Genomic DNA, 72,089 nt, shown 5'->3' on the forward strand with positions numbered 1-72,089 from the left:
GGATAACCCAGGTTGTTCACCAAAATGGGGCGACATCTAAGCTTAGATTCTTGCATTTTCAAATAAAGATACCAAGAGAATAAAGAAAATTTGATAATAGGAGTAAATTAGAAAGTTGCTTAAAAATTCATGCTCTATCTGAATCACAAAAGAAAAATTTTGGGTTCAGTGTCCCTTTAAGGGAATCAACCCTTGGGTACACTCTTAATAATTGCAATCCAGAAGAGCCACCATTTGAAATAGTGAAACCATTCAAATTATTTATATGATAGAATAGGGATGTCTGATTATGTAAAACAAATAAAACAAGAAGTCAGATTTTTCACAGGAATTTTCAAAGGGGATTTTGCAGAAGCTGTCATAGAATAAAAATATACAATGCCAGAGTAAAAGTAGAACTTGAAGGCTAAAATAATTGTTTTATTTTTTTTATTATGTGTGCAAAATAAGTAAAACTATAAGGAAAAAAGGTCAAAAACAGAATTGGTTCATGTGCTGCTTTAATGCAACTCCTACAGGTAAGTCACCTCAATATTGTGGTGTAAATGAAATTAAAGTGAATATCAAGTTTGATGAATCAGTGCCCGGTTTTTAAAAATCCAATTAAAAACAGGGGCACTTTCATTCATCAAACTTTACATTTCACTAGTTTTGTTAAAATACTTACCTTTTAATCTTGAAATCCGCTCCAGCGCTTCCCCCACCCGTCGCAAGCCTCTTCATATGTCAAAAATGACGAATCCGGCTTCCTCTAATCACGGCATTGCCTCAGGCAGTGATTCTCCTGGGGGAAAGCCGTGATTGGAGGATGCAGTATTCGTCATTGCTGATGTATGAAGTGACGAGCGGCAGGAGGGGGAATCGCTGGAGCGGCTTTCAATATTAAAAGGTAAGTATTTTAACAAATGAGTGAAATGTCAAGTTTGATGAATGAAAGTGCCCCTGTTTTTAATAGGATTTTTAAAAACTGGGCACTGATTCATCAAACTTGACATTCACTTTAAGAATATACTTGTGTTTCCATGAGGTATTATACCCCCCTTAAATTATGGGAAATAAATATTAAACTATCACCCTATGGAGGCATACAAGGTTAATTATTTTGGTATTAAAATAAAAAAACAGTTAATAAAGGGCTAATGTCAGAAGCAGTGGAGTTTCTAATTGGTGCACAGGAAAGCAAAAGGATGCCCATTGTGCTGGTTGGGAAGAAGAGAGTGAAAACTGCCCCTTCCTGTCAATGTCCCTTCTCACCCATGAGTCCCTCTCCTCATGCTCTGCCCACAAAACACTTGTTACTCTATCCATGTCCCCCCTGACATTGTCCCTAGCTTTTTGGCCCCTGCACAGAGCTCTTAGGGTAGTGTGCCCCTAAATATAATTTCTGGAACTGGTCAGAAGTCTTAATAAGATTGGCAGACTGCCCCCTTATTTAAGTTCATTTGACAGACTTACATTTTAGCCAATCAGTGCCAATCAGTGCTAACTTCACAGGAGTGAGCACAATGCTATCTATATGGCACACAAACTAGCTGTGAAAATCTTTCAAAATGCACTGAGATAAGAGGCGACCCTCAAGGGCTTAGAAATTAGCATATGAGCCTACCTAAATTTAACTTTCAACAAAGAATACCAAGATAACAAAGCAAATTTTAAGAAAAAGGTCAATTGGAAAGTTGTTTAAAATAGCCTGCCCAATCTGAATCATGAAAATGGGGTTTTTTGTTTTTGTTTTTTATTTATTTATGATAGCAATTTGGCCATGGATTGTGAGAAGTGAAGTGACTTTAGGAAGGGAGTTAAGGACTTAAATGGACATGAAACACAATTTCTTTCTTTCATTATTTAGGTAACATACAATTTTAAACAACTTTCCAGTTTACTTCTATTATCAAATTTGCTTCATTCAATTTGTATCATTTGTTGAAGGAGCAGCAGTGCACTACTGGTTTCTAACTGAACACATGGGTGAGCCAATCACAATCGGTATATATATGCAGCCACCAATCAGCAGCTAGAACCTAGGTTATTTGCTGCTCCTGAGCTTACCTAGATAAACCTTTCATCAAAGGGTAACAAGAGAAGGAAGCACATTAAATAATAAAAGTAAATTGTAAATTTGTTTAAAATTGTTTGTTCTACCTAAATCATGAATGTCTAATTATGACTTTACTGTCTCTTTAACTAAACTGTGGCTATATTGATATGTTTGAGACAATCTTATTTTTTGTGGTTTTCCTCATATCTTTTGTAGTTTTTTGCAAAGAAACATCAGAATTGCTCAATTGCTTTTCACAAGAATTGACAAGCAAAACTATTCAAAATAATTTGAAAATGCCACAATAAACCACTTATTACAAGCTTTTCAAATAATTTGTGTCAGAATAATACCTACTCTTCCCTGCATCGGGATCATTTAATATGACAATGTTATTTCAGTCAAACAGAAAACTATTTTACAGCACTTGTTTGGTTAAATTTTACAGCCCTGGCCTCTAACAAAAAGAAAAAAGAAATAAAAGGGAAAAAAACTATTTTGGCTTGTTTGCACATTATTTTTTTTCCAAATGGAATGCTTTGCACATTTTCATTTCACGTGTTAGTAAACAAAATCATGTTTTAAGTAAATAGTTTTAATAAAAATAAAAGTTCTAAGTTACACTTACAAACTATGAAACTGGATTGCATGTTTTACTTTCAATTTTTTTTTGCTTTAATATAAAAATCCTTGGAAAAATCAACTTGTTTGTTTTTCATCTTTTTGTGTTTTACTAATTCAAACATAACATTGTTTTCTTCATGACTGCAATTAAGTATTTGGCTAACTCTAATGGTTGGCTAGCAACATTTTAGTTAACAATTAACACACATGATAATAAAAGAGTTAATTGTACACAGCGTAATTTAAAGGGACAGTAAACATCTTGAGATTTTGATACAAAATACTTTAGTTATGCATAATGAAACAACTTTGCAATATGCTTTCATTATTTATTTTGCCTCCTTTTCATGTAATTTAGCTCTGAAAATGTAGCAATTTCTACTTCTCAGAACAGGAAAAGCATGGCTAACCCTACTACATATACGTGTATTACACTTATTGGCTTTAACTATTAACAACTGCAAAACAGAATACTTTATATTAACTCTATCACCATGGGTAGCCTAAAACCAAATCAGCTCCTCCAAAAAAAAGGCAAATGGTGGATGAAGTTTGGCTATTGAAAAATAATTGCCGTAAAAAGGATTTTAATTTAAATTTAAAAAATGTTAAGACTGGCTGGCTGATATGTTATTCTATAGTAACACAACAGAAATGACTTGTATTTAAAAAATGTTTACTGCCACTTTAAGCGCGTTGGGAAACTCTAAAAAAACTTTAATAAAATACAGTCATCAATGATAGCGAATAGTGATGGGGAAAATACTTGTATTTGAATTGAATGGAACTTTTGAATATTTGAATGCCACACTGACACTCACATGTAACATTTTAATATTGCATTTGAATATTTTATACACAGAGACTTACATAATAATCGACTTTTCAATGTTGATATTTGAATATTTATATACCAAATGTCATGTTATAAATAATGCCTACCAGGGAATATGGCATTGAGTTAATTACTTTAAGGGAAGGGGTTTTCAAAACAGTTCTCAGGCCTTCCTAACAGGCCAGATTTCCAGGATTACCTTGGGTGAGAGCAGGTTAATAACCATGTTTACTAATCAGATGATTTTTTCCATCTATGCTTTAGTTCAGATACCCTACAAATCTGGCCTGTTAGAGATTCTTGAGGAAAGGGTTTAGTGTCCCTTTAAGCTTTACATTCCTGCTGTTCAAAGAAAGATAAAGAAAGAAGGAAATTTGATAATAGGAGTAAAATAGAAAGCTGCTTAAAATTGCATTCTCTATCTGAATCATGAAAGAAACAATTTGGGTTTAGGGTCCCTTTAAATTGACGTGAAGCAGTTTGGGTTAGTGAGATTATAGACATTTTAAAGTGGGCTCTATGGACAATGTAGCAGCAGTGATATAGGTTCAGTTTGTTTATAGGCGCTAACATTTTGATTGGCTTGAATGTGATCCCTCATCGCTGATAGATATACTGTAGCTCTGTAACATTTTTGTCACATAGGATCTAGCCCTTTGTCAACTCAAAGGTAGAAGTCTAAACTACTCTGTGATGAGAAAAGGCTAAAGATTGAAGCATGGGCTTCCATTAAGAGTGAATCATGGATCGGTCCAATCCAATGTGGATTGCAAGTCCATTCTTAGCCTGTTGTCCCTTGGAAGCAATCTCTTTTGACCTCATTAGAATTACAGTTTCACTTAAGATTGTTGTGCATATAATATAGAAAAACGCTAAAAACGTAGCTCAAATAAAATGAATGTTACATTAATACTTGAAAACTACCTTATTGTTTTTGTGCATCATAATAATCTGAGCTAAAACTACCCATGATCCAAAATTAACCTAATTTGTGCACAAACTGTTCAAAATGTAGACATAAACTGAAATTGACTTTCAAGGTCAATAGATCACGTTTGAAAGGAATTTCACCAGAATTTGATCTCTTCAAAGGGCACATATACAGGTTCAAATTAGTTTCAAAACCCAGAAAAAAGTAATATAAGGTGTCAATATATTTTTAAAAATGTTGAGAATATGTCAAAACACAAATGATTATAGAGCTATATGATGTTCAGATTACTGTAGAATATAGTATTAAGAACTTGTGAACTTGTTCCACAAATTATTTTATTGAATCTCTTCCACATGATTATATTTCTAGATAATGCTAAATAAAGTTTAATGGTCTGTAGAAGAGAAATGGGAAAAAGTGAGAAGTAATGTTGTTTTTCTTTTCTTTTTTGGTAATAGAGAAATTGGTTATTTAAAAAAGAATAGGGGGTTAATATATTTTTTCAATGATATGAAGAACAATGATCTATATGCATGTTATTGATTAATAGTATTATTTGTAATACTGATTTAATATAATGTTATAAAATTATATTGCCTTGGAACATAAGCATTTGGTCTTCTTTCTTCTGTTTACCAGTATTTCAGTAAATTACGTTTTTTTTAAACAAAAATTTCTTGAAAATCTGCCTCATTAGTCACTTTTACAAAATGCAAGCATATTACCAGAACACTATTATTTAAGCTGTGCATTTACAATGTCACTTTTAATTTACTTGACTTTTACTAGGGTCTCTTAATGATCATGAAAGCATCATATAAATAAAATGCATTTTTTTTTAAGTAGCATTTTTTTTATATCCACAATTAATGTGACATAATTTAAATGGTTTCAATTTAAATCAACTTTCAGCGCATTTTCTCACAAATTTATGGTAGCGTACTTCTCAGTTATGATATAACCCCAACATTTTATTTAAATCCTCTTAACAAGACAGCTGATGCTACAGGGGAAATTTTGAAGTACAGTTTGCACAGCCTCATAGTTTGACACGATAATCTGTTTTTTTCACCACCCAAGGATGTCAGAATTGTAAGAACATCAAAGCAGGTATGTGATTGCCTGGGGGTAATATTTAATTAAAAATTAAATAGCATATATGAAAAGCATCCAATTTGTAGCTATCCATGGACGTATTTTGCTAAGTATAATTTCTACTCTCTTTTCCGCAGTAGGTTTGTAGCTGCTACAATTATCCTGAGACTATTTTGCAGCAGAGTCATAACACATTAATTTGTAAGTAAGTGCCCCGACAACATGCATCTTACATTTAGTTTCTATCAGGCTGAAATGTCAAATAAAGCTGAGTAAAGAAATAAACAGTTAGTATCCACATGGTGCCAGCTGGCTCGAAATCAAAATGAAATAAAATCCTTAAAAGACAATGGCTATATTTATTTGACCAAAAATGCAAATAGTAATTAATTTGGATGAGGAAATATTTTTAAATTACCCAAAAGAGGCAACTGCCCATGGGCACCTTCTCTCATTTGATCACTATCCTGATTGGCAACATTTTAGAGATCTGTAATATTCATCCTTTTGTCTTAGAGTCCTTCACTGCTCAGTATAGGAAAATAGAAACTGTTTTGTTGAATATATAGGAGCTTCTTTAGCAGTCGTAATTTTATTGGCTTTAAGTAGTGCTTAGCAATAGTACTTGCTAGTAATGACAATCTATGTTGGCTAAAAATTCAGGAAGTGCACAAGTTGTAATTATAAAGCCAGTACTGTTTTGTTTAGTTAGTCCAGCAGTTGATTTATAGAACAGAATGCCTGAGATGCACATAAGACTATTCTGAGAATTCATTAATTAACGTATTCATTAATTAAGCTTTAACACCATAACAAAATATGTTCAAACATGGACATTTATGGGCCTTTTGGCTATCATTGCCCATCAAAATTATTTCCCCCAGTTTAGTCATTCCAGCAGCTGATAAGACAAACTTACATGGATTACATGTACACATTCTATTTCTAGATATCTTGCTTACCAATTATATACAATTTAATGCCATCAGTACAGAAAACCAGGATACCAGTGGAAGGAAACACTATTTTACAAGCTAATTCACACCACCCTTTCCATTTAAAACAAAACAATTAATTATGCTGAGCAATATTGCACAGAGGTGTCCACTTACATGAAAGAAGTTGATGAATTAGTGGCTAGAATTATGTTAAGGGGTACAATAAGGCTGAACTTAAAAAAAACAAAGGTGAGGTTGGAAAATTAATACAACTGTTTTATTAATAGATACAAACATCAGACAAGCCAGAAACATCTTTCAAATTTATTTTTGACTTATAGCAAACAATATAACCAAATTTGTGGTATCATACAAAAAATCTTTGCCTATCCTAGAGAAAGATCTCTTTAATGTAAAATCAATATCTGACAATGGAATACGGTGGGTGTATTTATAAGAGCTAAGAACATTGATGATTTTTTTAAGTAGGCATTTGTCTAGGAAGTATAGCTTCAGTAATAATTTGCTCCATCCCAGACCAGGTTTCTTTACATGTGGAACTTTACCATGTAAAAGTTGTAATTATGTCAACTAATTGAACAGTTTGTGTTTTCTAAAAAACATTCACTATTAACAGACCTTTTGGGGCTGATTTTTCAATGTCTGTCCGACATGATACGCCGTAGCTGATCATGTCCGACAGACATCTCTGAATGCCGACAGCATACGTTGTCGGCATTTAACATTGCACAAGCAGTTCACCAGAACTGCTTGTGGAATGCCCCCCTCTTCAGATTTGTGGCCAATTGGCCACTAGCAGGGGGTATCAATCAGCCCAATCGTATAGGAATGGGCGGATTGCAGACCGCAGTCTCAGAGGCAGCGGACCAGTTATGGAGCAGCGGTCTTTAGACTGCTGCTTAATAACTGCTGTTTCCGACGAGCCTGAAGGAATGCGCGGAAACAGGGGCATCAGGCTCCATTCGGAGCTTGATAATTCGGCCCTATTATATACAATTTCCAAGTTTGTCATCTATTTAATTATTTGTATATTGTGTTCCAAACAGTATGTGGGTCACACAACAAGGTGTCTGAAAGACTGCATTTGAGAGCATTTGAACTCAGTTATGGTAGATCCTCCAAAAACACCTGTTGCTTTTGTATCTCATGGGACTAACTGGTTAAATGATTTATTCTCTTTTCTGGCCATAGATTGAAACAATATAACTGCTGGGAGCAGACTAGCCTTGCTAAATAGAGAAGCATATTGGATCTTTAACTTTTATACAGGGGTACCGTATGGCATCAGTGAGAATGGAATTTAATATTATATACTGGTATTTTTCTCTGGTAGTTGTTTATACATGTCTTCAATTTCGCTATTTTTTATATATAGAAACATGGTGTCTATAATATGTATATTACTTTAAGAATTTATTTAACTTATTGTTGCGTTTAAAAAAAATTATATATATATATTCTACCAAAAATAAAAATCATCACTCTGGATTTAAAGCACAGTGAAAAAAACTTTATTTTTTTTGCATAATAGTGATTTTTCACGGGGGGTGCTTTATATATATATATATATATATATATATATATATATATATACATATATATATATATATATATATATATATATAGTCATGGCCAAAAATATTGGCACTCCTGCATTTCTGTCAGATAATGCACCACTTCACCCAGTTGTTTGTATTGGTATGACATAAAAAAAAGTCGAGAAAAAAAGCTAAATCCACGCAAAACTAAAAAAATGGACTGGGAAAAATTATTGGACCGCTAAATTTAATATACGGTAGCACATCCCTTTGAAAAAATAACTGAATTAAATTGCTTCCTGTAACCATCAATAAGTTTCTTATACCTCTCTACTGGAATTTTGGACTACTCTTCTTTCGCCAACAGCTCTAGGTCTCTCAAATTGGAAGGGTTCCTTTTCCCAACTGCTGTTTTCAGATCTCTCCACAGGTGCTCTGTGGGATTGAGATCTGGACTCATTGCTGGCCAGTTCAGTACTCTCCAGCGCTTTGTCTTAAACCATTTCTGGGTGTTTTTTGATGTGCGCTTTGGGTCATTGTCCTGCTGTAAGACCCATGACCTCTGGCAGAGACACAACTTTCTGACACTGGGCCCTACATTGGTAGTCTTCAGATTTTATAATGCCATGCACACAGTCAAGACATTCATTGCCTGAAGCAGCAAACAATCCCCAAAACATCAGTGAACCTCCACCATGTTTGACTGTAGGGACTGTATTATTTTCTTTAAAAGCCTCATTTCTTTTTCTGAAAACAGTAGAATGATGGGCTTTCCCAAAAAGCTTTAATTTTGTTTTGTCTGTCCACAGCACATCTTCCCAAAATGATTATGGCTTCCTCAGGTAAGTTTTGGCAAACTCCAATCTGGCTTTTTTATGTTTCTGTGTCAGCAGTGGGGTCCTCCTGGGTCTCTTACCATGGCATCCCTTTTCATTCAGTGCAAGCTGACATTTGTACCCTGTGCCTGAAGATCAGCTTGAATTTGTCTGGAAGTAGATTGAGGTTCTTCATCCACCATTTGAACAATCCTTCGTTGTAATCTTTGATCACATTTTCTCTTTCATCTACGTCCAGGGAGATTAGCTACAGTGCCATGGGCTGTAAACTTCTTGACAATGTTGCACACAATGGACACAGGAACATTAAGATCTCTGGAGATGGATTTGTAACCTTGAGATTGTCCATGCTTTTCCAAAATTTTTGTTCTCAAATCCTCAGACAATTCTTTGCTGCTGTTTCTCTTCTCCATGCTCAGTGTGGCACTCAGAGACACAGAACATAAGAGTTTAGTACATATTTCGCCATTTTATCTGGTTGCCAGTGTGATTTCCATTGTGTCAGCACCTGTAAATTGATACAGGTAAGTTTAATTACAAATTACAGGAGTATCACAAACTTGGAATTATTTCTTACAATTTTGAGAAGGTGCCAATCATTTTGTCCAGTTCATTTTTTTATTTTTGCGTGGAATGTGTCAGATTTGGCTTTTTTCTCTCCACTTTTTTCTGTCATATCAATACAAAAAAAATAAATAACATGAGAATGCCTAAACATTTGTAATTGCAACAATTTTACGGGTGAAATGGTGCATTATCTGACAGAAATGCAATATTTTTGGCGCCGGTGAGCAGGGGGCAGCATTGCACAGCATTTCACTAGAAAAGCTTGTGCAATGGTTCACTACAACGTTGCACAGCATTTCACTAGAAAATCTTGTGCAATGGTTCACTACAACGTTTATTTACCTCACTAAACACAAAAAATCTGATGAAATCGGAAAGGGTCTGCTTTAAAGGGCCATAATACCCAAATGTTTAAACACTTGAAAGTGATGCAGTATAGCTGTAAAAAGCTGACTAGAAAATATCACCTGAACATCTCTATGTAAAAAAGAAAGATATTTTACCTCAATAGTTCCTCAGTAGCCACATCCCATTGTAAAGGACTTCTAATCTAAGCAGCATATCAGTATGTCTGTCCCGGGACAGCCGAAGGATTGAGCCTTGTGCACTCTCATATTATTTCCCTATTCAGTGTAAGGAAGTTTACAATGAAATCTCATGAGAGTTAAGTCAAATCTCATTAGATCACAGTAAAAGAGGTCATGACCTCAGCACTGCTGATGCTGATTGGCTGCTGTTCATTTCTTAATTTTTTAAAAAAATTTTTTTACCTGCAGCTAGGCTGCAGCTGAGTATAATTTTTACACAGAGTTTACTCTGCTGAGCTGAGGAAATTGTGAGGTAAAATATCTTCATTTTTCACATAGAGATGCTCAGGTGATATTGTCCTGTCAGCTTTTTGCAGTTATACTGCATCAGTTTCAAGTGATTTAGCATATGAGTATTATGTCCCTTTAAGTATCAATCTTACCCTAAAGTGCAGATAATAACAAATTGTTGTCATCTGCACCATTTATTCAAATGTGGACGAGGACCAAATGTCATCATCTGGGAGGGGCTCTTTTGGAGCTTATCTTGCCCCCCGCACTTACCTCTGTATCCATGGTGACCTAGTGGTCCAGTATTGCCTGGGCGAATCATGGGATACCAGCAGAATCACCACACATGTGCTTGGTGATGTCACCCAAGCTCTGTAAACCCAGAAGTGCTGGGCAGCTACCCAGGGCTTAAGGGAACTTGATGGGGGGGGGGGGATGATTCAAACCCTTTTAATCCTAGCCAGATATGCTTTTATCTCATATTTTTTTATAAATGATTATTAATGCTAGAATTTGTACATATATCTTTGCACATACATATATATATATATATATATATATATATATATATATATATATATATATTACTATGGCTAGGGGGCACTCAGTATATTAATGGGAATTAAGTTATGTGCTGGCAATCCAAAATTCAATATTGAACAAATTAGATAGAGAGAGCTCAACCAAATCTAGAGAGCTAAAGCGGATATCAGGCCGCACCATACACAACCCTCACAATATAAATAGAAACGATATCCTAAACAGGTATGCTGGACATATACATATTTATTAAAAACATAGCCAAAAACAATGCTGGAAAGATGGCAATAAACAAAATACAATATACAAGTGTAGTGCACTACTGATATATGATTCTTGCTAGCATATTGAAGATTGGAGCCGGCTCATGAGAAAGTTCATCTCTGCTACCGGGCACTTGAGTGTAAACACACGCTCCGGTTAATAATAGACAGAATACCGTCCTTGATTCCCCTTATTGATTATGTATCTTATCCGGTACCGGATTTTGAGTACTAATATGAGAGTCAAAGTGTGGCAATTCACTGTGAAATACTCCAATCACATATGCAAGTAATGCAGAAATCTTCAAGGTGCAAGGCTTATTGCTGCACGGCTTACCTTCACTATCTTCACACACTCAGCGGGTATTACTGGCAGGATCTCATCCGCGGTGTGTCTTACTGCGATGTATGTGGCCAATGCAGCTCTTCACTTGCCTAAAAACTTGGAATCAATATCACCAAATTCACAGCACTTCCACCATGCTGGCGTCCTCCACACTGTGTCTTGTTCAAAGCATTACGCATTTCGCCCCTCCCCCTTTCCGGGCTGAACTCAGGGCTTCATCAAATGTGTCTGATTAGACAACTGAACAGGTATTTAAACACTGGTGCAGATACAAATTACAACCCCTTCTGAGATTTAAAGGGGAATCATGTTATGCATGTAAAATTCAATGGCTACAATTTGTTAACGGCATTAATTTATATACAACTAAACTATACAAAATATTAAACATTAAACATGATGAAATTCAGCACAGAATTTATTATTCCACTTTCACATTAAGAAGCAAATATGTAATAATTATACCATACATTGCTACATATTTTATAATGCTTACTTTTAAAGCACATAAATATTGTGTTTTTTAATAATGTTGTGTGGATACAAGAAATATTTACAGAAAACAAGAAAATTAAATTTTTTCATTCAAACCCAGGGGAGAGAGGGTATTGAGTCTATACATCCAACGTGACTCATGTTGGAGTAATAGTTGGTCAATATTACCTCCTCTTCTCCTTGGCTTGATATGTTCAATACCCAGTACTCTTAGGAGAGAGAAGTCAGAACTATGCATTTTTTTAAATGTCTGGCCACTGGGCTATCTGATTCCTTATCCTTAATGCTATCTCTGTGTTCCCTCACCCTTTCCTTTAGTTCTCGTGTTGTTTTCCCAATGTAAAATTTGGGACACGAACAGTGTAACATATAAATAACATTTGCGGTGTTACAGATTATTCTTTAATTTATATGGTATGGCCTTTCTGAATATTCAGTGCAAAAACTTGAGGCTTTAACTATGTACTTACAATGCACACAATTGCACAAGGTTCGCAACCCTTTCTAGTTTGTGCTTGTGTTAGCCAATTTTTGGGGGTGTCCCTTTGAAATTCACTATGGACTAATCTATCTTTAATGCTGGGTGCTCTCTTGGCTGTGAGCAAGGGGTATTTTGAAATATATTTGGCAATTGAACTATCATTAGACAAAATATGCTAGTGTTTGTTAAGAATGTCACGTAGTTTATTCCAATGGGAATTATATTTAGTGATGAGACGAATTTCAGTGTCTCCCTTAGACTTTTCAACTGCTTTATATAATAATTAATTTCTTGGTTTGTGCCTAGCTCTCAGCCACCCTTTTCTCACTTGGTTTCTGGAGTAACCTCTCTGAAGAAACCTCTGAGCCATATCACTTGCCTCGTTTTAAAAATCTGGTTCAGTGGAACAGCATCTCTTGAGCCTCAAGAACTGTCCCACTGGAATGCCATTTTTTAGCGCTTCAGGATGATAACTGGAGGCATATAACAAATTGTTAGTTGCTGTTTCCTTTCGAAATACTTTGGTTTTTAATAATCCATTTTCAATAGTCAATTTGAGATCCAAAAAGGTGGCTTCCTTGTTACTAATTTGGTGAGTTAGGAACAAATTCCTGTTATTTTTGTTCAATATCTCAACAAATTTATTGGCCGAATCTACATCCCCCTTCCACAATACTAGGATGTCATCCACAAAGCGCAGCCATAGGGCGACGTGAGCCTCCACCCATACATCCAATTCCTGGAAAACATCAACTGCCTCCCAGACGCCTAGGTGTAAACAGGCATAGGTGGGGGCGCACGCCACACCCATGGCTGTGCCTCTTAACTGCCTGTAAAACTTGCCATCAAACATAAATATATTTTTAGTTAACACAAATTCCAGTAATTTTAGTACTAAAGTAATGTTGTCACTGTACTCTTCTCCACGCAGCTTAAGAAAATGTTCGGCTGCTTCCAAACCTACCTTATGTGGAATAGAAGAGTACAGTGACTCCACATCAAGAGTAAGCAGAAGCATATCTGGCTCTATTTTGATCTTATCCAGTCTTCTCAAGACGTCCCCCGTGTCTTGCACATAGGAGGACAGTTCAGTAAGGAAGGGTCTCAGAAACAAATCTGCATATCTACTTATCCCTTCCATCAGTCCCCCAATGCCCGACACTATGGGACGTCCCGGAGGGCTGGTGATGCTTTTATGCAATTTGGGGATACAATAGAATGTAGGTACTACTGGGTGTACTGGAACTAGAATTTCAAATTCTTTTTTCGTTATTAGCCCAGAGTCTTTGGCATGCTTCAAAATAATGAATAAATCATCCCAAGATTTATCATAGGTTTGCCTTGTAACAACCTCATATTGTTCCCTCACACCAAGCTGTCTCAAAACTTCTTTTACATAGTCAGCTTGGTTAAGGATGACAATATTTCCACCCTTATTGGATGGTTTAATCTGAATTTCTTTTTTGCTCATCAATTCTTTTAGAGCTTTTCTTTCATTTTTACTTAGATTATCACTCACTATGCCTGATACTCCTATATTACCTACATCTTTTTCCACACATTTTACAAACGTATGGACACTGGGTGATAAGGATAATTGGGGCATAAATTTGGATGTGGGTTTGAAATTAGAAATTTCTGGGGTAACTAGTACTGATGTTAGTTTCCTCCTGTTCTTCTAATAAGGATACTAGATTTGCAATTGCTTCAGCATCCTCACTCTCACTGGGGCTACTATTCTGAGACCTATTTCCCCACAATTTCTTAAGTAATATTGATGAAACCAACATTGAAGAGAAAAGTACTGATGTATTTTCAGCATTTAAGGAATATAAGAAAAAAGCAATTAAAGAACTTAAAATTAAATGGGAGCTAGCTAGCTTACAGAGATATGTTAAAGAAGAATTGATCCCTAGAGGTTTAAGGATAAGACTTGACCCAGGAATAAATTTAAGAGGAGTAGAAGCAAATACTGACTTTATTCAAAAATGGAATGCAATACTAACACGATGCACTTTGGAGTTGATGCAATTAATGATAGATGAGGATGAAAAGAGATTGGAGGAAAGTAACATTGAGACAAACAAAATTTATGAACAAGTAAACCTTTTTGCTAATGACCCTGCCTTTGATAAACTTAACAAAGAGGCTCAAAAAAGCCTAGAGAAATTGCAAAGTGAAATTAAGTTTAGGAAAAGGCGTAAAATGGTTAGGGATCAGTATGATTTTAAGAAAGGAACCATATATATATACAGAAACAATAACAGCACCAGATATGCTTATGACTCAGGCACAGACAACTCTGTGAAGTAGATAATGCCCCCCAAAATATTAGAACTGCACTACAGGGGAGGATCCCTTTAGGGGTAGGACCCGGAGAGGAGGCAGACGAAAGAGGGGGAGGTGGTCCAGCCTATTCCAGCAGGCAGAGACAGAGGAGCAGAGGAGGGAGATACAGGAGCAACCCTCAGTATCGAATGACAACCAGGAATCAGAGGAAGGAAAGTCAGTTCTGGGAAAACACAAACTAACAAATAATAAAGAGGAAATGTCAGTGATTAACCTCTCCACAGTTAGTTTAAATATGGCACATATTGACCTTTTAAAGAAAGGATTATCATTCTGTCCCTCTAGTGATTTAGATAAATTCGAATTTGTAAAAGATTTAAACCTTTATGCAAGGAAAATCTTACTTAAGAAATTGTGGGTAAATAGGTCTCAGAATAGTAGCCCCAGTGAGAGTGAGGATGCTGAAGCAATTGCAAATCTAGTATCCTTATTAGAAGAACAGGAGGAAACTAACATCAGTACTAGTTACCCCAAAAAATCTAATTTCAAACCCACATCCAAATTTATGCCCCAATTATCCTTATCACCCAGTGTCCATACATTTGTAAAATGTGTGGAAAAAGATGTAGGTAATATAGGAGTATCAGGCATAGTGAGTGATAATCTAAGTAAAAATGAGAGAAAAGCTCTAAAAGAATTGATGAGCAAAAAAGAAATTCAGATTAAACCATCCGATAAGGGTGGAAATATTGTCATCCTTAACCAAGCTGACTATGTAAAAGAAGTTTTGAGACAGCTTGGTGTGAGGGAACAATATGAGGTTGTTACAAGGCAAACCTATGATAAATCTTGTGATGATTTATTCATTATTTTGAAGCATGCCAAAGACTCTGGGCTAATAACGAAAAAAGAATTTGAATTTCTAGTTCCAGTACACCCAGTAGTACCTACATTCTATTGTATCCCCAAATTGCATAAAAGCATCACCAGCCCTCCGGGACGTCCCATAGTGTCGGGCATTGGGGGACTGACGGAAGGGATAAGTAGATATGCAGATTTTTTTCTGAGACCCTTCCTTACTGAACTGTCCTCCTATGAGCAAGACACGGGGGACATCTTGAGAAGACTGGATAAGATCAAAATAGAGCCAGATATGCTTCTGCTTACTCTTGATGTGGAGTCACTGTACTCTTCTATTCTACATAAGGTAGGTTTGGAAGCAGCCTAACATTTTCTTAAGCTGCGTGGAGAAGAGTTCAGTGACAACACTACTTTAGTACTAAAATTACTGGAATTTGTGTTAACTAAAAATATATTTATGTTTGATGGCAAGTTTTACAGGCAGTTAAGAGGCACAGCCATGGGTGCTGCGTGCACCCCCAACTATGCCTGTTTACACCTAGGCGTCTGGGAGGCAGTTGATGTTTTCCAGGAATTGGATGTATGGGTGGAGGCTCACATCGCCCTATGGCTGCGCTTTGTGGATGACATCCTAGTATTGTGGAAGGGGGGTGTAGATTCGGCCAATAAATTTGTTGAGCTATTGAACAAAAATAACAGGAATTTGTTCCTAACTCACCAAATTAGTAACAAGAAAGCCACCATTTTGGATCTCAAATTGGCTATTGAAAATGGATTATTAAAAACCAAAGTATTTCGAAAGGAAACAGCAACTAACAATTTGTTATATACCTCCAGTCATCATCCTGAAGCGCTAAAAAATGGTATTCCAGTGGGTCAGTTCTTGAGGCTCAAGAGATGCTGTTCCACTGAACCAGATTTTGAAAACCAGGCAAGTGATATGGCTCAGAGGTTTCTTCAGAGAGGTTACTCCAGAAACCAAGTGAGAAAAGGGTGGCTGAGAGCTAGGCAGAAACCAAGAAATGAATTATTATATAAAGCAGTTGAAAAGTCTAAGGGAGACACTGAAATTGTCTCATCACTAAATATAAATCCCATTGGAATAAACTACGTGACATTCTTAACAAACACTAGAATATTTTGTCTAATGATAGTTCAATTGCCAAATATATTTCAAAATACCCCTTGCTCACAGCCAAGAGAGCACCCAGCATTAAAGATAGATTAGTCCATAGTGAGTTTCAAAGGGACACCCCCAAAAATTGGCTAACACAAGCACAAACTAGAAAAGGTTGCGAACTTTGTGGCAGATGTGTGTACTGTAAGTACATAGTTAAAGCCTCACGTTTTTGCACTGAATATTCAGAAAGATCATACCACATAAATGAAAGAATAATCTGTAACACCACAAATGTTATTTACATGTTACACCGTTCGTGTCCCAAATTTTACATTGGGAAAACAACACGAGAACTAAAGGAAAGGGTGAGAGAACACAGAGATAGCATTAAGGATAAGGAATCAGATAGCCCAGTGGCCAGACATTTAAAAAAAATGCATAGTTCTGACTTCTCTCTCCTAAGAGTACTGGGTATTGAACATATCAAGCCAAGGAGAAGAGGAGGTAATTTTGACCAACTATTACTCCAACATGAGTCACGTTGGATGTATAGACTCAATACCCTCTCTCCCCTGGGTTTGAATGAAAAAATTTAATTTTCTTGTTTTCTGTAAATATTTCTTGTATCCACACAACATTATTAAAAAAACAATATTTATGTGCTTTAAAAGTAAGCATTATAAAATATGCAGCAATGTATGGTATAATTATTACATATTTGCTTCTTAATGTGAAAGTGGAATAATAAATTCTGTGCTGAATTTCATCATGTTTAATGTAATTTCCAATAATTTGTGAATTGTGAATAGCCTATTTTGTATAATTTAGTTGTATATAAATTAATGCCGTTAACAAATTGTAGCCATTGAATTTTACATGCATAACATGATTCCCCTTTAAATCTCAGAAGGGGTTGTAACTTTGTATCTGCACCAGTGTTTAAATACCTGTTCAGTTGTCTAATCTGACACATCTGATGAAGCCCTGAGTTCAGCCCGGAAAGGGGGAGGGGCGAAATGCGTAATGCTTTGAACAAGACACAGTGTGGAGGACGCCAGCATGGTGGAAGTGCTGTGAATTTGGCAATATCGATTCCAAGTGTTTAGGCAAGTGAAGAGCTGCATTGGCCACATACATCGCAGTAAGACACACCGCGGATGAGATCCTGCCAGGTAATACCCGCTGAGTGTGTGAAGATAGCGAAGGTAAGCCGTGCAGCAATAAGCCTTGCACCTTGAAGATTTCTGCATTACTTGCATATGTGATTGGAGTATTTCACAGTGAATTGCCACACTTTGACTCTCATATTAGTACTCAAAATCCGGTACCGGATAAGATACATAAGGGGAATCAAGGACGGTATTCTGTCTATTATTAACCGGAGCGTGTGTTTACACTCAAGTGCCCGGTAGCAGAGATGAACTTTCTCATGAGCCGGCTCCAATCTTCAATATGCTAGCAAGAATCATATATCAGTAGTGCGCTACACTTGTATATTGTATTTTGTTTATTGCCATCTTTCCAGCATTGTTTTTGGCTATGTTTTTAATAAATATGTATATGTCCAGCATACCTGTTTAGGATATCGTTTCTATTTATATTGTGAGGGTTGTGTATGGTGCGGCCTGATATCCGCTTTAGCTCTCTAGATTTGGTTGAGCTCTCTCTATCTAATTTGTTCAATATATATATATATATATATATATATATATATATATATATTATATATATATATATATATAAATATATATATATATATATATATATATATATATACAGTATCTCACAAAAGTGAGTACATCCCTCACATTTTTGTAAATATTTCATTATGTCTTTTCATGTGACAACACTGAAGAAATTACACTTTTCTACAATGTAAAGTAGTGAGTGTACATCCTGTACAACAGAGTAAATTTGCTGTCCTTTCAAAATAACTCAACACACAGCCATTAATGTCTAAACCATTGGCTACAAAAGTGAGTACACCTCTAAGTAGAAATGTCCATATTGGGCCCAATTAGCCATTTTCCCTCCCCAGTGTCATGCGACTCGTTAGTGTTACAAGGTCTCAGGTGTGAATGGGGAGCAGGTGTGTTAAATTTGGTGTTATTACTCTCACACTCTCTCATACTGGCCACTGGAAGTTCAACATGGCACCTCATGGCAAAGAACTCTCTGAGGATCTGAAAAAAAGAATTGTTGCTCTACATAAAGATGGCCTTAATAGTTTTCAGAACGAGAAACGTAATATACAGAGTGAATTCTATTGAATTCACTGTGGGGAAGTGTATAGACATTTACAGGAAGGCCTGGATTTATATAATTACACCCCCTAATATATATTATTTTATATATTTTTTCTAAATCACACAAGTCAGTGGGGCCTATTTATCATATGTCTGTCGGACCTGATCCGACAGTGCGGATCAGGTCCGACAGACATCGCTGAATGCGGAGAGCAATACACTCTCCGTATTCAGCATTGCACCAGCAGCTCTTGTGAGCTGCTGGTGCAACTCCGCCCCCTGCAGACTCGCGGCCAGCAGGGGGTGTCAATCAAACCTATCGTACTTGATCGGGTTGATTTCCGGAGATTCCTGTCTGCCTCATCAGAGCAGGCAGACAGGGTTATGGAGCAGCGGTCTTTAGACCGCTGCTCCATAACTTGTGTTTCTGGCGAGTCTGAAGACTCGCCAGAAACATGGGCCCACAAGCTCCTTACGGAGCTTGATAAATGGGCCCCAGTGTCTATGTTGGTTTTAAAATGTATGTTACCCTTATTTTAACCTTGAGGAAATAAAAGTTATATTTTAATACTTTCTTTGGAATTATTCTGCCCAATAGTCAGGGCCCAGAGTGCTTTATGTTTATACTTTTCGAGTAGGGGAGCGCTGCTTACCTGTGCAACCACACTTGTTGTTCTAATCCACTCAAAAAAGGCCTCGCCATGGTCAACCAAAGAAGTTGAGTGCACGTGCTCAGTGTCATATCCAGAGGTTGTCTTTGGGAAATAGACCTATGAGTGCTGCCAGCATTGCTGCAGAAGTTGAAGGGGTGGGGGTTAGCCTGTCTGTGCTCAGACCATACACCGCACACTGCATCAAATTGGTCTGCATGGCTGTCGTCTCAGAAATAAGCCTTTTCTCAAGAGGATGCACAAGAAAGCCCCCAAACAGTTTGCTGAAGACAAGCAGACTAAGGACATGGATTACTGGAACCATGCCCTGTGGTCCAATGAGACCAAGATAAACTTATTTGGTTCAGATGGTGTCTAGCATGTGTGGCAGCAACCAGGTGAGGAGTACAAAGACAAGTGTGTCTTGCCTAAAGTCAAGCAGGTTGGTGGGAGTGTCATGGTCTGGGCCTGCATGAGTGCTGCTGGCACTAGGGAGCTACAGTTCATTGAGGGAACCATGAATGGCAACATGTACTGTGACATACTTCCTTCAGAGACTGGGCCGCAGGGCAGTATTCCAACATGATAACAACCCCAAACACACCTCCAAGATGACCACTGTCTTGCTAAAGAAGCTGAGGGTAAAGGTGATGGACTGGCCAAGCATGTCTCCAGACCTAACCCTATTGATCCATATTTAGGTTAGACATAAAGGCATAGATCCTTACTTATACGTTATTTATCCCTTATATAAGATCTAAATCTTGTGGTCCACAGTGAATCAGCACCGCCTGTGCACTTTCCAGCTAACACAGATATAGAAAAGCTTGCCGCTGTGATGCCACTGTATTCGTGCTTTGGTTAATAATTATCTCTGTAGTGTCAGAATTCTATACAGTAGAGCACACAGACTTATAAATAGAAAATGGACAGTCTATGGGAAAAAGACAGATTAGCCAGACAACAAAAGAGAACAGCAGACCTAAATGACATATTTGATAGTAACAACTCTAGTTCCAACTCAGTCAATTATACTTCTCTGGACTCCATACTAAGAGATATCCACAAAACAATCTATTAGCAGGACAAAGTCTGGTGGAACAGACACTTATTTGAAAAGTATATTGAAAAAGAATTGATTCTTAGAGGCCTCAGAATTCAACTGTTTCCAGTATTTGAATTTAAAGATTACAAATTAACAGTTGAATGGGAAGAAGCTCTGTCAGAGTGCTCTGTAAAACTCATGAAAATCCTAATGAAACATGACAGCTCTGAATATGATCTTTTGGAAGTTAAAATAAAAGAATTAACAGAAAATCTAACTAAGTTTGAGGCAGACCCTGAATTTGATAAATTATATAAATCTTATCAAAAAGAATTAGATAAACTGTAATTAGAATTAAAAGGGATAAAACAAGGAAAACTAAACAGAGACATTACAGACTTCAAAAACAATAAAGTATATAAATGGAGAAACAAAAACTTCTATAAAAATCTGGGTAGCAATACCAAAGCCACAGTTATTCAGAGTGATATCTCTGATACGGATGGAGAGGAAAATGAACCTGTAAAAAGTGCCACTCCTAGTACATCCAACACCATTCAATCAATCAGAGCTTCAAATAGAAACAAAAGAAAAGATTTTTTTAGAACAGGGCAAAAATACAGACACACCAGGAGAGGAGGGAGGGCAAAACAAAAGACCCTCTCGGGGACGTGGACGCAACACAAACAGCAATCAGAGAAATTGGCGACATCAACCCCGGGCCCAGAGTCCCTTCTCCCTACTGCGGAACAATCATTAAGGGTTATCAACCATTCCAAATTAAATCTATCCAAGGAACACATCACAGTATTATCTAAAGGCCTCTCTTTTTGTCCCTCCACAGGGATAGACAAATATGAAACGATCAAGGATATACAACTTTTCATTAGAAAACTATACTTGAAAAAACAATTTACAGAGCCTACTATATAATGAAGAAGAGCTTGAAACTATCCTAGACATGGACAGTTTACTGGGAGACTCAGACCGGATGTAACAGGGCAAATGGAGGGATTTAGTTCATACTAAATCAACATATGTACCAAAGAAAATATACTGCCCTCAAATAGAAGTATTTAACCAGATGGTCTGTAAAGAAATTTCAGCTCTACACCCGCTACCAACAACTCCAAATTTAACATACAAAGAAAGACTAGCACTGAAGGATATGAACACATGGGATGAAGTGGTAATCAGAAATGCTGATAAGGGTGGCAATATCGTAATCTGGCCCCTGGAGATGTACCTAAAGGAAGCCAACAAACAATTAACAGATAAAAACTGTTACATGAGACTCCTAAATAATCCGACTGCAGGTTATCTCAAAATTTATAATCATATGATAAATGAGGCTAAACTCAACTACATCCTTACTGCAAAAGAAATTAAATTCCTACAAAGAGTCCACCCAATTACACCAACATTCTATCTCATCCCCAAAGTACATAAGAGCAAACAAACACCTCCGGGCAGACCGATAGTTTCAGGAATTGGATGTTTAACCGAACAGGCCAGCAAATATATGGACTACAGATTGAGGAGATTTGTTCAAGAGCTTCCATCCTATGTACAGGATACAATGGAAGTTCTCCAGAGACTTAACGATGTACATACTGATAAAGACACCTGGTTAGTAACAACTGATGTGGAATCTTTATACACGTCAATTAACCATGTGGATGGAATAAATGCCATTCAGTATTTTCTTGATCAAAAATCGGAAGAAGATAAACAACATGACGATTTCATAATCAAGCTTCTAAAATTTATTCTCCAATACAACTATTTCATCTTTGACAATAAATACTACCTCCAAACGAGGGGAACAGCCATGGGGACAGCATGCGCACCAACGTATGCCAACCTCTTTCTTGGTTGGTGGGAGGCAGAAAAAGTTTTTACAGAGAAAACCAAAAACTATACAGACAAAATTCCTATGTGGCTTCGGTACATAGACGATATCTTCTTCATCTGGGAAGGCTCCTATGGAGAACTACAAGAGTTCATCACACTATTAAACAACAACAATGTGAATATAAAATTAACTCATGAAGCAGACCAACATCGCATTAACTTTCTAGATCTAACAATATTAAAAGATACTGAAGGAAACATAAAGACAGATCTCTTCAGAAAGGTAACAGCAACTAATAGTCTACTTCACAACAGTAGTGCACATGCTGGCAATACCATGAAAAGTTTACCAACAGGGAAATTCCTGAGAATTAGGAGAAACTGTTCGGATTTGCAAACCTTTCAAATACGAGCTCAAGAATTGGAAACCAGATTATTGGAGAGAGGGTACAGCAAAAGAACCATCAAGAAAGCCAAATATAGAGCACAAGAAACTAACAGACAAGAACTTCTAAAGAAGAAATTCAGACCTACTAGTAATGTTCCAAGATTAATAACTACATGCAATTCTCAAAGCAAAATTGTAAATGAAATTCTAAATAAACATTGGCACATTCTACAGTCTGACTCAACATTAAAAGATATCATAGGTACAAGACCTTCCATTTCATACAAATGAACACGCAATATCAAAGATATGATCACGAAAAGCCACTTACAGAGACATAAGACTAAAACAGCATTAGCACCAGGCTCACATAAATGTGGCAACTGTAGTACATGCAAGTACATAATTAAATCTGACCATGTAATTGATCGATTTAAAACCAAACATGCCATTAAAGACTACATCAGCTGTCAAACGGAGGGCATAATATACGCGCTCAAATGTAAATGTGAGAAGTATTACGTAGGAATGACGACACGAAAACTAAGAGTGAGACTAATGGAACACTTACGTAATATAAGAAATGCTGAGAAAGACAAACAAGATGATAAAACCTTAACAAGTGTCGCCCATCATTTCCTACAATACCACAAAGCAAATGCTGAAGAACTTCAATGTCAAGGCATAGAGAAAATGAGATTAGGCATTAGAGGGGGAGATCTTGAAACAGTGCTATTAAAAAAGGAAAGCAGATGGATTTACCTCCTAAATACTGTTCAACCATCCGGAATGAACGAAAATAATAACTTTTATGTGCAACTCTAAAATAATATTACATTATCTAAATTACTAAAGAAAATCTCTAAAAATACATCAAATAAAAAATAGTGAGATAGATGTAAGAGTTTAACATCATTAACATACTTTAAATATTGTGATAGCAATATCCTTTCAATTCATATAGGTTAGTAATGTGAAACTATTATATACGAAAAAATACCCACTTCACTTTTAACACTCAACTTGGGTTGCCTCACACTAAATTCACTTAACCATTTGTAGTCACCCCCCCCCCCTTTTTTGTTATTTATATTCACTATTAAGACAACCATCTTATCACCTTATTATTGCACATTGGGCACGTAAATCCAAGTAATACACACAATCTTCTCTCGCACTTTCACTGATTATCACAGACATTCACAATATCCAGACTATGGCACATCTAAGTCAGAATTAATCTCCCGGATCTTCACTGACACCATTTGATTCATTGGAAGTTCTCACTAGGACACAAATATAATTTCCCCTATTGCAGGTATATTACACACCACACACACACCTTTACATCAACACAATCTTGTAAAATTGTTCACAACCACAGAAGGGGAACCACCTCACTTCACAGATACTCTATTATGAGTATGGATACACTCAATTCACTTATAAAATCTGATTTGTTTTAATTTATACACTACAGTAGAATACAGATAACCACCAATATAGAAACAAAAAATCAATATAAAAAATCACAATAAAATACTCAATAACTGACGTCATATGAAAGGAAATGTAGAAACCTTTAATACTACATCAACCCCAAATACTGGGGATCCTTTGGAAATAGAATACACATAATGTATGTTACCCTGTCAAATGAAATGAATTATTATACTTTATTTGGATGGGTACAATGCTATCACATAAAAGGGAAAAAAAAAAGTATTGTATAAAGAACAAAATGGGTAATATAAAGAACAAAAAGGGTAACATTTAATATAGTCTCTCAATATGGATACCAAATGTCAAAAATATAAATATTAGACGAAACCATATGAGAATCAATATTTAAACACATATGAAAGAATTAACTTCACAGAACGGACCCATTGAAGAATACATTGACTGTATACTGAATTACCTTATGTGATACGATAATACAACCATTTACAAGATGCCAAATATCAACTAACTTTTTTCTCCTTTGTAGTTAAATGCAATTCATAAGATACTATTTAACACCAGTTCTGTATTTGTCACACAAGTTCATATGCATTTGATCGCCCAGCGAATAAAATTGTCTTTGCCAAATTAGAGGTCTAGCGATTGGCGAAATAACCTTTGACTGACAGCTAGACTATCCAATCAAATTTGAGATATCCATTGGGACCGGGCTCCTAGTCTGTACTTATTCCCAAACATCCGGCGGCTCGCCGCCTTTGAAAAAGCTCTATACGGGCAAAACGCATCAGGGGGTTGTAGAGCTTTGGGGAGCTCTATTTATTTTTAAATAATACTTAGAACTGTTGGCCTGCACAGGCGAATATAACTTATGTAATAGTGGAATTAGTAATATAATTACTCCTACAATATTGACTTAACTCTTCACTGTAGCCCACGGACTATATTTAAAGCATCCACATATACCATTACCTTTTGTAAATAGAGACTTGTTCTGGCAGTTTGCTATCAATTATTAGCTGTGAATGTGGACCGCATTGTGCGGCAATAACAACGCCAGCTTAGGCTTATAAATCTTCACAGCTGCTTATTGATTGGTTGAGCGTAATAATAATTTTGATGTTACCACATTGATGGATATTAGCGATAGTAGTATATCATCTAAACGCTAACCAACGATTATAATATAGCAATAGTAACAACGAATCTCCCGGTGCAACTGTGGACCGGATATACACCGGTATAACACCAGGGTTAAATGTAATGAATCAACCGCAACATAAATCCACTTCTTGCATGCGGTAGATTTGTTGTAATATCTACTTCATAAATCCAGTTACTTGCACCTATTTAGATAACTATGCATTAGATTAAGCAACATTGTTGTAATACTGCCTTTAGTTTCATAACTGGCAATACATAGGAAATCCTCCGTACAGTTTTACTCGGGAAGCTAGACACAACAAAACCTATCACTTACCAACTTCACTGATATATAATACGTAGATATATTGAGAAATACGTATTCAAACTGAAACGATTATAATACTAGGTCAGACCTGCAATCTATAATATGTGGTTCACAAGTATAAGCACAATACACCAAAAATACTATTGGTAAAACCAATCGATATTATAATTCCACCATAATATTTATGTTACACTTTACCCTAAATTAGGTGTAACCGCTATTATAAGAAGTACCAAATATAACGCCAAGTGGTAACTATATCTCTGACCCCATGATAATGTTATCCAAGTGGGAAAAATATCTCTGACCCTAGTTAAATTACATGCTCAGTAATTACACTACTTTTTTGTGAAGAAATTAAAATAACAGTAAATACGACTCTACCTGTCAATTCTTTGTGTCTGTACATACTATTGTATACAGCTATCCAAACTCTCAGAAATAATACCTACATTGTACATATACATAATATTTTTTCTAATTTAGGCAAGTACCTGGTTTAATATTTATCCAAACTATCTCTATTTTATATATATATACGTGTCACTTATTATCTCACTTCAACAATATAGACATACATAGGTGATAGATATATAACAATGTGATACTTGCAGTCCACTCTAGCACGGACAGTAGATCCATATTTAGGTTAGACATAAAGGCATAGATCCTTACTTATCAGTTATTTAACCCTTATATAAGATCTACATCTTGCAGTCCACAGTGAATCAGCACCGCCTGTGCACTTTCCAGTAATTACCTAAGATATATCAAAGGTTGATTCTTGACTTTGGAATGAAGCCTTCAGTTCTTTAGTTGTTTTTAACTTGAGTCCTTATTTTAAAGATCTTTATTAAAAGTTATTTTTTAATTTTCCCAATTTCTCAAACACAAGTCCAGGCACAGAGTGCTACAAGTGCAGTCTTTTGGGAGGTTCTTTCCTCTCTTTGTATACAAGATTACATACTGCACAGCACCACTTTTCTGCTAAATAAGTACTGAGACATGAGCAATAAATTGTCTCAGATAACACAGATATAGAAAAGCTTGCCGCTGTGGTGCCACTGTATTCGTGCTTTGGCTAAACCCTATTGAGCATCTGTAGGGCATCCTCAAATGGAGGGTGGGGGAGCGCAAGGTTTCTAACATCCACCAGCTCTGTGATGTCATCATGGAGGAGTGGAAGAGGACTCCAGTGGCAACCTGTGAAGCTCTGGTGAACTCCATGCCCAAGAGGGTTAAGGCAGTGCTGGAAAATAATAGTGGCCACACAAAATATTGATACTTTTCGCCCAATTTGGACATCTCCACTTAGGGTTGTACTCACTTTTGTTGCCTACAGTTTAGACATTAATGGCTGTGTGTTGAGTTATTTTGAGGGGACAGCAAATTTACACTGTTATACGGGCTGTACACTCACTACTTTACATTGTAGCAAAGTGTCATTTCTTCAGTGTTGTCACATGAAAAGATATATAAAAATATTTACAAAAATATGAGGGGTGTACTCACTTTTGTGAGATACTGTATATATATATATATATATATATATATATATATATATACTTCATTCAATTATAGACCAGCACTCTCCAAAAAATAAGGCAATTATCCAGGGTGCTCCTGAACATTCGTATCCACACTTCATATGTATTTTTCTGTCTGAGGAAGGGGCTAAATACCATGAAACGTCACAATAAAAAGAAACAACTTTGGATTTAATACTGGAGAGTGCCTGTTTTTGAAGGGTGTGTGTATATATATATATATATATATATATATATATATATATGTGTGTGTGTGTGTTATGTCAGAAATCTTTTGCAAACATATTTACATGTCCCTAAATTCCTTTTTTTGTTCTAAACAATGTTGTCTTTCATATCTCTGTGTTTATTTATACCACTATATGTATATAGTGTAAATTTATTATTATTCTGAGCAGGCATAATTGCAAATATAACATGTAATCAGAGTATCATATGTATTTATTTGCAATAAAGGTTCCATTCTCGGCCCCCTACTATTCACATTATTTATAAATGATTTGCCTAATGTCTGCAAATCCTCAACTGTACACATGTACGCAGACGACACGGTAATCTATGCAAACAAATCTGATCTGCTGCAGCTTGAAACAGTGCTCCAAGACCAGTTCACAGAGGTAGAAAAGTGGATCTCAAAAAACAAACTCTTCCTAAACACTGACAAAACGGTCACAATGATCTTTGGAACGGGACCTAAAATACATAAATTACAAAATTCCCATCTTCGCATCAAAACAAAATCCAATTGCACGCTGACCGCAGTCCACTCTTTTAAATACTTAGGTATGTTGTTAGACCCCAATCTATCTTTTGGACTCCAAATAGAAAAAATTGCCTCTAAACTTTATCCAAATTCCAAAACTAGGTGCCCTGTACAGAAACAAATCCTGCCTCAGCCCTACAGTAAAGGAAAAGATTGTACAGCAAATGCTGATGCCTATCTTGGATTATGGGGACATAGTATATGCACCTGCTCCGCAAACTCACCTTAATAAACTAAATACGTTATATAACTCACTCTGCCGCTTTGTGCTACAATGTAACTACAGGACCCACCATTGTGACATGCTAAAAGAACTAAACTGGCTGTCGCTGGAATCCAGACGCACCCTCCATCTTTCCTGCCTTGTCTTTAAGAGCCTTTCTGGGAAGCTCCCACCCTACCTGAGCAGAATGCTCTCCCCTGCTATTCCCACCTCCTATAACCTCCGATCCAATAACAGCACATTATTTAGCTTGCCTCAATACAAAAAAAAAGCAGCTCGATCCTCCTTTTCCTACAGAGCGCCACAATTATGGAATGACCTCCCTCACACTTTAAAAACTTCCCCAAGCCTAAAATCCTTTAAGAGATCCCTCTATACATATCTCAAAACAGAATGCTCCTGTCATGGTTGATTAAATATTTCATACCTGCTCTATGTTAAATGTTTGCATATAATGTGTATTTTTATTATTGTTTTTGTATTTTATTGTACCCTATTGTATCAATGCAATGTTTTGTGATCCCAGGACATACTTGAAAACGAGAGAAATCTCAATGTATCCTTCCTGGTAAAATATTTTATAAATAAATAAATAAATAAATAAATAAATGGATATTTTAAGAGCTGGGCCAGTTTTCTCTCTGTACCTGTGTAACCCCTCCTGATTGCAATCTAGTTTTAAAAGCCACCCCTTCACAGGTGTTATAAAATGGACTGGCATATAAGATGATATTTCTTACTGAAAAAGAAATTCAAGAAAAGGAAGAAATACACTAAAAATAGCATGTCAGTAAACAGGTGATTTTAATTTCTGCTGTATCTGAATTATGACAGTTTAATGTTAGGTGGGCTATCCCTTTGAGCTATCAGTTTAAGATTATATTGAATCAAACATCAATTCGAATTTTAAAATCCTTGTCTAAAATATTACTCTGTGTCCTATTGTCAGCATCAATGTTTATCTTTAATACTAATCTCACATATACATACTTTCAAAGTATAATACACAATGAAACAAATGGCACTTGCAAGTTCTGAGTGATCAATGACACAAGTTTTGAGCAATTTGATTCGTTAGTGATAGTTTAAAATGTATATTTGAATCAGATTGGCTGATGTCATAAATCATGTGATTATGCAAATTCCAATCAAAAGTGGTTGAAAAATTCACTATTGCGTGGGTTGTTTAGGAGTTTGCGCCATAATTGGTATGACAAGTGTTGCGTCAAATTAGTATGAAGTGGAGAGTGGGACTTGTATTACATGGCTTAAACAGGGTGCATATAGATTGTTCACAAAAAAATAAAAAGGAAGTTAGCTATATTATGTTGTGTATTTTATTTTTATCTCTATATCTATTAGTGCGACGTTTGGGGCAAAACTTTTCAACAAATTTGTAGAAATAATATTGTCCCCTTGCTTTGTAATGAGAGACAAATTTGTAGCATAATCCATAAGTAATAATGTATTTTTCATTTGTATCCCTTTATGTACTAGTGCACCAAATGTGGAGCAATAATATTGTTTGATTTAGAAAGGGTATGCAATTTTAATAGAGTTTCTAATTTACTTTTATTATGTAATATACTTGATTCTCTTGAAGCATCAAACATAAGCTTTCTGTGTTTTCCAACTCCCCTTGAGTTCTATGGCATCCACAACCTCAAATGTGGTGGATTGAAAACTAAGTACGTTGCTTCTGAATAGACGCGAGCGTACCTGTTAAATATTTGATACATTTGGAAAAGATTCAAATAGAGTTGAATCTGAATTTGAAACATCTGTAATGATGCAAGCATCGATATGAGTCGGATTGAGATCGGGCGATCGTTTTTTATGTCACAAATTTCAACATTTGCCAATCTTCATGCTTTGATAACTACGGCGGATCAATCTCGCGACAAATACGACGCGGAATTCAAGAGTATTTTCAGTTGACGCTTTGATGAATCGACCCCATAGAGTAACATAGTCATTCCCACTGCTGCTGCAGGAAACATATAATTAAGTGTTTCCTATTTTATCACTGTTATTGCTCCCTTATTGATAAATAATATTATCGGCTTCTATAAATATGGTTTTCATAATGTGGATTGGCAGGAACTGAATGGCAGCAATTTTAACAAAAATTCTAAGAACAGGTTTACTGCTTTGATAAAGTACTTTTGAGTTATATCATGACAAGTAGGATTAGTTGCTTGGCCAGTTATCAAAGACGACTAATTCTAAAACATGTCAGAACTGTGCCTCTCAGGCTGTTTAAAAAAAAAAAAGAAGTGTAATTCCAGCTCGGATGAGTGCAGAATTTGAGTCACTTCATCAAGGAGATTTAATTTGCTATCACAATTTACTGATTCATAAAACTTAGGGACAAGTTTAGAATCTAAAAGCTAAGTCTGCTTTTCAAAATATTTTATCATTCTGTTCAAAGGGACAATAAACTTAAAACGTAATTACCTCAAAACCTTAAATTATGTGTAGCAAAACAATGTTGTAATACACTTTCCTTTTTCTTGATTTTTTCCCCTGTAATTTATCTCTGACATTTGTGATTTTTCCACTGTCCCCCGAGAAACTAGAGCACAAACTAGTACCATCAGAAGTCTCACCCTGCAATATTATTCCCAGTGAATGGCTACAGAAAGGAGAGAAAATAAGCATATTTATTAGGCTTTTTATTGGTCATGTACATGGACTGCAAAATAATTAAAATGTAACTTTTTTAAGCTATTAAAAATTTAATTTTCTATGCAGATCTCTTACAATTAGTATATAAAAATATATGATCTTTTAATTTTCTGAGTTTGCCCACGTGGTCCTTATTGGTTCCTTCAGCTAAATATTTTTAAAATATAAAAATTACTTATCTTGGGAGCTGAATATGAGTAACTACTCCCATAATCTTTGTTCAGTAAAATAACAATTTACAGAAATGAGTTTTGAAAATAGAATAAATACCATGGTGTTTAGCTAGGGGTACATAGAATCAAACCCACATGAATGATATCTCAATCAGTCTGAGTACACAAATATTAATCACAGTCACATTCCTGGGTTAAAAACATTTTGGGGTAATGGATGATTTGATCTTGTTCTCTGTTGTGAAATTTCTAGAAGAGCCCATTATAGTAAATGTAAAATTTGTCCAAAAACACACATGAAATTCAAAATTTGCCACTCAAATACAAACATTTTCCTTTTATTTAACATTTAATGCTGTCATATGGGGGCTCTTAATACAGATATATTAAAGACGATCGGGAAATTCATAGGTCCTCAGAAACCCTATAACTCCTGAGTATTCATTGCTAGCTATTTAGCTGCTTTTACATAAAATAAAATATATCAAACTATATCTTCCATTATCTTCTTAAGGGAAGAACATATAAGATATAAAGGTAATGGGGTCACAATATTCATAAACACTTCCAAGATGTGTAGCTTCCTAAACTTAACTAAAGACGTGTATTCAGATTCTGATAGAGATGAAAAATGAGCAACCCCTTTAAAAAATTTTTTTACAAATGAATACATTTGTGATTAAAACCTTTTCTTTTAAGGCAGGAAACACTTTTCTGCCGAGAGCAGAAACTTCAAATTTACAGTTTTACACTATTCAGCAAAGGTCTTGTCTGTTGATTGATTCCTTTGTCAGCCAATAAGTATGTAAGCGTTGACGTTTGTTCTTGACTACCTAACTTCATTAAAAAAAAAGATCTATTTTTATGCTGACTTGTAGTAGTAGCACTACATAGTACTTCAAAATTATTTAAATTTAAAGTGATGGTAAAGTCATACCTTACACTATTCAAAATCTGGTAACATACAGCTAAAGGGATAGTGTAGTCAAAATTAAACTTTCATGATTCAGATAGAGCATGCAATTATACGCAACTTTTTAATTTACTCCTATTATACATTTTTCTTCATTCTCTTGGTATCTTTATTTTAAAAAGCTGGAAAGTAAGCTTAGAAGCCGGCCCATTTTTGGTTCAGAACTTGGGTAGTCCTTGTTTATTGGTGTCTAAATGCAGCTACCAATCAGCAAGCTCTACCCAAGTGCACAACCAAAAATGGAAGAATTGATAATAGGAGCAAATTAGAGAGTTGCTCAAAATTGCATGCTCTATCTGAATCATGAACGTTTATTTTTGACTAGACTATCCCTTTAAAGTAATATTATAGTGCTTCAGAGAGAAGAATAAGCAATGGTCGTACCGTTAGTGAAATATAATGGAATTTAAAACAACATGACTTAAATTTTTCATGTTTTTAAAGATTGATGTGATATAACTAATATTCATTGCCACTGTATATATTGTTTACCAACACTTTAAGCTCTCACACTGCTCATCTGCTATTTAAAAACATCTGGGCTTAACTGAACAAGCCTATGAACTTGGATGAAACCAAAAATGAAACATGTTTTTGTTTGTGCCCATGACAACTAAATATACCCACCTGGCGAGGTTCTACACTACATATTCCATTTAGAGATGGTGATAATGAAATACCCCGCTATGTGTGAGATCCATGTAAGTGACTGCTTCCAATTAAAGGGGCAGTATACACCAATCTTCATTTAACTGCACTTAATAGACACTACTATAAAGAATAATATGCACAGATACTTTTATACAAATCCAGTATAAAACCTATCGGCTAGATTACGAGTTGTGCTGAAGGTAAAAAAGCAGCGTTAACAGGTCCTAATGCTGCTTTTTTACGCCCGCTGCTATTACGAGTCTTGCAGGTATAGGTGTACCACACACTTTTTTGGCCTTACCGCAAACCAACTTACGTAAATTTCGTAAAGGCTTTTTTCTATGGGACTTCCATAGCGCTGGTATAACAAGTTTGTCCTGGAAGGCCAAAAAGTGAGCGGTACAGCCCCTACCGACAAGATTCCTAACGCATTTTAAAGTCAGTAGTTATGAGTTTTACGCTACAAAGCTGTAGCATAAAACTCATAACTAAAGTGCTACAAAGTGCACTAACACCCATAAACTACCTATTAACCCCTAAACCGAGGCCCTCCCGCATCGCTATAATAAAATTTTAACCCCTAATCTGCCGCTCTGGACATCGTTGCCACTATAATAAACATATTAAAACCCCTAAACCGCTGCACTCCCGCCTCACAAACACTAGTTAGATATTATTAACCCCTAATCTGCTGCCCCCAACATCGCCACCACCTACATTATACTTATTAACCCCTAATCTTCCACTCCAGACTTCGCCGCCACCTACATTATATTTATTAACCCCTAATCTGCCATCCCCAACGTCACTGCACTATTCTAAATTTATTAACCCTTTAAACCTAAGTCTAACCCTAACTCTAACACCCCCTAATTTAAATATAATTTCAATAAATCTAAAAAAAAATTATATCATTAACTAAATTATTCCTATTTAAAACTAAATACTTACCTATAAAATAAACCCTAAGTTAGCTACAATATAATTAATATTTACATTGTAGCTAGCTTAGGGTTTATTTTTATTTTACAGGCAAGTTTGTATTTATTTTAACTAGGTAGAATAGTTACTAAATAGTTATTAACTATTTACTAACTACCTAGCTAAAATAAATACATATTTCCCTGTAAAATAAAATCTAACCTAAGTTACACTAACACCTAACACTACACTACAATTAAATAACTTACATAAATTAAATACAATTAAATAAATTAAATACAATTAGCTAAACTACAAAAACAAACAAACACTAAATTACAGAAAATAATAAACAAATTACAAGATATTTAAACTAATTACACCTAATCTAAAAGCCCTAAAAAATAAAAAAGCCCCCCAAAATAAAAGAAAAACCCTTGCCTAACTAAACTATCAATAGCACTTAAAAGGGCCTTTTGCGGGGCATTGCCCCAAAGAAATCAGCTCTTTTACCTGTAATAAAAAATACAAATACCCCCCCAACAGTAAAACCCACCACCCACACAACCAACCCCCTAAATAAAACCCTAACTAAAAAAACTTAAGCTCCCCATTGCCCTGAAAAAGCCATTTTGATGCCTCAATGAAGCCGGTAGAAGTGGTTCTCCAGACGGGCAGAAGTGGTCCTCCAGACGGGCAGAAGTCTTCATCCAGACGTCATCTTCTATCTCCATCCTTCTGACGTGGAGCGGCTCCATCTTCAAGACATCCGGCATGGAGCATTCTCTTCAATCGACGGCTTCTTCAGAATGAATGTTTCTTTAAGTGACATCATCCAAGATGGCGTCCCTTAGATTCCAATTGGCTGATAGAATTCTATCAGCCAATCGGAATTAAGGTAGAAAAAAAATCCTATTGGCTGATGCAATCATCCAATAGGATTGAGCTGGCATTCTATTGGCTGTTCCAATCAGCCAATAGAATGTGAGCTCAATCCTATTGGCTTATTGCATCAGTCAATAGGATTTTTTCTACCTTAATTCCGATTGGCTGATAGAATTCTATCAGCCAATCGGAATCTAAGGGACGCCATCTTGGATGACGTCACCTAAAGGTACATTCATTTAGAAGAAGTTGTCGATTGAAGAGGATGCTCCGCGCCGGATGACTTGAACATGGAGTCGCTCCATGTCAGAAGGATGAAGATAGAAGATGACGTCTGGATGAAGACTTCTGCCCGTCTGGAGGACCACTTCTGCCCGTCTGGAGGACCACTTCTGCCGGCTTCATTGAGGACATCTTGTCGCGTGGATGAAGACTTCTCCCGGTAAGTGAATCTTCGGGGGTTAGTGTTAGGATTTTTTTAAGGGTGTATTGGATGGGTTTTATTTTAGGTTAGGACTTTGGACAGCAATAGAGCTAAATGCCCTTTTAAGGGCAATGCCCATCCAAATGCCCTTTTCAGGGCAATGGGGAGCTTAGGTCATTTTAGTTAGGGTTTTATTTGGGGGGTTGGTTGTGTGAGTGGTGGGTTTTACTGTATTGATAGTTTAGTTTAGGCTAGGGGTTTTTTTTGGGGGGGGGCTTTTTTATTTTTATAGGGCTCTTAGATTAGATGTAATTAGTTTAAATATCTTGTAATTTGTTTTTTATTTTCTGTAATTTAGTGTTTGTTTGTTTTTGTAATTTAGCTAATTGTATTTAATTTATTTAATTGTATTTAATTTATGTAAGTTATTTAATTGTAGTGTAGTGTTAGGTGTTAGTGTAACTTAGGTTAGGTTTTGTTTTACAGGTAAATTTGTATTTATTTTAGCTAGGTGGTTAGTAAATAGTTAATAACTATTTAGTAACTATTCTACCTAGTTAAAATAAATATAAAACTTGCCAGTAAAATAAAAATAAACCCTAAGATAGCTATAATGTAACTATTAGTTGTATTTTAGCTATCTTAGGGTTTATTTTATAGGTAAGTATTTAGTTTTAAATAGGAATTATTTAGTTAATGATAGGAATTGTATTTAGATTTATTTTAATTATATTTAAATTAGGGGGTGTTAGGGTTAGACTTAGGTTTAGGGGTTAATACATTTAGAATAGTGGCGTTAATGTTGGGTTTAATAAATGTAGGTAGGTTGCGGCGATGTTAGGGGCAACAGATTAGGGGTTAATAAACATAATGTAGGTGGCGGCAATGTTGGGGGCAGCAGATTAGGGGTTAATAAATATAATGTAGGTGGCGGCAGTGTCCGGAGTGGCAGATTAAGGGTTAATAAGTATAAGATTAGGGGTGTTTAGACTCGGGTTCATGTTAGGGTGTTAGGTGTAAACATAACTTTAGTTTCCCCATAGGAATCAATGGGGCTGCGTTACTGAGTTTTACGCTGCTTTTTTGCAGGTGTTAGACTTTTTCTCAGCCGGCTCTCCTCATTGATGTCTATGGGGAAATCGTGCACGAGCACATACAACCAGCTCACCGCTCACTTAAGCAGCGTTGGTATTGGAGTGCAGTGTGGAGCGCAATTTTGCTCTACGCTCACTTCTTGCCTGTTAACGTCGGGTTGATAAAAACCTGTAATACCAGCGCTGCAGGGAAGTGAGCGGTGAGAAAGTACGTTAACACCACACAGCTCATAACGCAAGACTCGTAATCTAGGCGAATGTTATTTAAAAATAAGTAAAACTATAATTTTTTTACAATAACACTCCCAGATGGGCCATATAAATGGATCATCTACAAAACATTTATGCAAATAAAAATCTAGTTTACAATGTCCCTTTAAGTAGAAAATTACTATGGGAACAATCTATGCACTGTACATTATTGATTCATGTTCAGGCAATATTTCACTGCAATTTGTATTATTCCTTCTATGCTTTAACATTAAATAAAGTTTTATTTTTGTATGTTTTCATCATAATTTGCAGTCATACAGGGATTATACAGTGAAACAAGACAAACTTTTGTAGACCTAAGGCACAGGAATCAATCTATTAGTTAATAAACCCTTTCACTGCTAGAGGGAACAATAACTTACTATGGTGCTAACCCCTCTACCTGTCTGCAGGGAGTAAACTACTTTGCTGTTGTACAACTGGATGAGACTGATTTCATAGAATTAATTGATGGGTATATTCCCTTCTTGTTGCATTGCTAATGAGACGGCTGCTTATTTGAGATCTTTATGAAAGATAAATAATTAAGGTACGATTGATAGGTGTAGCCAGTAGCAGCATATCTTGGCTTAAAATGAGACAGACCTCACCCACAACTACCCTACAGGCAGCAGCTAAATCATTCCAGGAAAACACACTAGGATTAGTGCAGCCAGGGTAATTAAATAAATGAAGTTAAATCATGGTTTATTTGGGAACATAGGGATATGTTTTCTGATATAGTGTAAAAACCTTAGGATTAATTATGCACGTTTAATCTAGTAATCAGTTTATTTAGCACATTTAACACTCATTGTATCGCCAGTTCCCAGGATTTGTTTCTTATGTGTTAAAGTTTCAGCTCAAACGTTGTAAGTTGTAACTTCCAGGATTTAGCACAAAAAACAAACAAAAAAAAAGCAAAACTCTATAATGTGATGCCAAGTAAATCTGGATGGTTGAAATATATATAAAACATTACTGCACATCAGAAGTCTTGGCGTGTCTGTTCTGCCAATCTTTCTATTTGCTATTAAACGTTGCATGTTCCTTGATTGGTTTCTGTATTTAATTTACCTCCGTGTTTTTTCCAAAATGTTTGTACTATCTTAGTAAGAGGTGTCTTTAAAGGGACATGAAACGCAAATTTTATTTTATGATTTAGAAAGAGCATATCATTTTAAACAACTTTCTAATTGTCTTCATTCTCTAGATATCCTTTGCTGAAAAGCATATATAGATAGGCTCAGTAGCTGCTGATTGGTAGCTGCACATAGATCCCTCATGTGATTGGCTCACCCATGTGCATTTCTATTTCTTCAACAAAGGATATCTAAAGAATTAAGCAAATTGGAAAATAGAAGTAAATTGGGATGTTGTTTAAAATTGTTTTCTCTATCTAAATCATGAGAGATTTTTGGTGGGTTTAGTGTCCCTCTAAGTGTATTTTATATATCCTCAATTAAGTCAGTAGAGTAGTGGGTTTTTTTTTTCTAATTTTAGAACATAAGTTTCTTATTTAAGATGGACTTAAAGGTAGTCGATGTGTAAGAGCAAATGCTTTTGTTTTTATTCAGTGTTTTTGCTTGGGAGACAAATTAAGGAAAGTCACTGGAATGAAGGGGAGAAAAAAGAAGCTAAAGTGAAAAGAAAGAGGTGGAGAAGATGTGTCATGAGGATAGAAGGGGTGGGAATTCAGAAAGAGTTTACTGAGAATAGAAATAAGATAAAATGAGAGTGTGTAAGCAATATATACAGGCAGAGTGCATGATGGGAATTCAGAAAGAGTTTACTGAGAATAGAAATAAGATAAAATGAGAGTGTGTAAGCAATATATACAGGCAGAGTGCATGATGGGAATTCAGAAAGAGTTTACTGAGAATAGAAATAAGATAAAATGAGAGTGTGTAAGCAAAATATACAGGCAGAGTGCATGATGGGAATTCAGAAAGAGTTTACTGAGAATAGAAATAAGATAAAATGAGAGTGTGTAAGCAATATATACAGGCAGAGTGCATGATGGGAATTCAGAAAGAGTTTACTGAGAATAGAAATAAGATAAAATGAGAGTGTGTAAGCAATATATACAGGCAGAGTGCATGATGGGAATTCAGAAAGAGTTTACTGAGAATAGAAATAAGATAAAATGAGAGTGTGTAAGCAAAATATACAGGCAGAGTGCATGATGGGAATTCAGAAAGAGTTTACTGAGAATAGAAATAAGATAAAATGAGAGTGTGTAAGCAATATATACAGGCAGAGTGCATGATGGGAATTCGGAAAGAGTTTACTGAGAATAGAAATAAGATAAAATGAGAGTGTGTAAGCAATATATACAGGCAGAGTGCATGATGGGAATTAGCATCAATAAAATGAAGGAAAGAAAGATGTTCAGCAGGAAGAAAAGTATAAAAGTAATTTAGTAACAAATAAAACAGATGAATGTAGAAAAATAAAATTTATAATAAAAGATTTCATGACCTTAAATACGAATATCTTAGAAGAGAAAAGGGAGAGAGGTGATATGATAGAAGCCCTCAATGATATTAAGGGCTAGATTACAAGTGGAGCTCTAATTTTGGCGAGCCCCCAAACAGGCAAATTAGCTTGCGGGTGCGCAATAAATAACCAGCCATTACAAGTGGCTGGTTATTGCTACTGCAAGCTCGCGATAGCAATTCAGCAAATTAACCAGAAGTCAGACATATGGTTCATTTTTTTAAAGTGCCCAAACTGCCCCCCCAAAAAAAACCCTCAGTCTTTAACAAGTAACATTGCATAATAATTTATTTGGCACATGCAGCACTTCTTCATATGTGTTTATTACTATGGCAGCACTGATTTCACGCATCATTTTCGCCCATTTCTTTCAATAATTTTCTCTCTCACTGAAATGACATACTTTATATTTGATATATATTTTAGATGTATTTATTTTATATTATATACAACAGGTATTTGTCTATCACTATATAAACAGTGGGTCACTATGCTGACAGCATTGTGATCCACTATTTATAATGCAGAGGAAATGTTATACTATGCGCATGAGTATGCTAAACTGTAAGCGCGCTTGTAATAGGGCTGCTAGAGAAAAAAATAGCATGGATGGAGCGTGTGTGTCACCTTCTTAAAGGCATTAGAGTGCTTTTCATCAAGCCTGAGTAAGTAAATTAGGAGGTACAAAACACAATCTTTTGAAATGTATGCAGTTATGGCAAATGCCACTGCTTTGTTTAGCAATGGCAAGATATGTAGGTAGTGTGCGGCCCTTTACTTGTATTGAAAATGGCAAATGAATTTGACACCCCTGTTGTAGATTGTAATGATGTATGTAAAGCATGAATAAGGGCTACATTTTTTCTCTATTGAAGGTAATTAAAGGGACAGTCAAGTCCAAAATAAACTTTCATGATTCAGATAGGGCATGTAATTTAACATTTATGTTTCCACTTTACTTTTATCACCAATTTTGCTTTGTTCTCTTAGTATTCTTAGTTAAAAGCTAAACCTAGGTAGGCTCAGATGCTTATTTCTTAGACCTTGAAGGCCACCTCTTATGTGAATGGATTTTGACAGTTTTTCACCACTAGAGGGCATTAGTTCATGTGTGTCATATAGATAACATTGAGCTCACCCTTGTGAAGTTACCTAGGAGTAAACACTGATTGGCTAAAATGCAAGTCTGTCAAAAGAACTGAAATAAGGGGGCAGTCTGCAGAGGCTTAGACGCAAGTTAATCACAGAGGTAAAAAGTGTATTATTATAACAGTGTTGTTTATGCAAAACTGGGGAATGGGTAACAAAGGGATTATTTATCCTTTTCAAACAACAAAAATTCTGGTGTTGACTGTCCCTTTAATAAAAGCCAAAAATCTGCCTAAATAGAAGTGCTGCTGTGATTTGTGTACTTTTATGTTATCTAGCCCTGGTGCAAGGACATCTTCCAACATCATTATGCACAGGCACTGAATCTTTGTGGGACATTAATAAAATTAACAGCAAATTAATGTTTAAGAACACCCGGCACATAAAAACAACTACCACCGGTCTATTTGCAGATAGAAACAAAATTCCACAAGCATAAAAAAATATATTTTAGCAACACTGGAACATCTGTTTTTAAAGTTGAGTGAATGGGAACAAATGTATCTTGTGTCTCATTTACATTACATTTTACGTGCAAGGAATAGTTTCACTATTATCCTATAGGTCCTATTTACTGACAAATACTTTGATTTCACTTCCAACAAAAAAAATTTTTTTTAAATATTTTTATGTTTTCCCTTTGCATCTTTTATACTGTCATACTTGTTGCACATGGACATGGATTCATGCTTTCCATTGGAGAATTAAACAAAGATGGTCTTGTCTATTGATCTAATATCCAACCATTAAGAAATCTTTTCGAAAGCCAAACAAAAACAAAAGGCTGCTGGGATAGCCTAATTGGGAAGCCGTATTCGTCAAGAAGATGCAGTTGTTGTTTGCTTGGCTTCACACATTCATTAAATTAAGCTTTCTTTATCATTGTTCTTTGGGCAAGGGATTTAAGGCTGATCTGTGGGAATTGCCAAGCTAAACATTATAATGGTATCGTCTTTGTACCTCTCTTTATGGCTGGGGGAACTGCATTGAGGAAACTAATGTCTGTGAGCACAATATCTATCTATATATCTATCTATCTATCTATCTATTTATCTATCTAGATAATATTAGTATATATTCTTTATATGATTTTCTGTAATACACTATTGGCTACATTTATATCCACAGGACTGCTCTTCAAAGTTAACAATGACTTGCATAAAGATATTAGTTGTGAACGTAGTTCCATACAAACTATACTAATAGACCTCACAAATCACAATCTTTAGTTTTTACAGGAGTCTTACTCTTGCAGATTTTTTTTTTTTTTTTTTTTTTACATATAACCTGCTCTATGACATTTCTATTTCCATGACTGCAATTTTAAAGGGCCATTATAGGGAAGAATTATATAAGCTCTAATTTGTTAACGTACCACTCAGGAGTAGCAGACAACTGCTGGTCCAGAGTGGAAACTGAGACTGACCCAATCAGCAGCGTTAGTCACATATCCCAGCTGTACATTTAGTGCTGCTGATTGGGTCAGTGTCAGTTTCCACTCTGGACCAGCAGTCCTCTGCTGTTCCAGGGTGGTGCTTTATCTATGTGCAGGGGTTAAACACAAAGATTTGTAGGGTTGATTGTGATAAAATGATGTTGTAATGAATGCCATCCTGTCATTTTTTTTCACTAAAGCATTCTGTGAAAACTTGCTAACCATTATTTTCTACATTTCAGCCATTCCTATCCAGTTTCATGTTTCTATTTTCCCTGTAATAGAGAAAGGACACACAGAGCCTGATGACCAAAACTCGCAGTATGGAGGTAAATCACTCATAGGGGCAGATTTAATAAATTGCGAGTGGACATGATACAATGTAGTGTATCATGTCCGCCGCACATCGATAAATGTCGACAACATACACTGTCGGCATTTATCATTGTACTAGCAGTTATTGTGAACTTTTCCAGATTCGCGGCCGCTAGCAGGGGTGTCATTCAGCCGATCGTATAGGATCAGGTGGATTGATATCCGCAGCCTCATTGCAGGCGGACAAGTTATGGAGCCGCTTTATAACTGCTGTTTCTGGCGAGCCTGAAGGCTCAAGCAGAAACAGGGGCATCAAGCTCCATTCGGAGCTTGATAATTCAGCCCCATAATGTTTGAGGACTTTTTTGAGAATTAAATTACAATGCGTGCGTCTCTTCACATCCAGAGCCTGGCATAGCTAAGTAAACAGCTCCCAAGCCTTTCTAAAATTGTTTGAGGGACCTTGCAGTACTGATGATACTTGTTAGATAAACTTCCCACATTAGAGAGTTGGAAAATGAAATGAGCCTTAAAGATAAGTCACAATTAAAGTTTCATGATTCAAAAAAAGAGCACAAAAACAAAAAAATTCAAGTAGTCTGCTTTTGTCAAATCTACCTATTTCTCTTTGCATCCTTTGGTGAAGCATAGCTCCTTTCTATGCTTACATAAGCTCTAGAGTGTGCACACTACATGGTAGTGGTGATTGGAAAACAATTTATAGCATAGCTATGTACAAATATTGTTACAAAAACAACTGCTATATAGTGCTCTAGACACATGTAATACCCATACTGTAGAAAATCCATAGGAATATATTCTGCATCCCTATTCTCCACTTACAACATTTTGCTCTCTCTTTCAACCTACAATCATTTTTGTCAGACGTGTTAACTACAAATAACTGATGATGATGATAATAATAATAATAATAAAGGCAATAGGATACATTTTGCTTTCATCAACACTTTGCCAAAATAAAACTCCTCCGCATAAGACGTTTAGCAAAGGTGCAAATGTGCGCATCAAGAATATCCTGCTTAGTAAACAGGATGGTGTTATACAGGAACTGCCCCCCGCAATAAAACTGTGTGTGTTTTTTTCCATCATATTTGTTATGTCTGAGCAACTTGCATCCTGCTAATTATGGCAAATAGCTGGAGAATTTTCATCAAAGAATTGCAACAAAGCCAAACCTCCATTATAAAGAGAAACATATTGTACAGGTCGGTCTGGCACAGGCTAGCAGGCAAGCAGTGTGCATACTGAAGGCACAAGCTAGCAGGCAAGCAGTGTGCATACTGAAGGCACAGGCTAGCAGGCAGGCAGTGTGCATACTGAAGGCACTGGCTAGCAGGCAGGCAGTGTGCATACTGAAGGCACTGGCTAGCAGGCAAGCAGTGTGCATAATGAAGGCACAGGCTAGCAGGCAATCAGTGTGCATACTGAAGACACAGGCTAGCAGGCAAGCAGTGTGCATACTAAAGACACAGGCTAGCAGGCAAGCAGTGTGCAAACTGAAGACAAAGGCTAGCAGGCAAGCAGTGTGCATACTGAAGGCACAGGCTAGCAGGCAAGCAGTGTGCATACTGAAGACACAGGCTAGCAGGCAAGCAGTGGAAGGAACAGGTTAGCAGGCAAGCAGTGTGCATACTGAAGGCACAGGCTAGCAGGCAGGCAGTGTGCATATTGAAGGCACTGGCTAGCAGGCAAACAGTGTGCATACTGAAGGCACAGGCTAGCAGGCAAGCAGTGTGCATACTGAAGGCACAGGCTAGCAGGCAAGCAGTGTGCATACTGAAGGCACTGGCTAGCAGGCAAGCAGTGTGCATACTGAAAGCACTGGCTAGCAGGCAAGCAGTGTGCATACTGAAGACACAGGCTAGCAGGCAAGCAGTGTGCATACTGAAGACACAGGCTAGCAGGCAAGCAGTGTGCATACGGAAGACACACGCTAGCAGGCAAGAAGTGTGCATACTGAAGGCACAGGCTAGCAGGCAAGCAGTGTGCATACTGAAGGCACAGGCTAGCAGACAGGCAGTGTGCATATTGAAGGCACTGGCTAGCAGGCAAGCAGTGTGCATACTGAAGGCACAGGCTAGCAGGCAAGCAGTGTGCATACTGAAGGCACAGGCTAGCAGGCAAGCAGTGTGCATACTGAAGGCACTGGCTAGCAGGAAAGCAGTGTGCATACTGAAAGCACTGGCTAGCAGGCAAGCAGTGTGCATACTGAAGACACAGGCTAGCAGGCAAGAAGTGTGCATACTGAAGACACAGGCTAGCAGGCAAGCAGTGTGCATACTGAAGACACACGCTAGCAGGCAAGAAGTGTGCATACTGAAGGCACAGGCTAGCAGGCAAGCAGTGTGAATACTGAAGGCACAGGCTAGCAGGCAAGCAGTGTGCATACTGAAGGCACAGCACAGGCTAGCAGGCAAGCAGTGTGCATACTGAAGGCACTGGCAGCACAGTGATTATTGTGTGACAGAGTTGCCCTTATCATTGTCATAAGTCTATTATCAATCAGGCTGGGATGAGCAGCAATCTCTGGTTGTTAATACAGGTCTCCTGTTCCAAAGGAATATACTGCAATTTCCATAACCTTAGTAAGTTGATGTTATTCATTGTTTTAATACAGCAAACAGACATTTATTCAGTAATTTATGCCCATTTGTTTTAGAATTTAGCTAAGTCATAGTTGATATCATATTTAATATTGCCTTGTGACATGTTAGCAGAAATGAACCACTGAATTAACTAAAACTATCAAGAAGTTAACTATGGACAAACACACGCTGGGTACTGACAAACTATTGTTACCACTGTTTACTAAGATGGCTTCTTTTTGAGCAAGCTATCTGTGTTAGGCACTTGCATAATACTACTACTAATAATAATAGTCATATCTCTACATAAAGACCCCCTGTCCCTATGGCCCCACTGACATCCACAAACCACATGAGACTAGTGATTAGACTCCTGATCCTGCATTTCCTGTTTGACATATGCACACAAGAGACCTCACTCAGATCAGACCCTAAAGCCCTACAGACCCACTGTCACATACCTACATTATGCATCAGATCAGATACCCTGGCCCTGCATCCTGTATGAAAACCATATGACCCTGCATCCCTTAACTGTTATTATAAAAATCAAAATAAATCAGAATATATATATATATATATATATATATATATATATATATATATATATATATATATATATATATATCATAATTATTTCATAATGCACTCTGAGGGTTATGTTGTATGTAAAAAAAGTTATCCCTCTGGACATCTAAAGCATTTTATAAACTATTCCTGATGGATCTGCTGCCTTTACACTAAAACAGGCAGACAACAACAGTAGTAGCACAGTACCATATAACTCCAGTGTCAATTAAAGGCTTGACAGAGGGGGGCTGCTGGAGCTGCTTCTAAAAGCAGCCTTACACATAGACACAGACAGATAATTAGCTCTTGTGGAGCACCATAACTGCCCCGGTGACTACAGAGAGCCAACAAGAGCCACACATAGCAATAAAGAGCCCAACAAGGAAGCTAAAGAGGCTCAACTGTCATCACCTCCCCTACTAGTCTCCAGACACTGTGAAAAGAAAAAGAAGGCACCATCTTAGGTGCAGAATACTGAGAGGTAGCAGTCACCATCATTGACACACACAGCTGTATCAGTAAACTCTGACTTTTGTTTGCAGAGTTCAGCACTCAGGAATAAAATCAATCCAGCTGAAATCCCTCAAAAGATGGGGTGCATGTTCCACAGGCTAACCCCAAACATGCCTGAATTTTCCCAAGTAGATAGTAGGGATCAGTACATTCCTATAATTAGGATATAAAAATCTTTATTCGCCCATGTGAGCAAATATTTGGTGCTCCTGCCCCTTTATCAAGCTAACATAAGTAAAAAACAAACCTTTTTAAACACAAAACACAATAATTTGGACCAATCCCCATTCAGGATAAGAGAGGTATTATATTATATCATCAGTCTACATATCTTTTAACCTTTTACCTCCCATCATTACATGTGATTCCATCTATGTGGTATGTGCCCTTAAGTGCCTCTGTGGTATCCTTTATATGGGGGGAAATCACCCACAAAAATCAAGGACAGAATAGAACATCATAAGTCAACTATTTGAAATGCAAAAATGACACATTTGCCAGTACCAGCCCCATTTGCCAGTACCAGCCCATTTTACACATATGGGCCATAAAGCTAACCAATTTTGCTTTATGGTTATTGATAAGGCTTATAGAAACCAAAGAGGGGGGGCAGGAATAAGGACCTCCTGTATAAGGAGAAAAAGGGATTTGGTCTTTAAATACTCTGTATCCTAAGGGCCTTTATAAGAAATTTGATTTAAATCAATTTTTATAGTAACTTAATGTCCCTTTTAAAGTATATCTGATATATTAACTCTGGTTGAAACTTTGTTTTTGTTAATTTTTCAATTATGTTTCAGAGTCAACGTGATATTTATGTCTGTAATTTTCTCAGTATATTTGTAAGTTTGGAAACATCCCCTTTAATGATGGGAGGTAAAGATATATAGACTGATGATGTCAGGGTACTTACTGGAGCGTTAGGGTCGGCCCCTCTGGTCTGGATAGCTGCTCCTATCTTGGTGTCCCATGCTCATCCTGCTCCAGAGACCAAGCATACTTACTTTGTACCTGCATATGTTCACTTTGTTCCGGAAGACCAAGCATTCTTACCTTTTACCTGTGTATGCTCACCTTGATACAGAGACCAAGCATACGTACCTTGTACCTGCATATGCTCAATATTGATGTCGCGAACAGTTCGCCGGAGAACAGTTCCCGGCGATCATAGCTTGTTCACGTTCGCCGCGGAGGACGAGCATATGCGATGTTCGATCCGCCCCCTATTCGTCATCATTGAGTAAACCCTGTATCTCACAGTCTGCAGACACATTTCAGCCAATCAGCAGCAGACACTCCCTCCCAGACCCTCCCAGCTCCTGGGCAGCAGCCATTTTAGATTCATTCTGATCCTGCATTCTTAGTGAGAGGAGGGATAGTGCTGCTGCTGATTTTATAGGGAAATTGATAGCTAGGCTAGTGTATTCAGTGTCCACTACAGTCCTGAAGGACTCATCTGATCTCTGCTATAAGGACAGCACCCCAAAAAGCCCTTTTTAGGGCTACATCAGTCTTTTTTTTTTTTCTTTGTAATCTGATAGCAGTTGCCTGCCTGGCACTGCCAGCCTGTGCGTCAGGCTCACAGCATATACTGTGCCTACTTGCTCAGTGCCACCAGTCATATCTGGTGTAACATTAGTGCAAATTTAAAAAAACAAAACTTTTACATCAGTCCGCTAGTGTAATCTAATTTCAGTTGCCAGGCAAGCCTGCCACTGCCAGCCAGCCTGTGTGTCAGGCTTACAGCATATACTGTGCCTACTTCCTCAGTGCCACCAGTCATATCTGGTGTAACATTAGTGTAAATTTTTTAAAAACATTTTTTTACATTAGTCAGCTAGTGTAATCTAATTGCAGTTGCCTGCCTGCCAGCGTGTGTGCCAGGCCCACTTGCCAACAAGTGCCACCAATCATATTTGTTATAACAGTAGTGTAAATATTTAAAAAAAAAAATTTGACTGTGAAACATCAGTCTGCTAGTGTAATCTAATTGCAGTTGCCTGCCTGCCAGCATGTGTGCCAGGCCCACTTGCCAAGTTAGTGGCACCACTCATATTTGTTGTAACAGTAGGGTAAATATTTAAAAAAAAAAAAAAATTGACTGTGAAACATCAGTCTGCTAGTGTAATCTAATTGCAGTTGCCTGCCAGCGTGTGTGCCAGGCCCACTTGCCAACTAGTGCCACCAATCATATTTGTTATAACAGTAGTGTAAATATTTAAAAAAAAAAAAAATTTGACTGTGAAACATCAGTCTGCTAGTGTAATCTAATTGCAGTTGCCTGCCTGCCTGCCAGAATGTGTGCCAGGCCCACTTGCCAAGTTAGTGGCACCACTCATATTTGTTGTAACAGTAGTGTAAATATTTTTTAAAAAAAAACTTTTTGTACTGTGAAACATCAGTCTGCTAGTGTAATCTAATTGCAGTTGCCTGCCTGCCTGTCAGCGTGTGTGCCAGGCCCACTTGCCAAGTTAGTGGCACCACTCATATTTGTTGTAATAGTAGTGTAAATATTAAAAAAAAACTTTTTTGACTGTGAAACATCAGTCTGCTAGTGTAATCTTATTGCAGTTGCCTGCCTGCCAGCGTGTGTGCCAGGCCCACTTGCCAAGTTAGTGGCACCACTCATATTTGTTGTAACAGTAGTGTAAATATTTAATAAAAAACTTTTTTGACTGTAAAATATCAGTCTGCTAGTGTCATTTAATTGCAGTTGCCTGCCTGCCAGCGTGTGTGCCAGGCCCACTTGCCAACTAGTGCCACCAATCATATTTGTTATGACAGTAGTGTAAATATTTAAAAAAAAACTTTTTTGACTGTGAAACATCAGTCTGCTAGTGTAATCTAATTGCAGTTGCCTGCCTGCTAGCGTGTGTGCCAGGCCCACTTGCTAAGTGCCACCAATCATATTTGTTATAACAGTAGTGTAAATATTTTAAAAAAACTTTTTTGACTGTGAAACATCAGTCTGCTAGTGTAATCTTATTGCAGTTGCCTGCCTGCCAGCGTGTGTGCCAGGCCCACTTGCCAAGTTAGTGGCACCACTCATATTTGTTGTAACAGTAGTGTAAATATTTAATAAAAAAAACTTTTTTGACTATGAACAATCAGTCTGCTATTGTAATCTAATTGCAGTTGCCTGCCAGCGTGTGTGCCAGGCCCACTTGCCAAGTTAGTGGCACCACTCATATTTGTTGTAACCACTCATATTTGTTGTAACAGTAGTGTAAATATTTAATTAAAAAACTTTTTTGACTGTGAAACATCAGTCTGCTATTGTAATCTAATTGCAGTTGCCTGCCAGCCTGTGTGCCAGGCCCACCTGCCAAGTTAGTGGCACCACTCATATTTGTTGTAACAGTAGTGTAAATATTTAATTAAAAACTTTTTTGACTGTGAAACATCAGTCTGCTAGTATAATCTAATTGCAGTTGCCTGCCTGCCAGCGTGTGTGCCAGGCCCACTTGCCAACTAGTGCCACCAATCATATTTGTTATGACAGTAGTGTAAATATTAAAAAAAAAAAAACTTTTTTGACTGTGAAACATCAGTCTGCTAGTGTAATCTAATTGCAGTTGCCTGCCTGCCAGCGTGTGTGCCAGGCCCACTTGCCAAGTTAGTGGCACCACTCATATTTGTTGTAACAGTAGTGTAAATATTTAATAAAAAACTTTTTTGACTGTGAAACATCAGTCTGCTATTGTAATCTAATTGCAGTTGCCTGCCAGCATGTGTGCCAGGCCCACTTGCCAAGTTAGTGGCACCACTCATATTTGTTGTAACAGTAGTGTAAATATTTAATTAAAAAACTTTTTTGACTGTGAAACATCAGTCTGCTAGTGTAATCTAATTGCAGTTGCCTGCCTGCCAGCGTGTGTGCCAGGCCCACTTGCCAACTAGTGCCACCAATCATATTTGTTATAACAGTAGTGTAAATATTTTAAAAAAAAACTTTTTTGACTGTGAAACATCAGTCTGCTAGTGTAATCTAATTGCAGTTGCCTGCCTGCCAGCGTGTGTGCCAGGCCCACTTGCCAAGTTAGTGGCACCACTAATATTTGATGTAACAGTAGTGTAAATATTTAAAAAAAAACTTTTTTGACTGTGAAACATCAGTCTGCTAGTGTAATCTAATTTCAGTTGCCAGGCCAGCCTGCCACTGCCAGCCTGTGTGTCAGGCTCACAGCATATACTGTGCCTACTTCCTCAGTGCCACCACTCATATCTGGCATAACATTAGTGTAAATTTAAAAAAAAACAAAAAACTTTTACATCAGTCTGCTAGTGTAATCTAATTGTAGTTGCCTGCCTGCCAGCGTGTGTGCCAGGCCCACTTGCCAACTACTGCCACCACTTATGTTTGTTATAACAATAGTGTAAATATTTAAAAAAAATACTTTTTTGACTGTGAAACATCAGTCTGCTAGTGTAATCTAATTTCTAATTTCCCCTAAGGGGGATTATGTGACGAGTAATTTTTAGTAATCTTTTTTATCTAGTATAATATATTATTTAACATTTATTCACATATTTAGGACACCATAGATATTCTGTTTGATTATTATGTGCAAATGGGGTTTATAGTTCACAATATTGTTATTTATTCATGTAAATATTTTAAAAAAACTTTTTTGACTGTGAAACATCAGTCTGCTAGTGTAATCTTATTGCAGTTGCCTGCCTGCCAGCGTCTCAATTGCTGTAATTGTAATAATATCATTAGAGGAGATAGCTTTTTTCACCCTCTTACTGGAAGGAAATATAAAATACCAGGCTTCTTTACTTGCAACTCTGATTATATAGTCTATCTAATTAAATGTCCTTGCTCCAAAATTTACATAGGAGAGTCGACTAGGAGAATAAGAGATAGAATAAATGAACATAAATCTAACATACGGTGTGGCATTAAAGAAGCCCCTGTTGCCAATCATTTTTTGACTGCAGGACATAGTATTTCTCAGTTGAGATTTCAGATAATTGAGCAAGTTAAGAGACCAAGAAGAGGGGGGAATAGACAAAAATTACTAAAAAGTAGAGAGACTTTTTGGATTTATACTCTGCAATCCCTCATTCCATATGGAATGAATAAAGAGATAGATTGGAACATTACAATGTGAGTTAGTTCCACTTGAGATTTATTCATTTCTGTCAATAGTCTGGCTATGTGATTTGAAACATTTATTTTAATCATATATGTGTGGGATATTATCATATCTTTGTTTAGGGGTTTTGCATTTTTTCATATATCTTCTGAAATGTTATAAGCATTTATGTATGTACATATATATATTGCCATCCCTTTTTTTTTGTGTTTTTTGCCTGTGAGTTAACCAAGTAATATGTAAGAATGATAAATGACCTTGTTGTACCACTAGAGGTTGCTAAAGAGTTCAATGTTGAAACAGAATGCATAAAATTCACCTGTATAGGTAATTATCACCTCCCCCAAGGTGGGTATATAAGGAGTGGTTATAGGTCTTGTTTTTAATCACATGATTAAGGTCATCTGACCGAAACGTCGTGTTCTGTGCTGTGTTTGGAGATGTCCCAATAAAGATACACTTTTACTCATCTTTGGTTGGTGCTGTTCTTCTCATAGTAAATACAGCAGACTGATAGGTAGGACTGTCTCATTTAAAATATTAAAGTGTGGTAAGTACTAGATGGAATATGGGCACATTTATTTAGATGTGCACAGCTAGTTCACTGTGTATCCATAATATGACTTTAAGTGTTTTATCAATCTCTCCCATTGGGGTATATTCTAAATGTATCTATTTTATTAATCTTTCCCATTGGGGTGTATTATTACTAATTCATTTAATTGTCATTATTGTTCCCTAGAGGGGTATACTATGAGAAGTGTTCAGGTGCTTCAACTAATGAGCAATCAAACAAAGGGCTATTGTGATTGGTTCTTACTGTTTTGGGTGTGGGAGTGTAGCTCAGACATTTATAAGATGTGTATTCAGAACATACTACATGCCTGATGAAATGGTGTATACCGAGAAACACGTTGCATGTTTTGTACTCATGATGCATGAGTGATATATATATTTTATGATTGTTTTTATTAATATTAAATCCTTTTTTTTAAAATCATATATCCTCATTGCCGCTGATTATTCTATATTCTGAGCTACCTGGTGATCCTGTCAGCTGTGGAGTATCCTGCTTCATTTCCTATACAGCAAGCTGGTTTGCTGTGAAAACCAGCCTGTCTCTATTGGTACATTTGAGTGCCACTTTAGAATGTGAGTAGCCTGCACAGGTTATAAATTAACCATTGAAACTTTACAGATTCACACAGTTGTGTGCTTTTGTTTGCACCTAGCTCCTGTGTCTTATATTGCTGGACCTACCACCTACAGTCTGACAAGACATACAGATTTCCATCTTTGGACCCTGGAGTGCCTTGTACAGCTAGCTGGTCTGCTGCAAATACCAGCCAGCATCTACAGGCACATCTGAGTGCCTTCTCATATTGTGAGTACCCTGCACTTGCTCTATCTCTGATCTTGGTTGTTACAGATTCACACATACGGCGCCTCTTTCCTTATGTTTCTTTCTGTAATCTAATTGCAGTTGCCTGCCTGCCAGCGTGTGTGCCAGGCCCACTTGCCAACTAGTGCCACCAATCATATTTGTTATAACAGTAGTGTAAATATTTTTTAAAAAAACTTTTTTTGACTGTGAAACATCAGTCTGCTTTTTTGTGTCAGGCCCACAGCGTATACTGTGCCCACTTGCCCAGTGTCACCACTCATATCTTATTTAATAGTAGTGTAAGTGTATATTTAAAAAAAATAGACTTTTTGGATTGTGAAACATCAGTCTGATTTTTTGTGTCAGGCTCAAAGCGTATACTGTCACTGTGCCCACTTGCCCAGTGGCACCACTCATATTTTGTTTAATAGTGTAAGTATACATTTTAAAAAAAAAATGACAGGCAGAGGCAGGCCACCCCACAGGTGGCATCATGGTCGTGGTGCTGTGATTCCCTTTGGCCATAGAATAATGCCCAGTGTTAGGCCATGTACCATGAACACGAAAAGTTCTGATGAAATAGTTGACTTTATAACACAGGACATCCAATCTTCTATAGCTTCTGCTCGTAACCTTGATGCAACATCCACCTCCAGCTTAGCTTCGGGCACCTCTCAAGTGACCAGTGCCACTCGCCCGCCTGCCGCCACCACCAACACTAGCACCACAGCCGCTTCACTTGATCTGTCAGAGGAGTTATTGACACATAAGTTGGAAGAAATGAGTGATGCGCAACCATCATTGACAGAGGATGTAGATAACAGTGATATGTCTCAGTCAGGCAGCATTACAGAGATGGACGTACGGTGTGATGATGATGATGATGTTGTACCCGCTGCTGCTTCCTTTGTTGATTTGTCAGATACAAGTGAAGCGGTTGATGATGATGCGTCCGTGGATGTCAAGTGGGTGCCCGCTAGAAGAGAAGAAGAAGAGGGGGAAAGTTCAGATGGGGAGACAGAGAGGAGGAGGAGACGAGTTGGAAGCAGGGGGAGGTCCTCGCAAGGAGATAGTGGCACAGTCAGACAGCATGCATTGGCACTCGGGGTCAGGCAGACAGCACACCAATCAACGCATGCTGATGCCAACACCAGAATGCCGTCATCGCAGAGCTCAGCAGTGTGGCAATTTTTTTGTGTGTCTGCCTCTGACAACAGCGATGCCATTTGCAACCTGTGCCAAAAGAAACTGAGTCATGGGAAGTCCAACACCCACCTAGGTACAACTGCTTTGCGAATGCACATGATCTCACAGCACAAACGACAATGGGATGAACACATGAGTAGAAGCAGCACACAAACTCAAAGCCGCCATCCTCCTCCTGGTCCAGCATCTTCAGCCACTTCAACCACTGCTGTACTCCTTGCCCCCTCTCAACCATCCGCCACTCAGTCTCTCTTCCCTAGCAGTTCCTGGTCATCTGCCCACAGTCAGGTGTCTGTCAAGGACATGTTTGAGCGTAAGAAGCCAATGTCCCAAAGTCACACCCTTGCCCGGCGTCTGAGAGCTGGCTTGTCTGAACTCTTAGCCCGCCAGCTTTTACCATACAAGCTGGTGGAGTCTGAGGCGTTCAAAAAATTTGTATCTATTGGGACACCGCAGTGGAAGGTACCCGGCCGAAATTTCTTTTCACAAAAGGCAATCCCCAACCTGTACTCGATTGTGCGAAAGGAAGTAATGGCATGTCTGGCACACAGTTTTGGGGCAAGGGTCCATCTGACCACTGATAGCTGGTCTGCAAAGCATGGTCAGGGCAGGTATATCACCTACACTGCACATTGGGTAAACCTGCTGACGGCTGACAAGCATGGAATGCGTGGCTCTGCAAAGGAGTTGGTGACACCGCCACAACTTGCAGGCAGGCCTGCTTTTACCTCCTCTACTCCTCCTACTCCATTCTCTTCCATAACCTCTTCCTCGGCTGAGTCCTCTTCTGCTGCTGCGTCTTACTCCACATCAACGGCACCCCCCCAGCTCCCCAGGTACTATTCAACATCCCGGACACGGCAGTGTCACGCCGTCTTGGGGTTGACTTGCCTGAAAGCAGATAGTCACACCGCACCAGCACTCCTGTCCGCCCTGAATGCACAGGTGGATCAGTGGCTGACTCCGCACCAACTGGAGATTGGCAAAGTTGTTTCTGACAATGGAAGTAGTTTGGTGGTGGCATTGAAATTGGGCAAGTTGACACATGTGCCGTGCATGGCACATGTGTGTAATCTGATTGTACAACGCTTTGTGCGTAAGTACCCAGGCTTACAGGACATCCTGAAGCAGGCCAGGAAGGTGTGTGGCCATTTAAGGCATTCCTATACGGCCATGGCGCACTTGTCAGATATCATGCGGCGAAACAACCTGCCAGTGAGGCGCTTGATTTGCGACAGCCAGACACGTTGGAATTCAACTCTCCTAATGTTCGACCTCCTGCTCCAACAAGAAAAAGTTGTTAACGAGTATATTTATGACCAGGGTGCTAGGACAGCCTCTGGGGAGCTGGGGATTTTTTTGCCACGTTACTGGACGCTCATGCGCAATGCCTGTAGGCTCATGCATCGTTTTGAGGAGGTGACAAACCTAGTCAGTCGCACCGAAGGCACCATCAGTGACATCATACCATTTGTTTTCTTCCTGGAGCGTGCCCTGCGAAGAGTGCTGGATCAGGCCGTAGATGAGCGTGAAGAGGAAGAGTTGTGGTCTCCATCACCACCAGAAACAGCCTTATCAGCATTGCTTGCTGGACCAGCAGCAACGCAGGAAGAGGATTGTGAGGAAGAGGAGTCAGAGGAGGAATGTGGCTTTGAGGAGGAGGAGGAAGACCAACCACAACAGGCATCCCAGGGTGCTCGTTGTTGTCACCTATCTGGTACCCGTGGTTTTGTACGTGGCTGGGGGGAAGAAGATACCTTCAGTGAGATCAGTGAGGATGAGGAACGGGACATGAGTAGCTCGGCATCCAACCCTGTGCAAATGGAGTCTTTCATGCTGTCGTGCCTGTTGAGGGACACTCTTATAAAAAAGCTGAAGGAGAACGAACTTTACTGGGTGTCCACGCTACTAGACCCCCGGTATAAGCATAAAGTGACTGAAATGTTACCGAATTCCCGCAAGTCGGAAAGGATGGAGCAGTTCAAAAATAAATGAAAAAGTATGCTTTACACAGCGTATAAGGGTGATGTCACAGCACAACGGTAATCTAACAGGGAAAGAGATGAAAGTAATACTCCTCCTCCCACGACCACGCCGGCAAGGACAGGACGCTTTCCAGACATGTTGTTGATGGAGGACATGCGGACTGTTTTAACTCCTATGCATCGCCACAGCCCTTCGGGATCCAGCCTCAGAGAATGACTCAACCGACAGGTAGCAGACTACCTCGCATTAACTGCGGATCTCGACACCCTTAGGAGTGATGAACCCCTTGACTACTGGGTGTGCAGGCTTGACCTGTGGCTTGAGCTATCTCAATTTGCAATCGAACTTCTGGCCTGCCCCGCTTCAAGTGTCCTGTCAGAAAGGACCTTCAGTGCAGCAGGAGGAATTGTCACTGAAAAGAGAAGTAGCCTAGGTCAAAAAAGTCTTGATTATCTCACCTTTATTAAAATGAATGAGGGATGGATCCCAAAGGGACTGACATTGGGCGATACATTAGAGTATAAAAGGCCTGATGAGATGAGCTGCCTTGGGCTAAAAATGGTCCACACGCTGCTGTATTTTATCTTCGAATGCCAGATGACTTGCGTGAATTATCCGCCAACAACTAGGGTTCAAGCCGCAATGTTTTAGGGCACTTTCTAACTATCAAACAAATATCAATTTTTCTGGCCGCTGCTACAGCAGCGTCTGCAACAATACCTAATTTTTCAGGCATGTGTACACGCCTAATTTTTCTGGCCTCTGGTGCTGCACTGTGGCTTCAAAACCCAAACCAAAAAAAAGGCACATAACAGGGATTAAACTGCTAAGAATAGTACTACTTAACACACCACTCATATCTGGTGGCACAGTAGATTGCACGCGCAGTGCCCCAAATTTGAAGTAGGAGGACCGACCAAGCATCTTTTTCCATCTCCCGGTTCCTAAAATTATTTCCGGGTTCCTAAAAACTATGCCATACCTGTACTCGATTGTGCAAAAGGAAGTCATGGCATATGGGGTCTTTCATGCTGTCATGCCTGTTGAGGGTCGGGGACCCTCATATAAAAAGGCTGAAGGAGAACGACCTGTACTGGGTGTCCAAGCATCTTTTTCCATCTCCCGGTTCCTAACAATTATCTCCGGGTTCCTAAAATCGATGCCATACCTGTACTCGATTGTGCAAAAGTAAGTCATGGCATATGGGGTCTTTCATGCTGTCGTGCCTGTTGTGGGTCGGGGACCCTCGTATAAAATGGCTGAAGGAGAATGACCTGTACTGGGTATCCAAGCATCTTTTTCCATCTCCCGGTTCCTAACAATTATCTCCAGGTTCCTAAAATCGATGCCATACCTGTACTCAATTGTGCAAAAGGAAGTCATGGCATATGGGGTCTTTCATGCTATCGTGCCTGTTGAGGGTCAGGGACCCTCGTATAAAAAGGATGAAGGAGAACGACCTGTATTGGGTGTCCAAGCATCTTTTTCCATCTCCCGGTCCTAACAATTATATCCGGGTTCCTAAAACTGATGCCATACCTGTACTCGATTGTGCAAAAGGAAGTCATGGCATATGGGGTCTTTCATGCTGTCGTGCCTGTTGAGGGTCGGGGACCCTCGTATAAAAAGGCTGAAGGAGAATGACCTGTACTGGGTGTCCAAGCATCTTTTTCCATCTCCCGGTTCCTAACAATTATATCCGGGTTCCTAAAATCGATGCCATACCTGTACTCAATTGTGCAAAAGGAAGTCATGGCATATGGGGTCTTTCATGCTGTCGTGCCTGTTGAGGGTCGGGGACCCTCGTATAAAAAGTCTGAAGGAGAATGACCTGTACTGGGTGTCCAAGCATCTTTTTCCATCTCCCGGTTCCTAAAATCCATGCCATATACACGTCCCCTGATAGGGGACACCACAGTGGAAGGTACCCGGCCACAATTTCTTTGCACAAAAGGCAATTCCGGACCCCAACCTGTACTCGATTGTGCAAAAGGAAGTAACCTTACCATGGGTCCCAGCCGCACGTCTTGTAATTCTCTGTCTGGGAAATTATATATCTATCAAATCTATCTATTTATCTATCAAATCTATCTAACTATCAATCGTATCTATCAAATGTATATTGCATCTATTGATCTATGTAATTCGTATCTATCAAATGTATATTGCATCTATTGATCTATGTAATTCGTATCTATCAAATGTATATTGCATCTATTGATCTGTGTAATTCGTATCTATCAAATGTATATTGCATCTATTGATCTATGTAATTCGTATCTATCAAATGTATATTGCATCTATTGATCTATGTAATTTGTATCTATCAAATGTATATTGCATCTATTGATCTATGTAATTCGTATCTATCAAATGTATATTGCATCTATTGATCTATGTAATTCGTATCTATCAAATGTATATTGCATCTATTGATCTATGTAATTTGTATCTATCAAATGTATATTGCATCTATTGATCTATGTAATTTGTATCTATCAAATGTATATTGCATCTATTGATCTATGCAATCTATATATCTATCTATCAAATCTATCTATCTCATGGCCGGACTGTTTGGTGATAGCCACTTGTGTTTCGGGCAAATTTGAAGTAAGAGGACCGACCAAGCATCTTTTTCCATCTCCCGGTTCCTAAAATCAATGCCATATACACCTCCCCCGATAGGGGGAGTAACAGGTATTAAACTGCTAAGAATAGTACTACTTAACACACCACTCATATCTGGTGGCACAATAGATTGCACGTGCAGTGCCCCAAATTTGAAGCAGGAGGACCGACCAAGCATCTTTTTCCATCTCCCGGTTCCTAAAATCCATGCCATATACACGTCCCCTGGCGCCGCAACTGCCTCTGGGAACCTTACCATGGGTCCCAGACCGAACGTCTTGTAATTCTCTGTCTGTGAAATTATATATCTATCAAATCTATCTCTTTATCTATCAAATCTATCTAACTATCAATCGTATCTATCAAATGTATATTGCATCTATTGATCTATGTAATTTGTATCTATCAAATGTATATTGCATCTATTGATCTATGTAATTCGTATCTATCAAATGTATATTGCATCTATTGATTTATGTAATTCGTATCTATCAAATGTATATTGCATCTATTGATCTATGTAATTTGTATCTATCAAATGTATATTGCATCCATTGATCTATGTAATTCGTATCTATCAAATGTATTTTGCATCTATTGATCTATGTAATTCGTATCTATCAAATGTATATTGCATCTATTGATCTATGTAATTTGTATCTATCAAATGTATATTGCATCTATTGATCTATGTAATTCGTATCTATCAAATGTATATTGCATCTATTGATCTATGTAATTTGTATCTATCAAATGTATATTGCATCTATTGATCTATGTAATCTTTGTATCTATCTATCTATCTATCTATCTATCTATCAAATCTATCTATCTCGTGGTTGTGCAAATGGACTGTTTGCGGTTGTTTGCGGTGCGTTACACAGGGAGTTTGGTCTGTCACTGTGAAGCGGGCGTAACCCTTACACTACCTGATCGATACAACATCATACCTGATGTTTTAAAGCAAGTTATTCCAAACAATTTAGGAATGTTAGGTGATTTATGCCCTTTGTGGCTTAAAACCAGACTCTGCATCAACTATGTTATTTTCCATGGGAGTTTTGCCATGGATCCCCCTCCGGCATGCCACAGTCCAGGTGTTAGTCCCCTTGAAACAACTTTTCCATCACTATTGTGGCCAGAAAGAGTCCCTGTGGGTTTTAAAGTTCACCTGCCTATTGAAGTCAATGGCGGTTCGCCCGGTTCGTGAACAGTTACGGAAGTTCGAGTCCGCCGTTCACAAACCAAAATTTTTAGGTTTGCGACATCACTAATGCTCAACTTGTTCCAGAGACCAAGCATACTTACCTTTTACCTGTGTATGCTCACCTTGCTCCAGACACTATGCATTCTTACTTGATACCTGTGTATGCTGACCTTGTTCCAAAGACCAAGCATACTTACCTTGCACCTTCGTATGCTCACCTGGTTCCTAAAAGCCAAGCAGACTAACCTGATAAATGTGTATGCTCACCTTGTTCCTGTTTCCTGTGACAGTCTCACCAACAGTACTCGCTGGGTATCCTGTGCCTGCTCAGAAGCCTGTGTCTACCATACCATGGAAAGACTTCTTCAAACCTGCTGTACCTATCTGGTATCTTGTGACAGTCTCACCAACAGTACCTGCTGAGAAACCTGTGTCTACCATACCAGTAACAGCCTTCCTCAAACCAGCTGTACCTGCTGTACCTATCTAGTATCCTATGACAGTCTCACCAACAGTACCCACTAGGTATCCTGTTCCTGCTGAAAAACCTGTGTCTGCTTTCCTCTGTCCAGCTGTGTCTGCTGTACCTATCAGGTATTCTGTGACAACCTTACCCTTAACTGTTCAATTTAAGCACCAGAGTCTATTGGACTTAGCTACTGCAAAATACTTAAAGTATTCTGAACCCTGACTTGGACTTTAGTGTTTTGCATAAGTCCTATGTTAAAACTTGCTGTTTCTGTGATCTTCAATTGAACTATCAACTGTTGTTTTTTTTATCAATCAGTAAAGCTTTCAAAAAGACTCATTGTTCTGTGTATCTGTTCCTGCATTCTGAGTTCCACACACCCTAACCTCCTTATAGATTATTTGAAATATCTCCTCCCTTATCTTAAATAGGGATTTGCACAATGTTTAATGGTTTGGGTTTAAAATGGTTTGTGATATTCACGTGTGTTAGCTTGATAAAAAAGCAGGAGTCCCAAAATGTCCTAATTCACAGGTGTCCTACTATCTGCTTCAGTAACCTCTGACTGTTTTAGAATTAAAACTTATTTTGACCAGTTAAGTAGCATAGAAGCTGCTGACTAATTATACTTTTAGACAATAAAGGTTGTTGTATATACAGTATATATATATATATATATATATATATATATATATATATATATATATATATATTTATATATATATATATATATATACATATACATATATATATATATATATATATATATATATATATATATATATATATATATAGAGAGAGAGAGAGAGAGAGAGAGAGAGAGAGAGAGAGAGAGAGAGAGAGAGAGAGAGAGAGAGAGTTTAGGAACTCTCAGGTAGATCCACCAAAAGACGGTGCACCCCTAATATGATATTAAAAATACACTGAGAAAACGACCAGTGTTAGTTTGAGAAGCACGTTGCAGCATCACAATAAAATACCTTTTATTTAAATTATTTCCACGCAGGTGTCTGTAGCCTTTTTGTTCAGGTCTCTGTTTAACTATTTCCCCTGCTAGTGATTACACTAGATGACCGCATTGACGGAGTACATTAGAGCACCTGTTTCCTATTTACTATTCCAGGACGGCAACAGCGAAAACTTTACTGATCTTTACTTTACTGAAACTGTCGAGAAAGCACAGTGAGCTGACCACTTTTAATGTCAGCCTGCTCATTTTGTCTGTCTCACACGGATGCCACCAGAATTGTGAGTTTTATTCTATCACATCATTTTTCTTTCACACACAGAGTTCACTATGAGGCGCCCTTGTCTTTTTATTGATATATAAAGTATATGTGTGTGTGTACAGGTACAAATTCCAAAATCCAGGATTCCAAAATACAAACTATTCTGAAATTTAAACCTTTTAAGGAATATTTTAAAAAAACATTATAAAAAAAAACTATTCAGCTGGCCTGTAAATCACAATCTTCTCTGCCTGTGTCTTTGTTGTTTTTTTTTTTTTGTTCTAAAATGCAAATTCCAGTCTATATTTATTTAAAAATTCCATTACCTTTCTGATTACAGTACTGTATCATCTATCTGATGGTATTATGTATACATACGTATGTATTACATATTATAAAAAAACTACCTTTAGGTTGCATGTATAAGCTGTAGTATGACATGTCAATATTGCCTCAATGACATTAGATATTAGTGTTTACACTTGATTCCATTCCCTGTCCTAACTGTTCTATTTTACAGATGGAAATATTCCAAAATGCAAACTTTTAAAGTCCCAAGTAATTTGGATAAAGGGTTTTCTTATGTATACTGTATATATATATATCAGTCATATTCAAGAGGCTGATACTAATAGCTATCATTTATGACTGGGTGACTCATTGTAAGGGCCACATAACCACTAGGCAAAAAGAGTAGTAGTAATACCCTTGAAGCTGATGCATCTAACAGCACTGCCAGCCATACAACCTTTTATGTGACCTGACCTCTCTGGGTCATAAAGGACTGGTGCTGTGCTATAAAATGCTAACTGGGACCAACACAGTGAGCTCTCAAGGGGTTGCAGTTACATCACCTCATACACACCCTGGACGCGATCCGATATACGGTTCAGGTTTTGGCACAAGCATAGAAACCCACACCGCCTGTAATTTTACCTCGCATATCGGGGTATTACATCTATTTCGCTGGCATTTCCTAACGGCTAGATGTATCTAGCACTGGCTTTTTTCTGGCCGCACCTTTAAAATAACTCTGGTATTGAGAGTCCACAGAATGGCTGCGTTAGGCTCCAAAAAAAGGAGCGTAGAGCATATTTAACGCCACTGCAACTCTCGATACCAGAGTTGCTTACGGACGCGGCCAGCCTCAAAAACGTGCTCGTGCACGATTCCCCCATAGGAAACAATGGGGCTGTTTGAGCTGAAAAAAACCTAACACCTGCAAAAAAGCTGCATTCAGCTCCTAACGCAGCCCCATTGTTTGCTATGGGGAAACACTTCCTACGTCTGCACCTAACACTCTAACATGTACCCCGGGTCTAAACACCCCTAAGTAAACAGCAAGCAGGGAAAAAGTTTGACGGAGAGTAACCACGGTTAAATATGTCAACCAATTTGAAAGCAGTGTGTCGACCAGCTAGCTCCCAATTCAAAATTATTAAATGTTTGAGTGAATGCTGACAAATAGAAATCTCCGGGTCCTGAGGGGTTTCCCCACCCCAAACTAGGACCGGTGAGGCTTGTATTCCACCGCTAATGCACATATATTAGAGTCAGTCTGTGAAGTAACTTAAATAACTAATATAGCAGTATTGACCATAAGTTCATAACTCATACCTTGTCCACTGCTGGAATGTAGACGACAGTCTCTTGCGATAATGTGTCTGCTCTCCTTCCTGTAATCAGAAGCGTTTTATTCAGCTCAAGTCCAGCTTCAGCGGTATCCTGAGTGAACTTCCAATGGCTGCGGTGGGTAACTCCTCCTTCCGTAAGCGTCCCAGGTGATGGGTGTGTGATGCGGTCAGGGCTAAAGTGCAATGCCTAGCTGCTGTGCTGCACTGAGGGCCAGTGAGAACAAATGAGCAGTGAAAAAAAGGAGCACAAGCAGCAGTACGTTGCACTAAAGAATATTTATTAACAAATATAAGCGCCTCTGCGCCTAGAGTGAAAAACAAAAAACACACACGTTTGTCAAGACAACAAATAGAACTTGAGAGGGGATAAACACCCCCGGGGTAAATACTGATGAGAAAAATCAAATCAATTAGGACTCGCTACAAACTAACAGGTATACGCGTTTCAGCTTACAGCCTTACTCATTACCTAACTAAAACATTGTGAAGTGAACTTTAAAACTAGTAGCTAGTCCTCCCATTGGTAGTCGGGACACACCTCTCAAAAGATCCTCCAATGGGTATTTGATTACGTAGCTATGGGAACTTTGAACAGCAAAGGAGTATTAATGGATGTCAACACACAATTGATTAGTACGCAAATAGTTCATATCATTATTTGTATAGCTAGCTACAATACGTTTAGTTATAATTATAGGGTATACAACATATAAGACATATAGGATCATATCGAATAAGGAATAGAGAGAACTCTGGACCCAGCTGGAACCTTTTACAGTGCAGGGGAACCGCTCCATGTTTGCTGAAATACAAATATAAAATGTAATAAATAAACTGATCATTATATAAATGACTAAACTGTAGTAAGAGGACCCTATAACAATACAGTTTAACATAAATTGACAGTTAGACAATTGTCCATTCAATATGGAGAGATTCCCAGCGTTTGCCAAAACATAAGTAAATCCACATAGATACTATTTAATGCATTGTGAACATCCCATCCCTCACTAAGAGGGTCTAAGAATTGCATGTATACAGGTACCCTAGCTTACAGTGGGTTAGGTAGCCCTGTCTGCGTACTGGAATAAAGCAATCAGTTTCCAAAAATAACTAGATTTAGATTTTGAGCTCTTAGTCTTAAAAAGTGAATATGGGTGGTGTAGACAAGGTGGACTGGATGGGGGAGAGAGAGTGAGGCCTCACCAAAAATTGATGAGGTCATACTCTGAGTTAAGGCCTTCTGGAACTCTCGTTCTGAGTTTAAAAATCCAGAATGCCTCCCTCTCTCCCAACCTGCGGACCCTTTCGACACCTCCCTTGCATGGGGCCACCCTCTCAATGATGGTCCAGGTAAAGGAGCTGGTGTTTTTCTGGTGTGTACCCGCAAAGTGTTGTATCAATGCAGTTGTGAGTACACCTGCCTTTATATCACTCAGATGCTCCTTAATACGGGTTCTGGCCTCTCTGGTCGTAAGGCCTACATACTGGAGGGAACATTCCCTACAAGAAATAACATAGACCACATACGTAGACCTACAGTTGAGGCAGGAGTTTATCCTGAAACTCTGACCTGTCATCAATGAGCTGAACTGGTCACCAGGGGCTAACTTTCCACAAGCCACACATGTACGGTGGTGGCAGTGAAAAGTGCCCTTACAGCTCAGCCATGACGAGGTAGGTTGTCCTGTCCTCCTAATTTTAGTGGGCTCCACAATATTACCTATTGTTCTGTTCCTCTTATAGGAATACCTTAGGCCATCTGCAACTACTTCCTGAAGTTTGTCATCTGCAGATAGCATACTGAAGTTATTCCTCACTATCTGGCAGATTTCCCTGTATTGTCTCGAGTACTCCGTCAAAAAGACAACCTTGTTGTCTTTTTTATCCAGGGTACTAGATTTAGATCTAAGAAGTCTGTCTCTAGGTATCCCTCTCACGGTATTCCTGGCTTTGGTAATAACAGAGCTCCTATAGCCCCTCTCTTTCAATCGCATGGCCAGTTCATTAGCTTGTTTCTCATATACCTCTGCATCACTGCAGTTCCTTTTTAGCCTAATGAACTGACCCTTTGCTACTCCTTTAAACACTAATGGCGGATGACAACTATCCCCATGCAGCAGTGAGTTGCCAGAAATGGGTTTGCGATAGGTCTCTGAACTGATGAACTGATCCTGCCTACCTCTCAAAGTCACATCTAAAAAATTGATAGTGTCACTTTGTATCTCATGGGTGAAATGAATTCCCAAAGAATCATCATCCAGACTTCCTATGAATGATTGTAATTCGGATTCACTGCCTCCTCTAAACACCCCTAGCCTTACACTTATTAACCCCTAATCTGCCGCCCCCGCTATCGCTGACCCCTGCATATTATTATTATTAACCCCTAATCTGCCGCTCCGTAAACCGTCGCTACTTACATTATCCCTATGTACCCCTAATCTGCTGCCCCTAACACCGCCGACCCCTATATTATATTTATTAACCCCTAATCTGCCCCCCACAACGTCGCCTCCACCTGCCTACACTTATTAACCCCTAATCTGCCGAGCGGACCGCACCGCTACTATAATAAAGTTATTAACCCCTAATCCGCCTCACTAACCCTATAATAAATAGTATTAACCCCTAATCTGCCCTCCCTAACATCGCCGACACCTAACTTCAATTATTAACCCCTAATCTGCCGACTGGAGCTCACCGCTATTCTAATAAATGTATTAACCCCTAAAGCTAAGTCTAACCCTAACACTAACACCCCCCTAAGTTAAATATAATTTAAATCTAACGAAATTAATTAACTCTTATTAAATAAATTATTCCTATTTAAAGCTAAATAGTTACCTGTAAAATAAATCCTAATATAGCTACAATATAAATTATAAATTATATTATAGCTATTTTAGGATTAATATTTATTTTACAGGTAACTTTGTATTTATTTTAACCAGGTACAATAGCTATTAAATAGTGAAGAACTATTTAATAGCTAAAATAGTTAAAATAATTACAAATTTACCTGTAAAATAAATCCTAACCTAAGTTACAATTAAACCTAACACTACACTATCAATAAATTAATTAAATAAACTACCTACAATTATCTACAATTAAACCTAACACTACACTATCAATAAATAAATTAAATACAATTCCTACAAATAAATACAATGAAATAAACTAACTAAAGTACAAAAAATAAAAAAGAACTAAGTTACAAAAAATAAAAAAATATTTACAAACATTAGAAATATATTACAACAATTTTAAACTAATTACACCTACTCTAAGCCCCCTAATAAAATAACAAAGCCCCCCAAAATAAAAAAATGCCCTACCCTATTCTAAATTACTAAAGTTCAAAGCTCTTTTACCTTACCAGCCCTGAACAGGGCCCTTTGCGGGGCATGCCCCAAGAAGTTCAGCTCTTTTGCCTGTAAAAAAAAACATACAATACCCCCCCCAACATTACAACCCACCACCCACATACCCCTAATCTAACCCAAACCCCCCTTAAATAAACCTAACACTAAGCCCCTGAAGATCTCCCTACCTTGAGTCGTCTTCACCCAGCCGAGCCAAATTCTTCATCCAAGCGGAGCAAGAAGAGGTCCTCCATCCAGTAGAAGTCTTCATCCAAGCGGGGCAGAAGAGGTCTTCCATCCGATTGAAGTCTTCATCCAAGAGGCATCTTCTATCGTCATCCATCCGGAGCGGAGCGGCAGCATCCTGAAGACCTCCGACGCGGAACATCCATCCTGGCCGACGACTGAACGACAGATGACGGTTCCTTTAAATGACGTCATCCAAGATGGCGTCCCTCGAATTCCGATTGGCTGATAGGATTCTATCAGCCAATCGGAATTAAGGTAGGAATATTCTGATTGGCTGATGGAATCAGCCAATCAGAATCAAGTTCCCTGAATTGGCTGATCGGAACAGCCAATAGAATGCAAGCTCAATCTGATTGGCTGATTGAATCAGCCAATCGGATTGAACTTGATTCTGATTGGCTGATTCCATCAGCCAATCAGAATTTTCCTACCTTAATTCCGATTGGCTGATAGAATCCTATCAGCCAATCGGAATTCGAGGGACGCCATCTTGGATGACGTCCCTTAAAGGAACCGTCATTCATCGGGAAGTCGTCGTCGGAAGAAGATGGGTCCGCGGTGGAGGTCTTCAAGATGGAGCAGGTCCTCATCGGATGAAGATAGAAGATGCCGCTTGGAAGAAGATGGTTGCTGGTCCGGATCTATTCTTCTTCCCGGATAGGATGAAGACTTTGGAGCCTCTTCTGGACTTCTTCAGCCATCGGATGATGGATGTCTAGCCCCCGCTTGGGCTTAGATGAAGATTTCGGAGCCTGGAATGATCGGTCATACCTGGCATGGTGAAGACAAGGTAGGAAGATCTTCAGGGGCTTAGTGTTAGGTTTATTTAAGGGGGGTTTGGGTTAGATTAGGGGTATGTTGGTGGTGGGTTGTAATGTTGGGGGGGGGGGGTATTGTATGTTTTTTTTTACAGGCAAAAGAGCTGAATTCTTTGGGGCATGCCCCGCAAAGGGCCCTGTTCAGGGCTGGTAAGGTAAAAGAGCTTTGAACTTTAGTAATTTAGAATAGGGTAGGGCATTTTTTTATTTTGGGGGGCTTTGTTATTTTATTAGGGGGCTTAGAGTAGGTGTAATTAGTTTAAAATTGTTATAATATTTTTCTGATGTTTGTAAATATTTTTTTATTTTTTGTAACTTAGTTCTTTTTTATTTTTTGTACTTTAGTTAGTTTATTTCATTGTATTTATTTGTAGATATTGTATTTAATTAATTTATTGATAGTGTAGTGTTAGGTTTAATTGTAGGTAATTGTATGTATTTTATTTAATTAATTTATTGATAGTGTAGTGTTAGGTTTAATTGTAACTTAGGTTAGGATTTATTTTACACGTAAATTTGTAATTATTTTAACTATTTTAGCTATTAAATAGTTCTTAACTATTTAATAGCTATTGTACCTGGTTAAAATAAATACAAAGTTACCTGTAAAATAAATATTAATCCTAAAATAGCTATAATATAATTATAATTTATATTGTAGCTATATTAGGATTTATTTTACAGGTAAGTATTTAGCTTTAAATAGGATTAATTTATTTAATAGGAGTTAATTAATTTCATTAGATTTAAATTATATTTAAGTTAGGGGGTGTTAGTGTTAGGGTTAGACTTAGCTTTAGGGGTTAATACATTTATTAGAATAGCGGTGAGCTCCAGTCGGCAGATTAGGGGTTAATGTTTGTAGTTAGGTGTCGGCGATGTTAGGGAGGGCAGATTAGGGGTTAATACTATTTATTATAGGGTTAGTGAGGCGGATTAGGGGTTAATAACTTTATTATAATAGTGGTGCGATCCGGTCGGCAGATTAGGGGTTAATAAGTGTAGGCAAGTGGAGGCGACGTTGTGGGGGGCAGATTAGGGGTTAATAAATATAATATAGGGGTCGGCGGTGTTAGGGACAGCAGATTAGGGGTACATAGGGATAATGTAAGTAGCGGCGGTTTACGGAGCGGCAGATTAGGGGTTAATAATAATATGCAGGGGTCAGCGATAGCTGAGGCGACAGATTAGGGGTTAATAAGTGTAAGGTTAGGGGTCTTTAGACTCGGGGTACATGTTAGAGTGTTAGGTGCAGACGTAGGAAGTGTTTCCCCATAGCAAACAATGGGGCTGAGTTAGGAGCTGAACGCGGCTTTTTTGCAGGTGTTAGGTTTTTTTTCAGCTCAAACAGCCCCATTGTTTCCTAAGGGGGAATCGTGCACGAGCACTTTTTTGAAGCTGGCCGCTTCCGAAAGCAACTCTGGTATTGAGAGTTGAAGTTGCGTTAAATATGCTCTACGCTCCTTTTTTGGAGCCTAACGCAGCCATTCTGTGGACTCTCAATACCAGAGTTATTTAAAAGGAGCGGCCAGAAAAAAGCCAGCGTTAGCTACGCGGGTCGTTAACGACAAAACTCTAAATCTAGCCGTAAGATAGCTACAATAAAATTAATAATTACATTGTATCTATCTTAGGGTTTATTTTTATTTTACAGGCAACTTTGTATTTATTTTAACTAGGTACAATAGCTATTAAATAGTTAATAACTATTTAATAGCTACCTAGTTAAAATAATTACAAAATTAACTGTAAAATAAACCCTAACCTAAGTTACAATTACACCAAATACTACACTATCATAAAATTAATTAAATAAATTAACTATAATTAGCTAAAATTAAATACAATTAAATAAACTAAACTATAGTACAAAAAACAAACACTAAATTACAAAAAATTAAAAATTACAAGAAGTTTAAACTAATTACACCTAATCTAAGCCCCCTAATAAAATAAAAAAGCCCCCCAAAATAATAAAATGCCCTACCCTATACTAAATTACAAATAGCCCTTAAAAGGGCCTTTTGCGGGGCTTTACCCCAAAGTAATCAGCTCTTTTACCTGTAAAAAAAAGAACAATCCCCCCCAACATTACAACCCACCACCCACACACCCCTACTCTAAAACCCACCCGATCCCCCCTTAAAAAACCTAACACTACCCCATTGAAGATCACCCTACCTTTAGCTGATTACTTTGGGGCAATGCCCCGCAAAAGGCCCTTTTAAGGGCTATTTGTAATTTAGTATAGGGTAGGGCATTTTATTATTTTGGGGGGCTTTTTTATTTTATTAGGGAGCTTAGATTAGGTGTAATAAGTTTAAACTTCTTGTAATTTTTTCTGTAATTTAGTGTTTGTTTTCTTTTGTATTATAGTTTATTTAATTTAATAGTATTTTATTTTAGCTAATTGTAGTTAATTAATTTAATGTATTTATTGATAGTGTAGTGTATTTGTAACTTAGGTTAGGATTTATTTTACAGGTAATTTTGTAATTATTTTAACTAGGTAGCTATTAAATAGTTATTAACTATTTAATAGCTATTGTACCTAGTTAAGATAAATACAAAGTTGCCTGTAAAATAAAAATAAATTCTAAAATAGCTACAATGTAATTATTAATTATATTGTAGCTATCTTAGGGTTTATTTTATAGGTAAGTATTTAGTTTAAAATAGGAATAATTTAGTTAATAATAGTTATATTATTTAGATTTGTTTAAATAATAATTAAGTTAGGGGGGTGTTAGACTTAGGTTTAGGGGTTAATAAATTTAATATAGTGGCAGCGACATTGGGGGCGGGAGATTAGGGGTTAATAAATTTAATGTAGGTGGCGGCGGTGTAGGGGAGTCAGATTACGGGTTAATAAATTTAATGTAGGTGGCGGCGGGGTCCGGGAGCGGCGGTTTAGGGGTTAATACATATAATGTAGGTGGCGGTGGGCTCCGGGAGCGGCGGTTTTAGGGGTTAATACACTTTATTAGTTATTGAGGTGGGGGATTGTGGTTGACAGGTAGATAGACATTGCGCATGCGTTAGGTGTTAGGGGTTTTTTTGCAGGCATTTTAGGGAGTTACGGTGCTCCCATACTCAGCGCAAGGCCTGCTATGGCTGCATTTTATGGCGAGGTGAAAATGGAGTAAGATTTCTCCATTTTCGCCACGTAAGTCCTTGCGCTGGATATTGGATACCAAATTATATGTTAGTCTATGGGTAAAAAAACTACGTCTGACGGGTGAAATATACGTGCTGCATTTATATGCGGCGCTGTATATAGGATACCAAAAATGAGCAAAAAACGGCGTCGCCGGCATTTGCGGGTGATGCCGCATATGTAATGGGGCCCCCTGTCTTTTACTCCCAGTGTAATAACCAAAATGCTGGGAGAGAGATAACCACCAGATGCAGGCAGGGGGAAGCCAAATCTAACACAAATACCCCATATAGATATATATATATATATCACAAGCCCTAAAATATTAAAGCTTTATTAGACAAGCCTCATCTGTCCCAGTTAGCTATATTTCCCTATAATTGATGGAAGGGCATGTACAAAAGTCTGGAAAATGTGGGGTGTGCCTGGGCAGCTGTCAAGGCTGGAAGCAAAATTAACAGCAGAGAAGTAGGCAGCTGATAAACTACTGAATATCAGTTGCCATCTGGCATTGCAATTTATGAAGAATGTGTGCAGTTCCCTGCATCAAGCAATATAATTTTGTGAAGCCTTCTCTGCTTTTTAAATTGGGCTGTAATTCAATGGGGTAATCAAAGAGCACATACTGCTCTTCTTTTTACTAATACTTCAGACTGCGTTGATTTAAGATTTGCCTTCCACAGTTTAGTAAAGGGACAACATGGCACAGACTTTGTAATGGTTTGAGGAAATTATGTACATATTAATAGAAGACTACCTGCAAAACGTGATGTGCTTGTTGAAAGATGCTTTCATTTAAGCCTGGATTGTGAGCACAAGGGAGGATGTGACTTAGCCTCTATACCTTCACAAAAAAAGGTATGTGTGTCCCTATCAATCTGCAAACTTTTCAATGCACTCTGGTATTTGTTCCTCTCCTGTAACCCTATTTGGTCTGTGTATATATATATATTGAGCACATGATTTTAGGTTGTTAAAAATAAGTCCTGCGTTTATTGTTATGTTATTCCCAATGTCTTACTTCTAATGTTTTGTTAATTGCCATGTGATGTTCAATCCTTATCAATACTTGCTATTATTCTTAAATGTATAAGCTGTCTTATGCCATAGCCTCAACCTCCTCCAAATGTTACTGTCTGTTTACTTAACTTATCTCACCATGACCAGACCAGAGTCAAACTTTCCAATTGGCCTATTAAATTGTCTTTGATTTAGCAATTAACTGATTTAGTGGACCCAGCTAACTGCCCTGCCTGTATATATTTCACACTAGTTTGGGATGTGCATTGCACTGGGCTGTGCATTGCCTGTGCAGTGTGCATTGTTGCAACAACATATCTTCACATTTTTTAAGTGAACATTTTATAAGTGAGGCACTAATATAAGAATTATACAAGGATTGGACAAGGGGCAAGACACGAGGCAAGTACTTTTGTAATATTGTGTTTTTTTGTATCTCATTGTTTTCTTATGCAATTGCTGCTGTAATACTGTGTCTTATGTGTTTAATTGGTTCCCACTTTTGTAAAAAATGCTCAATATCTTCATATTCCTTTTTGCTACCTCTTGTCTCTATAACAAACTACTTTATTCAATTACTCCTTCCCGCTCACCAGGTAATGAGTAAGGCTATTTGCTGAAACACGTATACCTGCTTGTCTACAGCTTGCCAGATAAGATTTTTGTAAAGTTACTAACCCCGGGGTGTTTGTTTCTCCCCTCACACTATGTTTGTTCATGTTTGTTTATCTGTCATACAAACGTGTGTATTTTTTCACTCATATTCCGCTATTGCGCAACTTGTAGTAATAAATTTACTTTTTATTTGCAATATACCGCTGCCTGTGCTCCTCTTATTTCTCTTTATGTTTACCCTTATTAACCCCTAATATGCCGCTACCAACGTCGCCACCACTATTCTAAATGTATTAACCCCTAAACCTAAGTCTAACCCTAACACCCCCTAATTTAAATATAATTTAAATAAATCTAAATAAAATTACTATCATTACCTAACTAATTCCTATTTAAAACTAAATACTTACCTGTAAAATAAACCCTAAGCTAGCTACAATAACCTGTCAGAATTAAGGTAGAAAAAATCCTATTGGCTGATGCAATCAGCCAATAGGATTGAGCTCGCATTCTATTGGCTGATTGGAACAGCCAATAGAATGTGAGCTCAATCCTATTGGCGGATTGGATCAGCCAATA

This window comes from Bombina bombina, chromosome 1 (assembly GCF_027579735.1).
Source record: "Bombina bombina isolate aBomBom1 chromosome 1, aBomBom1.pri, whole genome shotgun sequence".
NCBI classification, from domain to species: Eukaryota; Metazoa; Chordata; class Amphibia; order Anura; family Bombinatoridae; genus Bombina; species Bombina bombina.